Raw genomic sequence first — 72,089 nt, forward strand, 5'->3', positions numbered from 1 at the left:
GCCGTTCCCTTTCCTTCTCACCTGCTTTACATCCAGTCTATCAAGCTTTGTCCGCTGTACTTTAAAATGCGTTCAGTGAGCACACGTGGTCTGACTGCCCTTCCCCCACAGCTCCTCCACGGCAACCCCTTCCGTCAGGTACAAAGTCTCCGCTGCACTGCTGCCACATCTCTCCGCCTCCAATCCATTCTCTACACTGCGTGCATGTATGATCATCTTTTCAATGGCTTTCTGTTGCCCTTAGGACAAAATCATAACTCCGTACCGATCTGTCTTTCTCCCAAGACGGTGAGGTCTTCGGGAGAAGGGACTGTAGTCCAATTCATAATTAAATATTCATTGAATGAGATTTATTGAATGGATGAATGAGAGTGTCTACACTGGTTGTATTCAATGGCAAAACCTAAGTCTTTTTTTTCTTCCAAAGTTGGTGGGAGAAGAGTGGAGTGGGAGAGCAATCAGGGAGGATGATCTCTGTCTCTCTTGACCCAAATCTTTCAAATGAGAAGGAAGGAGATTAACACTCAGCTGGCTGTGTTCTAGTTATGTACCACTAGATACTTGAAAGAGATGAGCTCACCGCATCCCAGTGGGTACCCTGTGAGTGTTACATCTTCATTCTACAGATGATTAAACTGAGATTCAGTAAAGAATATGACCACACTCCTAAAGTGAATAGTTAACAAAGCTTAGTAAGTGACAAACCCATAATTCAAAACTTAGCCCAGCTAACTTCAAAGCTGGGACTCCTTATGTCCCTCAACCACATGAAATTTGATCCCAAGGCTAAGTCCAATAATTTTGTACATGAACCACATCTGATCCGGGCCTCCCGAGGACCGTCCCTCAAATGCCTTTTGCCAACACACTCATCCAGTCCTTCATTCCACCCACCACAGCTCCCCAACCACAGCCCATGGGCTCCAGCAGAACTCAGAATTTGCCAATTTAACTTAGAGATAAGAAGTATCTTATGGAACTTTTCTGATCCAACAATAGCCACTTCATTTTGCTGGACCAGACAGGGAATTTTAATTAAAATTTGTATCTGTGACTGCTTAGTTAAAAGACATATTTCCCTCTTCCCCCAGCTCTGCTACGGAGAAGCTAAGTAAAAATAACCAGTGTGCAAAGAGAAATTGGATTTCCTGGAATCGGAGTTTGACGCTTTCAAAATTTTGGACCCAGTTGCTCAGGTGAATGAGGCAACTTGAACATTGTAAGATTTAACACAATTTCTTGAAGAGCAAAATTATCTGAGTGAGGAAAACAATAACATGGGGGCATCAGTTCAGGGAAAACCAGTCTAAGATGGGAGCTATTATCCAACTCAGTTCATTTTAGAATTTAATCACATTCGGAAGCTTACCATGTACCTAACCCTGACTACTGAAGTGAAAGGGACATGGTTCTTGCTGGCGAGCTTACAGTCTAGGCAGGGAGACAGATGTGAAAACAAAGAAATGACAATTTATTATGATAATTATGCTAAGTACCTACATGAGACAGGAGAAGAGCAATGAATTTGGGGAATCTTAGGGCATTTAGAATTTAGGATTGTCACGGGAGGTGACATCTAAGTGGAGTTTTGAAGGACAAGTTGGAGGAGAAAGGTGGAAAAAAGTACTTTGGGCAGAGGGGAAAGCGTGTGCAAAGTCATGAAGCATGAACACACACACACACACACACACACACACACACAGAGCCCACTGAGGGTGCGGGAGCTGGCCAGAACTGCTTGAAGCCCACTGAGGTGCGTGTAGGGTGTGTGCACATCTGTGAAGAATCGGGGTCTTCTTCCATCCGCTCCTGACAGACAGATGTTTAGGTTATCGGCAATGCTCCCCCCTCGCATTTTTTAATGTAATTCTTAAGGAATGAGTCAAGTCTATACTGTGTACATATGAATATATATTGAGGAAAGAATAACACAGGAGGGAAAGGGTCTAAAAATGTCACGGAACTGTCCATTTTTAATTGATATATGCAATAACATAGCTTCACTGCTCTCATAAATTCAGAGAGAGGTCTGACTTCAGGGCTTTTTTACAAGGGCTGTTGGCCTTTGTGAACAAAGCATTCTCATTTGCTCTGGGGGCCTCTTGATAACTGCATGATTAGGTTCTTATGGAATGGATTTGGTGGTCTAAGTCCTTGGTGAGTTGGGATATGCAACAGAACTTGAATGCCTGCATGTGTGATTTGCCTGGGATGTCAGTCAGTGCTGTCCCTAGTGGCCCCTGGAGAAAGTTGGCATCGTCCTGCTGCATTTTTCACTTGTAACTAACAAGCTAGTTCTCCTGCGTTAGGCTTTCTATGAGCCTCGAGATAACATGGAGATGCTGGTGGATTCTGCTAAATTCTGCCAGCTTTCCTGAAGTTATAAGGATGCCAAATTCAACAGTAGATGCCGCTTTTTAGGAGGGAACTCGTTGTGTGATGATAAATTCCCTGGCCCGGGCTCCAGAAGACTGAGGTCTTTTCTTTGCAACTATGAGCTAGTGAGTTGGACACATGGAAGCTTGCTGATTAATGTCTTGTTAGAGCACATCTGCATGTGTGGCAGGGCCTGAGAGCTGCTCCCTAATCTCCCCTCCTTCCTTAGGAACACCCCTTGAAGACTGTATTCCCAGTTCCCTTCATCCCGAGTGGCCAGTGAGATGTTAGGGTGGGGTTTCAAGAGTTGGCTCAGTTGATAAAACTACCGTATTCCCTCTGCCCCAGATCTTCCTGTTTCCTGCCTGGAATTGTAACCTGATGGTTGGCACTTCAGCAGCCATTTTGGGTGATGAAGCAACCTTGATGGTGGAAACCATGCACTAAGGATGGAGGAGAAGAAAGATAGAAAGAGCCTGCATTCTTGATGACTTCAAAAGCCCGCATTCTAGCCATGAGCTGCCTACTTCTGCACTTCGTATTATGTAAGGGAAAAATAAACCCCTAAATCTTGTTTAAGCCTATGTTATTTGGGTTTGCTATTATATGCAGCTGAAAACAATTCCTAATGGGAAAGTTTATTTTCTTCTACTATATATCAGCTTTCCCCAAGCAGCAGGGAAAGCAGCTGTCAGCAATTCCAGAGAAAGTAGACAATGATGGTTCAGAGCTGGGGTTTAGGAATCAGACTGTTTCAGGCAGCATCCTGGCTCTGCCATTTATGAGGTCGTGACCTTGGGCAACTTCCTTAACTGTCTCATGCCTCACTTTCCTCTTTTTATAATAGGGATAATAATAGAACTTACCTTACACAGTTGTTGTAAAGATCAAACTTAAAGAGATCACTTTTGTAAAGTGCTTTGAGTATGCCCAGCAACTAATATTCACTCGGCACATATTAGTTATTATTATTGTCGTTGTTGTTAGTGTCGTTATTCTAACCCAGGGAAGGGCTAGAGTTGTTCCAGCTTGGTTGGTCTGTAGGGCCAGGAATATGGGACACTAGGATCAGCCCCACTGGGATCACAAGCCTGCCTTCCTGGTGGTGTTGGGGGAGAGATTGTCAAAAGATCCCTGGTGGACGAAGTTGTTGACTGGGTGTGGTACCGGAAAGGGGCAAGGAGGTAAGTGCTGGAAAAAAGAGGCCAAAGATCCCATGTGCCTCTTATTTGCCTCTTGAAAATATTGAGAAAACAGATGTCTGCCAAACTCCTTGAAACTCTTTGTACCAGTGAGATGAGGAATTGCTATCACCGGCTTTCTCATCTGTCTTTGGGGCCTTTTTTCCCTCCTATCAGACTTACACCCAATTTAGATCTCACTTTTCTTTTAGTGCGGAGGCAGCTTCTGGAAAGCCCTGCGGAGCTAAAACCCCAGTCGGGCTCCCCTTCTCCTGCTACACTGCTGATAGAAACAATATGCGATGCAGGGAGAAGGCAGGAGCGGCCACTACCGAGCCAGTCACTTTCAGGGAAAAAAAGCATCCATGTTCAACCTGCCAACAAAGGGTCTGCGGAAGAAACCCAAAACAGCCCTGAAACTAAACAGCTGCCTGGTGTGCAGTGTCGGGCTCCAAACTTTCCCAGCTCTCTGTGCGCACTTGTGTGTGTGTTAATCACGTCTCTTTATTTTCTCTATTCTGATGATTGGACATGCGGGGGAGGGGCTGCCCCTCCCCGTGCGAAGGGTATCTTTCTAATGAATCACGTATTGGCTTCTCATTTTATTTTGTGAGGTTAACTAACTCTCCTGCGAATGTATTTCGTGTTTAAAGGAGATAATATTAAAAATATCCAATAAGCCCGTGTTGTTGTTATATCTTAATCACTAAAAAGTTTCTCAGAGCATGGCTCTTTCTGGTGAGTTTGGCATCTTAACATAGAGATCTACCAGGTGCGTCAGAAAGTGTGAGAAGAGGGTTGTGACTGGTGGTTAGTGGAGATTAGGGAACAAGGGGATTGGCAGGGTGATAGGACGTTTATCCCTAAAGAAGCTAACCGTCCACCAAATCCAGAAGGCGAGGGCGCTGGCTTTGTTCCAAGTACCTGAGTGAAAGAGGAACATTTGAAATGAGACGATGCTTCCCCTTTAAAGAAGAAAAGTAATGATCTGATCATGGAAGCACTCTTTTTTCCAAGCTCTTCTCTTGGTCCTTACAAACCACCCAGGTTTTTAGAGCCACAGATGCTTTTAAAGCTCTCTCCCCATCACTGTTACCAGGAGAAGTTCCAGGAGGATAGAGCTGTTGGCCCTAGCGTGATTCTCCTAGGATGAAACTGCGGTCCAGGTTTCTGCGAGGCTGGAGTCCATGATCATAACCCAGTGCAGTTCTGTGGTGAGGTTTTGTAAACCACCGTCTTGTTCGTCCCATGATTGTTGAGGGCAAAGTTCAAAGTCCAACATAGTTGATGTGCTGAAAAAACAAGGCAGCTATCATTTCTGTAGCCAGAGCTTTGAGTTCTAGATCTAACTAGCTAGGAAAGTTCCTGACTCAGCCCGGGGAGCTCAGAGCCTCCAGAGATCCTGAGTTTCCTCCTCTGTCCAGCGTGGAGATTGGTGAAGAAAGAGACCCAGGTTTACTTGGGGTCTGCCTTGTGCTTTGTGCTTTGCGTGTATGATCTCACCTAAATCCTTCACCACGACTAATCGGATAGGGTTCATTGTCATTACCCAGGTGGGAAATTAAAGAGACTGGGAAATCTGCTCAAGGTTGCGCAGCTGGTAGGTGACACGGTCAGACACAGGTCTCACTCCAATGTGCGTGCCGATGGCACTGTGCCAGTGAGTCTCAAAACAGGACCAGCATCACCTGAAAGTGTCCGAAATGCAAACTCCGAGGCTGCACCCTAGACCCACTGAATCAGAAACATCTGGATCAGAACAAGCCCTCTCGGGGGCGCCTGGGTGGCTCAGTCGTTGAGCGTCTGCCTTTGGCTCAGGGCGTGATCCCGGCGTTCTGGGATCGAGCCCCACATCAGGCTCCTCTGCTGGGAGCCTGCTTCTTGCTCTCCCACTCCCCCTGCTTGTGTTCCCTCTCTTGCTGGCTATCTCTCTCTCTGTCAAATAAATAAATAAAATCTTTAAAAAAAAGAAAAGAACAAGCCCTCTCCCAGCGATGCTGGTGCACACTGGAATGTGAGAAGCACCAGGGCGCACTCTGTCTTCTTGTATCTTCCCAAGCACAGGGTTTGATGCTAGGTGGACAGGAAATGCCACTTTCCACTTAGGTGACCACGGTCAAGGTGATGTCTTTGTCTATTTATTAGTAAAGGGGGAATAATCATTATATATCAGGGTTGTCATTGGGATTGACTGAGTCAATTACATAGGCCACTTAGAACTGCTAGATAAACACTCAACAATCAGTTAAAAAGAAGGCACTCAAACAGTTGCAATTACTATTACTACTTCTAGTACCTTTTCCTGCCTGTCTTTTTGCTGCAGGAATGTCAAATCCAGCCACCAAAAGGACGAAGAGTATTTTTAGTTCTGTGAACTTAGGCAACTTATGTAAACTCCGGGCCTCAGTCTCCTTCTCTGCCAAATGGAGACAATAATATTTGCCTCATTGGCTTGTTATGAGGGTTAAATGAGTTAATATAAGTAGAGCATCTTAGATCTATATCTGGGACAGAGTAAGTGCTCAATTAACATTGACAACGATGAGGATTTGTCCATTTTTTAAAAAAGGTTTTATTTATTTATTTGAGAGAGAGAGTGAGCACGCGAGAGAAACCACAGTAGGAGAGGGAGAAGCAGACTAGTCGCCGAGCAGGGAGCCTGATGTGGGGCTTGATTCCAGGACCCAGAGATCATGACCTGAGCCGAAGGCAGCCACCAAACCGACTGAGCCACCCAGACACCCCATGATCTGTCCACTTTTTGAGAAGCTCTGTCAGGATGGTCAGGGAAGTGGTGGATGCAGTGAGGTGTTTCGATAGACAGCATCTTCAGCATGAAGACAGCCCTGTCCCACCCAAGCTGAGTGAGCCATTCCATCCCCTTTGCAAAGACCTCCATCATGTTACTTATCATATTGCCTTCTCTACTCACGTCCATTGTTTTTGTCCCCGGTACAAATTAGTGTTCAATAAACATTTGTTTAATAAAGGACTTCTTGAACTCTAATTGTGATTTATATGTGTCATCTGTGGTAGGCAGAATGATGACTTCCCAAAGAGGTCTCCCTCTCAATCCCTGAGACCTGTGAGTATGTTAGGTTACATGCCAAGCAGGGGAGTTAAGGTTGCAGATGAAATTAAGGTTGGTAATCATCTGACTTTCTTTTTTTTTCTTTTTTTTAAAAATTATGTTCAGTTAGCCACTGTATAGTACATCATTAGTTTTTGATGTCGTGCTCAGTGATTCAATAGTTACATATAACACCCAGTGCTCATCACCACACGTGCCTCCTTAATAGCCATCACCCTGTTACCTCCTCCCCTCTGAAATCCCCAGTCTGTTTCCCAGAGTCCATAGTCTCTCATGGTTTGTCTCCCTCTCTGATTTCCCCCCTTCAGATTTTCCTCCCTACCCCTATCATCCTCCATGCTATTGCTTATGTTCCACATGTGAATGAAACCATATGGTAATTGTCTTTCTCTGCTTAACTTATGTCACTCAGCGTAATCCCCTCCAGTTCCATCCATGTCAATGCAAATGGTGGGTAATTATCCTTTCTGATGGCTGAGTAATATTCCATTGTATATATGAACCACATCTTCTTTATCCATTCATCTGTTGAAGGGTATCTCAGCTCCTTCCACAGTTTGGCTATTGTGGACATTGCTGCTATGAACATTGGGGTGTATGTGCCCCTTCTTTTCACTACATCTGTATATTGGGATAAATACCTAGTAGTGCAATTCTTGGGTCATAGGGTAGCTCTATTTTTAACATCTTGAGGAACCTCCATACTGTTTTCCAGAGTGGCTGTACCAGCTTGCATTCCCACCAACAGTGTACGAGGGTTCCCCTTTCTCCACATCCTCGCCAACATTTGTTGTTTCCTGTTTAAACTCAACACTCAAAAAACAAATAACCCAGTCAAAAAATGGGCAGAAGACGTGAACAGACACTTCTCCAATGAAGACATACAAATGGGTAATGGACACATGGAAAAATGCTCAACATTACCAGCCATCAGGGAAATACAAATCAAAACCACAAAGAGATACCACCTTACACCAATTAGAATGGCAAAAATTAACAAAACATCTGAATTTAAAATAGAAAGATTAGTTATCTGGGAGGCCAAATACACCACAAAGGTCCTTAATGTGGGAGAGGGAGCCAGAAGTCGGAATCAGGAGATGCTGTGTGAGAATGACCCACCTCACTGTTGCTGGCTTTGAAGGTAGAGGAAGGGGGCCGTAAGCCAAGAAACATGGGAGGTTTCTAGAAGCTGGGAAAGGGCAAGGACACAGATTCTCCTTAGAGGCACCGAAGGAACACAGTGCTGCTGACACCTTGATTTTAGCCCAGTGAGACCCTTCTGAAATTGGCCTCTGATGCTGTGAGATAACATATCCGTGTTGCTTTAAGCCATTACGTTTGTGGTAAATTGTTACAGCAGCAAGAGAAAATGAATACGCTATCCTCAGCTCCATGATTACAACCAGTTTCGAACTGGCTGTTCTTCATTATTTAGCCCAACCACCTCCACTGTTCCTTTCCTATTGGTAATGACACCTCCACCCGGGGTGCTGGGGCATTGAAAGGAATTTTCCACTGTACAATGATCATCTGAGAATGACCCTAGAGACACATGTTTAAAAGCCTTCACCTCAAGGTCTAGGGCATGTTCAGCTTCTCAGGATATGGCCCTGAGGGCTCACCAGTGGGACTGGGGGCCCTTCATGTGTATCCTCTGAACTCAGCCTCTGGTTGCTCACCAGGGAAGGTGTAAAGCAGCAGCCCATGACAGAGTTATCCCAGCAGTCCTCTCTGCTGGGGGCAGCCCCCGCCCCCCTGCTGGCAGGCCATCTGTCTGCATTCTGGTGCGCAGGAACCCCTCGAAGGGAATCTGGTCTCTCCTTTATGTCAGCTCAAGGGAGAGCCAAATGTGGCTCTGTCAGCAAGTGGGAGATCAAAGAACTACCACTCCCATCCCAGCCGAGCCACTTCAGAGAACAGAGGCCACACTGAGTACCTCTCTCCCTCTGTGAGGGTTCTACCGATGGTCTCCTCATGTGCGCCCTTCTACCATGGCCCTCTCAGAATGTGAGAGACACCTTGACCATTTCCCAAGTTTCCAAATCAAAGTGTGTTTTTGAAAATTGGAGTATATTTGAAACGTTTACATTTCATATATTAACAGTTTTAACCCTTGAAGAAACAACGCAGTGTAATGACGTTATTCACAAGCTATTCAGGATTTATAAAAATACTAATTCATAGTATAGTGAAGGCACCATACACTGCTAATGGAGCATACACTAAACTAATATAACGACTGTCTTCCTTCAATCCTGCCCATTCTTCGTCATGACCCTACAAATTCTGTGATTTGGAGATCAATGAAGAAAGTACGTGTGAGGCCCACTGTGGCTGCAAGACCTCAGCAGAGCAGACGCCTGCCCCACACTTTTTCCACGTCTGCCCTGCCATCCGCGTCTCCTCACTGCTTGAAATGGTGTCAAACATTCCTGTCTCCGCTGGGAATGATGGCGAGTAGTTGAGCAAGGACCTTGTGTGATGAGATATCAGAGGCTGTGAGAAGCACACCACTCCAGGGAAGAGGGGATCTAGGCCCAAGATGTGCCTGTATGCAGACTCCAAATGTCTCTTCTTTCCAGCTGGTCGTTCATTTCAGGAAACAGTTTGTACGAGGAACCTCGGCTTAAAAAAACAACTCTCAGGCAGAATTTATATTTTTCAGTGTAGTTTTAGTTCCTGCAGAGAGGCTAATTGCTGGAGAACTCTCCAGCAACAGAGAGAAAGGAAGCTTATCCCATGTCTTTACGTTTCATTGTTAGGAAAATCTGATCCTAGGAGATGGATGGCGTCTCTTGGCTCTAATGACCCAAGAGAGGCCAAGGATCCATAACAGAGCTGTGGTCTACTTTTCAGGCTAACCCACATGCATATTAGTCATCAGGGCTTTCCTAAACTGACTGACATGAAAGACAACTGACATGAAAGTCACCCTGCCACCCCCCCCCCCCACAGGTTGCCTGTGACTGGCTATTTCTAGTAACAGGGGCAAATAGGTAATAATACCAGAAAATGAACTATCTCAGCGTTGGCCACATTCTCTGGTCTGAAATGTTTCTGATTTTCTTTTCCACTTTCATAAATTGTAGGAAACCCCTTTTCTATTGCAGAGTTATTGGTGCACATGAGAAACAAACAGCTACTTTTTTGTTGTTAATAGAGGAAGTTATACATAAATAAAACCCAATTCCAAGACTAATGAAACTATGGCAAAGGTCTGAAGTGAATTTTTCTTCCTTCCTCCCTTCCTTCCTCTATCGTTGGTGGTAAGGCTCAGGTCATGCTGATGGTCTAAACTTCCTGATGTCATTTGTGACGGGCAGGTCATAAAGGGTGAAGAAGAGACATGTAGGCAGGAATGCTTAGAATCACCAGGGGAGCTTTAAAAAGTACCGATTCCCAAATTCCACCTCCAGAGATTCTTACACGATTCATCTAGAAGTGGCCTGGGCACCAGAATTGATAAAACCTCTATATGTGGTTCTTTTTTTTTTTTTTTAACACTTTTTTTTTTTTTAAGATTTTATTTATTTATTCTACAGAGATAGAGACAGCCAGCGAGAGAGGGAACACAAGCAGGGGGAGTGGGAGAGGAAGAAGCAGGCTCCTAGCGGAGGAGCCTGATGTGGGGCTCGATCCCAGAACGCCGGGATCACGCCCTGAGCTGAAGGCAGATGCTTAACGACTGCGCTACCCAGGCGCCCCTCTATATGTGGTTCTAACATTAAGTCAAGATTGAGCTTAAATGACTGATTTAAGCAAAATCAATGCTCATTTAGTCAAACAATTGTTTTGACTTATTTCCCTGTTGACAGAATTGAATAAGTAAAATCATTGTGTTGGGGGTTTTGAGTAGACATGGCCTACAAGTGATATTGTCTATTAGTAGATTCATTTGTTAAGGTAGCATTTTATAAATTCCAAGCGAGGTAGAAAGGCGGAAAAAGAACAACTTGTTTGAAATAATAGAGTTTCAAACCCCTGCTTTCATGTTCTATCCTTTGGTCTGCCTATCTGCCTCAAACTTACTAAAGTAAAACGAGAAGAGTCTCACTGCGGGCTGATGAAGCTTCTGGACCGTGAGGTCTGGCTGTGCAGCACAAATTCAATAATAATCCTAACACGACCACTGGCTGACTCCAGCCCACTGTGAGGGGTGTGAAGTCAATTCCTTGGAGTGCTTCCAGAAAATAGTTTTGGCACCATTCCTGGATCATCAACAGGATTCTGTCCTTGACATCTGGAACACCCATCTGAGATGCAAGCAAATAGTTTGGAAATGAAGTTAGGTCTCTTGACCAATTAAAGATGTGTGGTTGACAGAAACCCTGTGCAATTCATTAGCTCTGCAGCTAGTTTCCAGCAGGTATGAATTCCTAGTGATTCTGGGTTACTGATTGGTGGGTGATCAGTCTGGAAGCTGGAAGGTAATGTGGCGTGAGTTCCAGCTGCAGGTGGTTTCATTAGAACAAGGATGTAGGTGACCAGCCACCTGCAAACAATTACTAGTTGTGCCTTTAGATGAAATGGGACCTGGGCCTGATAGTCTGCCTTTGTCCCTACCATGACTATGGCATGTAGTTCCCTTTTTAGAGCTCTACTAAAGTGCTATAGTACCCTGGAGTTTCATCTGTAACTGAGAGCCTCCTGGACATAGCAAATGCATGTTTATGTGCTTTCCACTAGAGCAGGTTTTCTCAAACCCATCACTGTTGACATTTTGGTCTGGATAATTCTTTATTGTGAGGGGTTGTCCTGTGTACTGTTAGACTATTTAGCAACACCCTGGCCTCTACCCACCAGATGCCAGGAACATTCCTCTGGTCGCAACAGCCAAAGATATCTCCAAACATGGCCAAATGTCCCCTGGTGTGTGTGTGTGGGAGGGTGACAGGTGCATAGGGATTGGAGAACAAAATTGCCTGGTTGAGAACCAGTAAGATGGTCCCCAGATTTCATAATATAAGAAACATGTTTTCTACACAAAGGCAGAATGATGATTATAAGCTATTTCCTAAATGTCATTCTGTACAAATAAAGCTTCCTTCTCATTGTCATACACAACAGTTTTGATTTATTTTTAGTCATCTTTGTATGTTCTGCAGGGCCTAATGCAATGCTCTATTCACATAGTAAGTCCTCAGTAATGTTCATTGAATGGCAAAAAAGATCCACTCTTCTCCCACTTCTGTCCATGTCGTCTGGGTGGGGCTCCTGGGAATTTAACATGTGGCCTAGCCCAAACTAATTGGCTCATCCATTTCTCTGGACATAGTAGTAAGTTCCAGGTGTGCACAGAATCAAAGCCAGTTTTATTAAAGGGAATCACAGGACTCACGGGAAATGTTGGGAAAAACACAGGCAGCTCAGATTTTTTTTTTTTTCCTGCTGGTTTTGAACCTGGAAAAGTATAATCTTCCAGAAATTCTGACAGCCATCTTGCTATTCAAAGTAAGAGAAAGGAGCGCCTGGGTGGCTCAGTCAGTTAAGCGTCTGGCTTCAGCTCAGGTTATGACCTCAGGATTCTAGGATTGAGCCCCAAGTTGGGCTCTCTGCTCAGCAGGGAGCCTGCTTCTCCCTCTCCCTCTGTGCTCACTCTCTCTCTGTCTCTTAAATAAATAAATAAATAAAATTAGAAAAAAGGGTAGTAAGGGAGAACCTGTTTAAGAGTCACTCAAGATAACATAATAAAAAATTATTATAAAATTAAAAAAATAAATATTTACAACTTCTAAAAAATAGAGTCACTCAAGAGAAATGGAGCAAAGCTGAGAGATGAAACGGAGGTGATCAGATCCTGAGGCTTTTACGTGTGACCTCGGATCTGGTGTCATTTATAGTCACATCCACATCCACGTGAGCCTTCAGTTGCTTGGGTCAGCATGTTTCCACTGGTTTATTTATTTCCATTTTTATGACTCTTTGCTTAGGCAAGTTGGGATTTCTATCATTTGAGATCCAAAGAGTCCTCCTTTAGACATTGCCATACACGAGAGCCGGCCATCGTGTGTGTATCAGTGACCTGATGAGACACAGTGCAAATGTTGATTTCGGAAACCATGTTCTTGGCATTGAAGGGACCTTAGAAGTGACGGTCTGCCCATCACCCGATGCACATCCTTGTCCGGAGAACACTGGGCCACTGCTTGAATGTGTTGGGATGTTCAGAACTTGCGTAGGTCTGCCCACGTCTCGCAAGTTTCTGCTCTGGCTGTTCAAGAACTCCTATGACAATTAGGTCAAATCTGCTTCCAGATAACTGCCATCCTAGAACGAAGGTCTGTCGCTAAATAGAAAAAAAAATGTTTTCCTTACATTGAAGATAAATACTGTGTCTTGTCTTTGTCAAATTTTCTCCATTTCAACCATCCTTAAGTGCTTCCAGCTCCTTCTGAAAAATCATGATCCAAATCTCTGTCATTGTAGAGGAGAGGTTTTGGAGTGAAAAAGACCTGAGGTTATAACGCATGTTTACAGCGTTTTAGCTGTGACTTGAGAAAAGTTACTTATAGTTCCTTAGCATTTGCGATTTCTTCTGTCACACGGGGACCACATTAGCTCTCTTAGAGGGTTGTGGTGAACATTCCAGGGGATGATGCTTATAAAGTGTTTTTAGCTCTTTATTCAGTACCTAACACATCTCTGTGCTGTGTTCCATAAATTACCATTATTGTTTTCAGCATGTTGCTATCCTTGGAACACAGCTTTAGGGTATTCATTTAAAATATGGTCTCCAAAAGTCAACATTGTATTCCAGATGGGATCTGATCATCCTAATATTTTGACATCTCTGCTTGGTTTATTTAAGGCTTCTTCTCCTTTGCTTTAGTCATCCAAATTGGCATGGTGGCCATAACAATCATGTTGTTAGGGTCATAAAGAGTGCAAATTACATGCAGTCCTTTTCCTTGCCATATTGTGGCTAGGAATCCGCACCATTGGAAATGTGATCTTTGCCCAGAGACCGTCAGCACAGAGTCCAGCCTCATAACTCCTGGATGCCCAAAATCAAGGCTGCATCTAAGTGCAGCTCAAGAGGACTGTTTTCTTTTCTACAGCATAGCGTGCTGGCCTGAGGGAAGAGGATGCTGATGTTTCCATTGGCAGGTTGTAACTCCTGAAGAATGAGGCAAACCTGATTGTATGATAGGAGGACATCCAGGAAAATAAGCACAAGACAGTCCTCGGGCCCCATGGGGACAAAGCTAAAGTGAGCTTTTAATGTCCAGCCAATGTTTGTAGTACGTGAAAGAAGTTGTTCAAAGCCTGCATTGGTTGGTTGCATTTTGTTCTATGAGAAAATCTATCCTGATTACTCATATACAGCAGATATATACATTACACAATCAACAAAAACAAAAAAACATAGTGTCTACCATATGTTAGACACTATTATAATAGCAATAGTAGAAGAAGAAATAAGAGGTGCCACTTGTTGGACAATACAACTGTAGGCTAGTATTATTCTCCCCATTTTCAGATGAGGTAACAAGGCTTAGAGAAGGTAAATCACTTGTCGCAGGTCCCTTAGCTTAAGAAGCAGGATCAGGGGCATCTGGGTGGCTCAGTCAGTCTGCCTTCAGCTCAGGTCATGATCCCAGGGTCCTAGGACCTAGTCCTGTGTCTGCTTCCTTGCTCAGTGGGGAGCCTGCTTCTCTCTCTGCCTGCAGCTCCCCCTGCTTGTGCTCTCTCTTTCTCTGATAAACAAACAAACAAACAAACAAACAAACAAATAAAAATAAATACCTAAAAGAAAAGAAAAAAAAAGAAAGCAGGGTCAGGATTCAGGTTTGGGTCATCTGAATCTAGAGCTCTATAGTTAATCCCTACACGCTATCGTCACTTAGCTATGGTAGCGATATCACCTGATGGAGGCGTTACCTAAGGCTTGGGTGGTAATCATTTTGCAACATATAAGTGTATCAAATCAACACGTTGTATACCTTCAGCTTACACAATGTTGTGTGTCGGTTACATCTCAAAAAACTGGGGGGAAAAGATGTCTGACAGGCCAAGATCCTCAATATCAATTCCTCCCTTCTAGATTCAGCCTGAGAGGAAGCTCTCTACCTTATGTCCTCGGCCATGGGAATTTCTCTAAATTCTGTCTCTTAACCCAGCCTCCCTAACTTGGCTTTGCCCATTCCCCACCGAGGGCCCTCTCTTTGGATGCCCGTCTTGCTCTCGGCCCATGCCCATTGGTTTTGTTAGTTACACCTTCCCCGCTTTGTTCCTCCCCAGGGAGGATAAGGATGCCAGTGCCATTTTGTCCCGCCAGCCCTTCTTTCCTCATGTATACCATAAGCATCTCCAACAAACATGAAGGTGCCCCCCAAGGCCAGCCCCACCTCCTGCAACTCCAGGCAGGAAAAGTCCTGGTGTAGGGGGTGGAGAGACTTGGAGGGGGGCAGTAGAGTCACCAAACACCCTGGATCGCTGACCTCTAGAGGCTTGGAGTCGTTATGCAACATCATGCAACATGAAGTTTGATTGTTTTTACATCTCGAGAAGGGGAGCCAGTAGAGGTAGAGAGGGAGAGGGAGGAGTATCAGGGTTACTAGAAAGCAAAGAGAAGGGAGAGAAGGAAGGTGGGAAGGAGAACAAAAAGGAGAGATGGGAAGAGAGGCGTTGAGACTGGTTCGAGTGACCTCAGTGGCATGTTAAAACAATTTGGCGGTATTCGTGAATAATTAACAATTTGTTATGGTAGGAACAAGAGAACAGGTCTGCAGGTGCTGCTTGCTTCTCTGCTGCAGAGGGAATATTGAAATATCAGTTACCGCGAGCAGCAGAAAAACAGCATGTGAAGAGAAATTCCCAGTTTGTAACAAAGCATGGGTTTTTCCAGCTCTCCAGCTTAAATTTCTCTCCAGGGGAACTCCAATCTCCTCCCCAAAATTGTAATAATAATAAAGTGCTTGGAAGATGTATTTGAATTTCCTGTCAATTAAAACATTTGTTAGTTCAAAGTACTAGGAGTTGAGGCTAATGGGAGCTGTATTTTCTTGCTGAGCTTTTGTGGTAGTGATGGTGTGAAACTGTATTCTATTCTCCTTCAACAGCAGTTGACTGAATTGAGGATTTCTTGGGTCCTGCAATGTTTCTAACATGGCTGAGGCAGGAGGGGGGTACAGAAGGAGGAGGTAGGATTTCTGCCCGAAGGAGCCCAACATCCTCAAGGGAAATTGGGAAAAGATCAGATTCCTCCTCGTTACACAATAGGAGAAAATCAGCACAATGTAGTATTGAATGAGATAGTACTTACTCTTCTCATAGTTCCAAGTGCGATCTTAATATTCATTTCCTCAGGGAAGCCTTTTCTGACCTCTTAGGGTAGATCAAATCATTTGTTTGTATAGTATCTAATAGGTTTCCTTTATATCACTGATCATAGTTTGTAATTATATATATTTATATATAGTACTAGAGATACATTATAATTTTATATATGTTGATTTGTGTGGTTTTTGAAAAATTCATCTCTCTCTGGCCCACCAGACTATAAACTCCGTAACGGCAAGATCGGTTCTGCTCACCACTCTATTTCCCAGCATCTGACACAAATGCCAGGTACTCTATACGTATTTAAGAATGAAAGACAAATTAACACGTGAAGAGTTTAGAGACAGGAACGAGCATGCGTACTGGGCTGTTGAGGAAGCGTCTATGAATAAAACTGAATTTGACCAGGCTTCCTTTATGAGGAATTACAGAAGAAAATTCCTTTAAAGTCTTAATACCAAGAAAGACCGGGTTTCCATTAAAAACCTGGTCTGTTTTTAGGTTTATAGATTTTGTGAATCTTACATATCAAGATATTTTCTCTTTGCTTTGGCTGTGAGGGGCCAAGCTGGGACCCAGTTCTGTTGCCTATTTCTGACAAGTGTACATTATAGTTTAATGTACTAACTTGGCCCCTGACTTTAAATATTTTCCTACTCTTAATTTTCTCTTACTAATTTTTTACATTTCTTTGTATTTCAATAGTATAAATTATATCTCTTTTAAAATGAGATTTGGTATAAATTAATGCTTAAGTCAATAATGATTATTGATGTCCAAATTAATGTATGGCAATTTTTATAGGGTACGGATGCTTTAAAATGGTTTTGCCATTGTTCGCTAATCTCGTGTTGGAGATCCACTTCAGGAATTATTGAATATAGATACCTGGGATGGGGCGGACCATATCTGACTAGTAGAGTTAAGATTCTAGCCAGAGGGGGCGCCTGGGTGGCACAGCGGTTAGGCGTCTGCCTTCGGCTCAGGGCGTGACCCCAGCATTCTGGGATCGAGCCCCACATCAGGCTCCTCCGCTGGGAGCCTGCTTCTTTCTCTCCCACTCCCCCTGCTTGTGTTCCCTCTCTCGCTGGCTGTCTCTATCTCTGTCGAATAAATAAATAAAATCTTTAAAAAAAAAAAAAAAGATTCTAGCCAGAAGCAGAATTTTATAGAAGATAACAAACTCTCTGTCACCTTGTTCTGAATCCTGAGACATTATCATCAGGATTATTTAAAATTTGCAAAAATTTTAGCCAAGGGAATTTGACTTTGAGTACCTTCTGCCTTCTTCATGCTTCGATCTCATGCTCCCAGCTCATAGACTGCCAGTGACTCTGTCACGTGTCATGTTTAATCCAACTAAGGCAGCTATATTGATATGACATCTTAGTTATAAGGAAATGAAATTGTTGCTAGGTTTCCCCAAAGGAAAACTTCAAAGGAATTAACATCCAACTATTTTCTGTCATCTCCTTTTGGGCCCAAATGAAAACGATGATTTAAAAACGTGCGTTCACCCTCAACCAAATAACCACAATCTGCTCCCACTCTATGGTTCTGTAATTGACTTAGTTTGAAGAAGTACAGTAAGATGTATTCTATATTATTGTTTTTGTATTTTACTGTATTAAGCCATTCCAGATGTTGACTTAACAATATTTTTGAAGACTTTCATTCATTTTCTTCAGTTTAATAGTTAGGCTGCAAAACTTTTGGGACATCTGACATTGGTGTCGATTTTTCGCACTTCACTCGGTAATTTTTTACTGAAACCACCCCTAGTATTTCTATTGAGGTTAAAAAATTAAAGAAGTAAAAAGAACCTAAACAAATATTAATGTATTCCTAAGGAAGATGTTAATGGTCATTTAAGCAATTACTTTGAAAATTAACTGGGAGGGAATTATGGCAAGGATTGGTAAATTACTAAAGATCGACCACCATAGCCAGGGTGTTTGAAGAGAAATAAAAATGGTTACAGATCTTCTGTATATGAAATATACACCAGTGTTGTAATTAAGGAAGAGTTATTTACAACCCTCCAAATCTTTAAAGTTAAAAAATATATATTCAAGTATAGTGGGGCCCTAGGGTACCCTAACATACAGATCAATTTCGGGTCTTTGGGACATTAGGCAGACCATCAAGGTCCTATTTGCTTGAGGACCCCTTGGGCATCCCGGAAAAACACTGAAGAGATGGCATGGGAAATTTGGAATTAATACTCTCAAGCAAAGAAAAAAAAAATCCCTGCTCCAACCATTAAGGGAGGGTCTTGGAGATATAGGGAACTCCTAAGAGTATAAGAGAGTTATACTTAGACTCTTTCTGACGTTGGTTCCTGGTCCAGGGGGAAAGGACTTCATGGAGCCATAAAGTAGCCTGTGGCCAGATTTCCTGAGAACATATCTCAAAGTGGGGGCCTGTAAAACCCGACATTGTTAACATTTTGAGAGCCAGTCATAGATATGTTCACTGATTTGGACCTTTGCAAGCAGATCACCCTAAAATTGTAGCCTGATCCTTTACAACAAGGTCCCTTACCCCCACTCCAGCGTGATCTCCTATGATGTCCCTCTTTTGATATCCCAAACGAGCTGTCTTCTCGCCACCCACAGAATGCTTCTTGCTCTATTTTGCCTTCAGAGTGACATAAACTCAGAAATAGGAATAACAAGGAGTCAGGGTTTGGGAGAAGATAGTGGCAAAGGTTGACGACGGAATCGGCCAACACGGCCCGAGAGGCGGGGTTGGTGTTGCAATGCGCCTGACCGTAAGCCTACTGCCCCTGGAGCCAGACCGCGTGGCTTCGAGTCCGTGCTCTGACACTGACGAGCTTTATGACCCCAGACAAGCTGTTTACCTCTCAGTGTCCTCATCTATAAAACTGGGGCAGTAAGAGTGCCTCCCTCAGAGGGCTGTTCGTATCTGTAAAGCACTTAGAACCGCCCCGGCACATGGGCAGCCCCACACGCTTGCACGTTACATTATGTGAGCAGGTTACACACGCTCTCTGGCTATGGAGAGAATTCACGAAGTGCTGGAGTATTCTGCCAGCTATCCTGACAATGACATGAAGACAGAAGAAATAAGAAGGTATTGAACAAGTCGGCAGTGGGAATCCCCAAACATGACATTATCAGGGCTTATATTAGTTACAGTGGCAGCTTTAGAAAGGGAAAGATCTGCTGGGCCCTTATTGTGAAAAACAATAAGCAAACCATGATGAGAGATGGGTTTGGGGGGATAAAGTTGGAAATAAACTATCCTAAGCTCATAATCTTGAGGGATTAGAAAGATGATGGTGCTGTTGACAACAATGGAGACACTGGAAAGAGATGTCTATTTCTGTAGGAAAGACAGGAAGCTTAAGTTGTGTCAATACAGAAGAAACAAATGGGCCACGGGAGTGAAGCTTACTATGGCCTGTTTATTTGACAGATGGGCTGCAGCTGAATCAATTGTGATGCTTCATTAGGATGTCTGAGGTGTCAGAGGTGTCCCATGCCACGGTCTGGTGGTTTTGCCACCTACACCCACACTCACACACACCCTTATTCTTCCATTTAGGTTGGATTTGTGATGGGGAGGGGGGGATTCTTCCAGAGACATGTCATGTAGTCATGTGTGATTCTTGGAAAACAAGGAGATATACTATTGAGCTGATATATATATATAAACTTTATATATATAAAATTTAAATTAGTATGTGCTCCTACTAGAAAACAGAACTTGGCTGAAAGATGGGATGATTTCATTTTTATTTGCATCCTCTTATCACGAGAGAGTTATTTTAGCCAAGACTTACATGATAATGGCTGGCGAGTGTTTTAAGCTCTTTATACATGCTAACTCACTGAATCATCACCACCCTATGAAGAAGGTAATATTATTGCCTTCAATTAAAGAAGAGGAAACTAAGGCACAGCAGAGACTGGTGGCCTCAGGTTGGATTTGACATAATTCTGAAGTGAGGATTTATGTGCAAGTGATTTATGAAGGAAATGCTTGCTTCCAGGGGGCATCGATAGGGATTAAAGAGACAGAAGGAGGAAGAGAAAGAAGCCAATTAAGGGTCCAGTGGAGACAAAGTCCTGCAAAAGGGAGCATCAGCCGAATCCTGCAGGGGAGCTCTGGAGCATAAGTTATAGCTCAAAGTCACCCCAGCAAGGCCAGGGAGCTGGGCTTTCATAGTCCCATTGCCTGAAAGTCAACAGTTAAAGGCTGCCTGCCCTAGAGAGAGGTACCTCTGGCCCTCTGCACCTGTCAGCAAAGTGGTTCCAGTGGGTCTAAGGTAGTCTGGCACAGAAAAGCTACAAACACTGTTTGTTTGACGCAAAAGTACAGCAAAGGTGATAGATAGGGGGTGGTTGTGCCCACGAAGAATAAGGAAGGGAGGGGATCTGATGGAGGGTGACCCTTTCCACCTCACTGGTGCTGCAGGGGCCTGACAATGTCTATCACATAACTTAAGGGATCAATGAAACCAACTGACTTTTTTGGGGGGGAGCTGTTATTTTAATTTGTCAATTTGACTCACGCTAGGGTATGTAGCTAGGTCTAAGATATGTAAATATACGTCTGTAGACATGCATACACATAAGCATGCACATTCACATACACTGAGAAAATGCAAAGTTGATGCAGCCCAGATGTTAGATGTTAGATATCAATGGTGACTCATGAGTTGAATGCAATCTACTGACATTCTTGGTTTGGCCCTTTCTGAGACTTTAGGTTGAATTAATAGCCAACATTTTAAAAATTGGAAGATTTCAAGTAAAACTCCAGATTCCTGGCCTCTCCCCCATTCTTACCTTGTATGATGAACTGGAAGCAGATAGTAGATGGTGCCTCTTGGGACAGGGCATGTAGGGTCCAGTTTTTCACCTTCATTACCACCCTGGTTATCATCACGGCCATCACGATTTCTCTGTGTCATCTGTCTCCTAAGGATATTTACATTTGCAACTCTCATTATATGCAATTTCGAGACCATATCACCTTTCATTTGTTTCTAGAGACTGATGACTCAGCCGGGTTTTCATAACTCCTTTCCTGTTTTTATTTCTAAGGTTTTGACTATTATACACCCTTTCAGAGTAAGTATAGCACGAGGTTAATTCAGTCAACGTAGGCAACAACCAAACCAGGGGGCTGTGTAAGCTAGAATGACCTGAGTTGGCTTCTAGGTTGTTGAAATTAGCACAGCAACTGCCAAACCATTCCCCTGCTTCTTGTGCTAGAACTTTTATGGGCACAAAATATAAATTCTAAGGACACACAAAATTGGTGGGTAACCATTTTCCAGTGGTTTTGTGCTCAGATAAAGATTTACTAATACATCTCTCAGCAGCTTCCAATATGTTCATTTTCTATGTCAAAGGAAACATATGTTTGAAAATGAAATCCTGAGCTGTATGGGAGTTTAAGAAATTATAGTAATTTTCTGGTTGAGCGAATAATGATATTGTTTCAGTAAATAACCTGAATTAAAGCTTTTCTTGTTTTTAGGATTCCAGTGAAAACATATCTTAGTGGGTCAAACCTTAAAACTGAATGCCTGGGAAAATCCTTAAGTTCTAAATACTCCCTCACCTCACTTTAAATTTTCTGGAGCATTCTTTGGACATTTTTTCCCTAACCAACTCAACACAAAATAACCAGATTGCATAATGATGTTATAAATGTTAATGTAAATAAGTGATAAATGTTATTTAAAAATCTTTAAATTTTCCCCGGAAAGTTTAATGCTGATTACAGGTCAGATGAAGGACAAATGCCTGCTGTCTTTGCTTGCTTTTTAAGTTAGGTTTAAAGGAATTGAAATTACGTTTTTTTTTAAATATATGAGGACATAGGTAATGATTTTTTTCAACAGTAGAGACACTTTTACAAAGTTCATTAAACAAATCATTATTCCCCTAGATGCAAGAGGAAAGTTATATTCTCCTCCAAATATTTTTGTCCTGTTCAGAAGAAAGAGAAATTAAGGAACCAATCCCATCTACAATTGCACCCAAAACCATCAGATACCTAGGAATAAACCTAACCCAAGAGGCAAAGGACCTATACTCAGAAAACTACAGAACACTCATGAAAGAAATTGAGGAAGACAAAGAATTAGAAAAACGTTCCATGCTCATGGATTGGAAGAACAAATATTGTTAAAATGTCTATGCTACCTAGAGCAATCTATACATTCAATACAATTCCTATTAAAATACCATCAACTTTTTTCACACAGCTGTAACAAATAATCTTAAAATCTGTATGCAACCAGAAAAGACCCCGAATAACCAGAGGAATGTTGAAAAAGAAAACCAAAGCAGGTGGAATCACAATTCTGGACTTCAAGCTCTATTACAAAGCTGTAATCATCAAGACAGCATGGTACTGGCACAACAACAGACACATAGATCAATGGAACAGAATAGAGAACCCAGAAATGGACCCTCAACTCCTTGGTCAACTAATCTTCAACAGAGTAGGAAAGAATATCCAATGGAGGGGCGCCTGGGTAGCTCAGTTGTTTAAGCAACTGCTTTCAGCTCAGCAGTCCCAGGATCGAGTCCTGTATCAGGCTCCCTGCTCAGCAGGGAGTCTGCTTCTCCCTCTGACCCCCCCATTCCCTCTCTCTTTCTCAAATAAATAGATAAAATCTTTAAAAAATATATCCAGTGGAAAGAAGACAGTCTCTTCAACAAATGGTGTTGGGAAAATTGGACAGCCACATGCAGAAGAATGAAGCTGGACCATTTCCTTACACCCTACACAAAAATGGACTCAAAATGGATGAAAGACCTAAATGTGAGACAGGAATCCATCAAAATCTGAGAGGAGAACACAGGCAGCAACTTCTGTGACCTTGGCCACAGCAACTTCCTGCTAGACACGTCTCCAAAGGCAAGGGAAATAAAGGCAAAAATGAACTATTGGAAACTCATCAAGGTAAAAAGCTTTTGCACAACAAAGGAAACAGTAGACAAAACTAAAGGACAACTGACAGAATGGGAGAAGATATTTGCAAATGACATTACAGATAAAGGGCTAGTATCCAAAATCTATAAAGAACTTATCAAACTCAACATCTGACAAATAATCCAGTCAAGAATGGGCAGAAGACATGAGCAGACATTTCTCCAAAGAAGACATACAAATGGTCAACAAACACATGAAAAAATGCTCAACATCACTCGGCATCAGGGAAATACAAATCAAAACCACAATGAGATACCACCTCACACTGGTCAGAATGGCTAAAATTAACAAGTCAGGAAATGATAGATGTTGGCGAGGATGCAGAGAAAAGGGAACCCTCTCACACTGTTGGTGGGAATGCAAGCTGGTGCAGCCACTCTAGAGAACAGTATGGTTGTTCCTCAAAAAGTTAAAAATAGAGCTATCTTATGACCCAGGAATAGCACTACTGGGTATTTACCCCAAAGATACAAATGTGATCTGAAGGGGCACCTGCACCCCAATATTTATAGTAGCGATGTCCACAATAGCCAAACTGTGGAAAGAGCCCAGACGTCCATCAACAGATGAATAGATGAAGAAGATGTGGTGTATATATACAATGGAATACTACTCAGCCATAAAAAAATGGAATTTGCCTTTTGCAATGACATGGATGGAACTAGAGAGTATTATGCTAAGCAAAGGAAGTCAACCAGAGAAAGACAATTATCACATGATCTCACTCATATGTGGATTTTAAGAAACAAAACAGAGGATCATAGGTAAAGGGAGGGAAAAATAAAACAAGATGAAACCAGAGAGGGAGACAAACCATAAGAGACTCTTAATCATAGGAAACAAACTGAGAGGTTAATGGAGGGGAGGGGGGTTGGGGGAGTGGGTAACTGGGTGATGGACACTAAGGAAGGCATGTGATGGAATGAGCACTGGGTGTTATGTAAGACTGATGAATCACTGACCTCTACCTCTGAAACTAATAATATGCTATATGTTAATTAATTAAATTTAAATTTAAAAAATTAAGACAAAAACTATTTTGGCCTCTTCATATACATTCATTTTTTAGTGTATAGTTATCAAATTTTAGTCAAAATAAGTTGATTTTATAGAACTTCTTTAATAAGACCTTAAAATTTTAAAAAGCCTTTGGAAAGGTTGAAGTCAGGTCAGGAATCTGAATTGGGGCTGCAGTTATCCCCAAATAAATCATTTTTAAAAAAGATTTTATTTATTTATTTATTTGACAGACAGAAAGACAGCCAACGAGAGAGGGAACACAGGCAGGGGGAGTGGGAGAGGAAGAAGCAGGCTCCCAGCGGAGGAGCCCGATGTGGGGCTCGATCCCAGGACTCAGGATCACGCCCTGAGCCGAAGGCAGACGCTTAATGACTGAGCTACCCAGGTGCCCCCCAAATAAATCATTTTTGACCCAAATGAAGGCAAATGCTTTCTCCCATAAAGTTATCTTTACTCCTTAGATGGAAAGATGGCTATCTCCCTATAGCTCTTCCGTAATTTCTCCACTGTTTATTTCTAGTTATTTGGCCTCCTGGTTTTTTTGTGTGTTTCTGTTTTTGCTATTAATGGACAAACTTAAAATTAGAAGCTTAGTATCTGCCACCAGTGTGAAATGTGTTAGGGGAAAGATAAGCCCGAAACTGATACATGGGCAGGCACCTGAGCCTGCGTGTGTGTGTGTGTGTGTGTGTGTGTGTGTGTGTGTGTTCTTTTTGTTTGGAAAGGGGGAAAGGACATATGGTCCTTTTTAATTCCTCCCTAGTTTGGATCTTTTCCTGTAGGGAGGTGGATTTTTCTAACTTGTGGTGTTACAGGCCAGGATCACAATCCAGAGAGAATACTCAACCCTAATTTCCATGGGGTTGAGATAAGACCGTACTTTTGTCTCCTCTCCTTCTTCAAATGAAGAATAAGCTTCTTACCTACCTTTGGAGGCTATGTTCAGTGCCCTCTGAAGCTGGGAGGGCAGAACCATCGATGCAGAGAGATTTGCAGAAGGGAGAGGTCTAAGATGAAAGAAGTCTTTCGTTTTTGTCCTGGTTCTGTCCCTCACGAGGCACATCGTCTTGGAAAAATCACTATACTCGTCTCTTTCTCCAAACCTCAGTTTCTCCATCTGTGAAATGAGACTGCTAATAATTTCTCTGCTTTGCTCGCAAGGTTATTATAGAGGGAATCAAATGAGATGTTACAGAAGAAAGCCCTTCACTGATAGACTTTAATTGTGATGAATACATACATATTTTACTTCGTAGTCTGCGTAACAATGGAGAGCATTTCATTTCATAGAAGATCATTGCATTTTCGTGCACTAGATGTCACTAGAGCTCTACGGTTCAACTGGGACCGCTACCTGGCTGGGAAGATCCGTTCTTGGAAAATGTTCCAAAGCAAACTCATTGTGCTTTTGCTTATTTTGCATTTCTTTCCAAATGGCCATGAATTCATGCGTCGTGCCCCGCACCCACCTTCATATCCACCCCACTAGAATTCTACTTTCAGCACCATTTTCTGCCTTTTTGAAGTCCCCCTCTCAGCATTTGCTGGAGGCATTCCTACAAAACCATTCTTTTTCAGAAGTTTCTGCAGTAGAAAATGTGAAAACCGAGAGGACACATGGTATGAACTCACTAAGTGATTTCAAATAGTTATTGTGGACAGATTTAGCACTTTACAAATTAAATGTCTCTTTAAAACATCCTGGTTGCATTCATTATTTTTTCTCACTTTCCTATTATCATTGCCTCGTTTTCGTTTTTTTAGCTTTCATTCTAATTGAGATAGAAAGCAGCAGTTGCAGAGAAACTCTCGGGTCACCAAAAATGCTTAGTAGGCGAAGCCTCTGGTTTTCCAAAATGCTGACTGTCTCTACAGAAAAGAAAAATAAATCTGTTGGCCCTGTAGCTATTTTTGCTTTCTGGAAATAGCCTAAAAGCTCAAGCTAAGGCAAACGGGCTTTAGAGCCACTCCATCCTTTCAGGAGAAGTATGTGCTTTCCAAAGTACAGACCCAACTGGGAAGCAGGCCCATGTTTTCACTGGCTTATTTGGTCCCAGCAGAGCTCACTAACTGCTTTTTTGACTTCAACTTGAAAATCATATACCAGCACACAAATGAAGAAAGTGCAGGATGTTTTCATGATTTGTTTTTCATCGAAGAACGAAGGGAACTCAAAGTATTTAATATCTGAAATTTCCGAAGAAAACTCGGCTACGTTCAAACGTAGGGATTTAAAAAATTAAATTGCTTTGAAGTGAGACACGCGTGAACCCATAAAGTATTCATTTTCAAACGCTACTTAAAAATTATTAGTATCTACTCACATAAAACCAACCAACAGTGTTGCATTCCATTCTGTACAAATTGCTGTTAGTCGGAATGAGTATTATTCAATCATTTTTCCTGGGCATCCATTATAAGATAGGCACTATCTCACATGTATGAGTTCCTTGCTGAATATAAATGGTGAGCAAACCCAGCCCTGGGGTTTATCGTCTAGCAGAAATTATAAATACTTATCAAATAGCCACATAAACGAATGGAAAACTACAAATCTGACCCCCTTCCCTCTGTCTATTCCCACTTCCCTGCTTTGTTTTTATTTCTTTATTTGAAGATTTTGTTTATTTATTTGACAGAGGGGGAGGGGCACAAGCAGGGGAGCAGCAGAAGGAGAGGGAGAAGCAGACTCCCCGCTGAGCAGGGAGCCCGATGCAGGGCTCCATCCCAGGACCCTGGGGTCATGACCTGAGCCGAAGGCAGATGCTTAACTGACTGAGCCACCCAGGCGCCCCCTTGCTTTATTTTTAGAATACTTACCCTGTGACATTTGTATTGATTTGTTTTCTGTTTCCCATCCTCGAATGGCAGCTCTGTAAAAGACACTTTGTCTGTTCTATCCAGTGACATATCCCAAGTACCGAGAACAGAACTTGACACGTGGAAGGTGCTCCATAAGTATTTGCTGAATGAACTAATTAACAAAATACCACCAGGAGAAGTACTTGGTGTTATGAGATTCCTTACTAGAAGAAGTCAACCACATCAGGGAGATCAAGGAAGATCCTTGTAGCAGTGATGCTTGAGTTGAGATGAAAAGTAGACATCGGTGAGGCTGAGAAGGTACAGAAGATCATTCGAGTTAATATGTGCAAAGACCCTGGGGTGAGAGGAAGCATGAAGAATATAAGAAACAGAAAGAAGGCCTGAAGGACAGAAGAGGAGAGACTAAGGGAAATAGAATTGCAAGATGAAACAGGCAGGGGAGGGAGGAGTCAGATCATGCAGCATCTTACAGGCTGAATCATGAAGTCAAGAAGTTAACTTGATTCTAAAAATAATGAAAAGTCATTGGAATATTTTAAGCAGGGAGATGACTTAATCAGATTTGAAAAGATTACTGTGGTTTCAGTTTGGAGAGCGAATTGGTGGAGGGACCAGAATGGATTCAGGAAATCCAGCTAAAAGGCAGTGAGAGGCTCAGATGGGCAATGTGGGTAGTTTCAGAGGAGCAATGTGGGTAGTTTGAACTTGAGGGCTGGTGGTGAGGACTGCAGCAGATACATACAGAAGGAAATGCTGCAATAGCAGCTTAAGAGCTAAAGCTTGTAAGACTTGGTGACGATTTGGATCAAAGGTGAAAAAGGAGGTGTCGAGGTTGAGCTGAAGCTTAGGGTCTGGACAATGGGATTCAAGACAGGTACTCTTGTCCGCATTCGATAGATGAGGAAGCCAGCACAGCAAGGTCAACTACTTGGCTCAAGGTCACACGAATAATAAATAGTGGAGCCAGGATCTGAACCCAGGAAGTCTCCTTCAGAGGCAATACTCTTACTTCTGTGACAGACTGTATTAAAAACCTGCCATGCAATTTTTAATGTTTTGGATTAGACGGAAAATTTTTAGTAAGACTTTTATGAACTACTTAGTGGTTTGCAGATTCTGGCGAGTCCTAAAAACCTATGTGGACCTGCAACCTGTACTTAACTCAAATTTCCCCTTTTTCTGGGTTTTCTGGGATGAAACATCCCCGAAAGGCCACTCTGGCCCCTGGCTCCATTCTGGCTTATGGAGTAATATGCAATACACTGATCGAATTTTAACATAATGTTTTGGGGCCTCTTACTCATAGTAGAGAGATCATTTTCATGACTTAAAATGGAGGTGTGTCCAGACATGAGGGCACAGGAAAAACATTTAGCAAAATTCCCCATAAAAATGAAGATGGAAGATTTGGTGGTTTATGTCATTCCACAAAACTTTGGGGTGATGTCACAGCCAGTGTTGAAATAATACCTCAAATCCTAAGACCCCAAAGGGGCAACTGCAACTCCTTACAATACCCTTTCTCTCAGGTCTTCCCCTGAGTCCCCATCTGGACACAAAGGGGACTGTAAGGAGCTCTTGGGAGGTACAAGACCGCCATGACTCTCCCTCATGTTTCCCTGGGTGCCTGCTCCCTACCACACTCCCCTCCCAACGGCCGCTCTCAAATCTGCCACATCTGCTCGTCGCTCCAGCCGCAGATAAAAGTGGAAATTAGTTTTAGTTTAGATCCAGAGCAAAGACTTCATTTCTGACTCCTAGTCACTCATCATCTGATGAATGGTAGGAGGAGAATGGCTAGAAAAAGAGGATAGAAAGGTTTCTGTACAGTTGCTAAAAATTGAGGGCAGCAAAGACAACGGATGGCCCGAAGATTCTGACATTCATCCCCAAATTTGTTCAAGAGCCCTCCCAATTCTGTAATCATAATGACTCTAAAAATGGTAATAAGCATTAATGTTGATTAAGTGCTAACTAAATGCCAGGAACCCCTCTGAACACTTTATGAGTATTATGTCTTTTAATCACAACAACCCTTCTACGTAGATAATATTATTCCCGGTGTAGACATGGAATCACAACAACTCTTGGGTATGGATAATATTGCACCCATGTGGATTCATACAGTTCACACCTCAGAGCCTGCCCTCTTGACTGCCTCTTGGGCAGCCACTTGTGAACATGTGACCAGAAAGACAGGTCACAAGGGTTCTTCTCTCAAAGTTCTGGAGAGGAGGAGCTTAGTAGGTGGGCATGAAGAACATGATTGGAAGGTGGGAGGCAGGATGGAAGGAATAAAGAAAAGGAAAGAACCCTTCTCTCTTTTTTTTTTTTTTTTTAAGATTTTATTTATTTATTTGACAGAGAGAGACAGCCAGTGAGAGAGGGAACACAACAGGGGGAGTGGGAGAGGAAGAAGCAGGCTTCCAGCAGAGGAGCCTGATGTGGGGCTCGATCCCGGAACGCTGGGATCACGCCCTGAGCCTAAGCAGACCCTTAATGACTGAGCCACCCAGGCACCCCAGCACCTTTCTCTTGAAGAAATAAGGAGCAGTCCTGACTCCATGCGCGTGAGGCAGAATGGGTGCATTCTGGCACATTCTGGGAGCACGAGTCGGAGAACACATGCATAGGAGCAACTACGGGGCAGACTCTTACGAGGGCCCTGAGGTAAGCCCTCCTCTCTCTGAGGAGCAGTTAAAGGATGAGCCGGAGCCCCTTGCCTCGATTACCTTCGCCTGTGAAGTCTGTACTTGATCAGTCAAAGGGCTCTTTCATTGTGGCATCATCCAAGCCTGGCATCGTAAACTCTCAGGACACGGTCACACTGCACCCCTTCTGGGGACACACCACCTGCTCCCTTTGGTCCCGACCTGCACTCTTGATTCTTGGCGCAGTGCTCTTCTGGGTAGCTGGACCGAGTTTGGCCCGGCACCCTGTTCTCTCTGCTTGCTCCCATGAATAAGGCAGATCCGAAAGCTCTTCCTTGGTCAACAGTGGAATGTTGCTGTGTTGCTAGCATGTAGTAATATACTCAATAAATTGGTGTGTATGTGTGTGTGTGTGTGTGAGAGAGAGAGAGAGAGAGAGAGAGTAAGCAGATGAATAATAGACCATGGGTAGCTCATTGCACACCTCCAACCCGGCCAAAGGACACTTATTTTCGAGATACTAACAGTCACCATTTGTGAAGCATGAGTCAGTCCAAAAGTGAATGGTATTACGGTCATGAACTTCAGCCTACCAACATTTCTTCCCTGGAATTCCGCCAGAGTGGCCAACGCTGACTTCCTGCATCGAAGGTCAGACATTCTGAATCATCCTCACGTTCACGCTGGGCACTTGAAAATTTATTTTGTATCGGGGAAAAACAACCGGTCTGGGCCCCTGTACCCTTGGCTAGTCCGTTTTCAAGTGGAATGGGAAGCATCTCACCGGGCGGCACCCGGAGCACATCCACTTAGATGACAAACATTCCGAAAATTGCAGGCCTTTACCATTTCATTGGCGGCTCTTCCCCAGTAAAAATATATCCGCCCACATGCCCCGTTTGCTCCAGTGGGCATTGAGTCAAAAGGCGGGGACACTCCCAGCAGGGACCACAGCGCTCGCCATCAGGTAGAGAATGTTTTTCTTCCTGACCTTTTGTTTCCCTAAGCCCCTCAGTAGCGCTCAGGCTGAGGCAACAGATCGGGTTATTGATCAGAATGATAAGACGCCATGCTCTTGTGTGTTTTTGCAGTGCAGCCTGGAAGCATCTTCTGATGCCGGGTTGGGATGGTGCACGCAGCAGGAATTCGCCGGCCCTCACTGAGCATGGCTTCCCCCGCCCAGCCGGCACTTCCTCCTGCACCTTTGCTCTCAAAGGTCCTGCGGCTCAGATTTAGGGATTTCCCTCCCCGTTGCTAGCCAGTAAAACAGCGCCCGTGGGTTAACTGACAAGCGGGCATGGAGAGATGTTCCTGATAAACCGTTAAATGAGAAATCAGGACGTGAGCCTCATACGGTGTGTGGTTCCAGTTGTGTAAAACAACTACATAAATACACACGGATAAAAGGATGTTAATAGCGATCGGCTCTATGTAGAGATATTATTCGGTTTTTATTTGATCCTTTTCACTCATCGGTACTGTCTACATATATTCATTTCTTTACGATAAATAAAATAAATAAGTAAGCAAAAGAAAAGAAAACCTACCATCTCTTCTGGTCAGTTTCAAATCTTACCTTCTTCCAGAATCTTTCAAGATGGCTCTATCTAGGAGGCAGACTTCCCTTATCCAAACATATATAAAGACACATAAAACAGGTAGGATACATAGAATTGCATATGTGTCTCTCTAGCAGCATTTAAAACTTTCCTCCTTGAACTACAGTTGTTAAAAGTGTTGACTTTTCTTGTCTCGCATAGTGGATTGTGAGCGCTTTGAGAGCAGGGACTGTGTTTGAGTCTTTTTTGTTTCTGACTGCCCGTCTGCATAGCCCTGCCTGCTGTTCGCAGCCAGTAAATCCTTTCCGAATGAATGATTGTGCACATTTTTGGGCGATTCTGTGTTTCTGAAAGTTTCCAGCAAAATTTACACTCTCAGGCGTCTGGGTGGCTCAGTTAGTTAAGTGTCTGCCTTCGGCTCAGGTCATGATCCCAGGGTCCTGGGATCGAGTCCGGCATCAGGTTCCTTGCTCTGCGGGGAGTCTGCTTCTCCCTCTGCCTCTCCCTCAACTCATGCTGGCATTCTGTCTCTCTCTCAAAAATATATTTTAAAAATCTTCAAAATTTACTCTCTCGAAACTAAAAATCCTACATCTTTTAAATGAAATAAATAACCTTGAGATTCAAAACCTTTACATAGGTATTTTCGAGGGCTAATGTATGCAAAAATATTAAAATCACTGTTCCCCAATATGAGCTGCAGTGAAGTTAGCTCTGGGACTCCAAAAAACAGTCAAGTTGAGATTTGTAGGGATGCTCCGTTTCTTATGGTTTATTTTTGGATTTCTGAAACCAGCAATGCTGCTTTTCATTTCCCAAAGCTCTTAATTTATTCTGAAATGCTAAGAAATATGTTAAAATTCCAAAGATAAGCCAAGGAAAGGTGAGGTGAAATTCAATGCGTAGTTATTTTTAAAAGGAATCATGACTTGTGACTTATTTGTGTGTTGGCTTCAACCTAGTGGAATCCCTGGAAGATAATCACAGATTTATCTCCTGTGTGCAAAAAAAAGACACAGAAATAGGCCAAGGGATTTATGTGCAGGGTTTAGCAGGTGCGGAAAATCAGATAGGTCTTTGTTTTCCCCCAACTGAGAAAAAGACCCCTGGGCCACTCTACTCAGCATTAATGTGCATCCTTATTAAATTCACATTCTGATCAGCTCCTTAGGTCCTTTGGAACCTGTTTTTTTTTTTGTTTGTTTGTTTTTATTTATTTTTTATTAGTTTCATAGGTAGAATTTAGTGATTCATCAGCTGCATATAACACCCAGTTCTCATGACAACACGTGCCCTCCTTAAGGCCCATCACCCCAGTTACCCCCTCCCCCACCCCCTCCCTTCCAGCAATCCTCAGTTTGTTTTCCATAGTTAAGAGTCCCTTATGGTTTGTGTCCCTCTCTGATTTTGTCTTGTTTTATTTTTATTTCCCTTCCCCAATGTTCATCTGTTTTGTTTCTTAAATTCTACATATGAATGAAATCATATGGTATTTGTCCTTCTCTGCCTGACTTATTTCACTTAGCAGAATACCCTCTAGTTCCATCCTCGTCGTTGCGGATGGCAAGATTTCGTTCTTTTTGATGGCTGAGTAATATTCTATTGTATATATACACCACCTCTTCTTTATCCATTCATCTGTCGATGGACATCGGGCTCTTTCCATAGTCTGGCTATTATGGGCATTGCTGCTATAAACATTGGGGTGCAGGTCCCCCTTTGGATCACTGCATTTGTATCCTTTGGATAAATACCTAGTAGTACAATTGCTGGGTCATAGGGTAGCTCTATTTTCAACTTTTTGAGGAACCTCCATATTGTGTTCCAGAGTGGCTGCACCAGCTCGCATTCCCACCAACAGTGTGAGAGCGTTCCCCTTTCTCCACCTCCTGGCCTGTTTTTAAATACTCCTTCACCACAACTTCCCGTTCCACTTGCCTCTTTAGCTCCAGCTCCGCAATGCCTTACACATCTTTCTAACCTCAAGGGTCTTATTAGGATACCAGACAGCAAGGTCTGATTCTTTTACAATTTGTATTTATTCATACACTCCACAAACATGTATTGAGCTCCTACTGCGTGCCAGGCTAGTGGCTTTGGACAAAGTGACAAACAAGAGAGGTGCTGTGCCTGCCTTTGGAGAACTTCCCATGCAGCAAGGGTAAGCAGACATTGTGCAAATCAATGCTCGAATAATTCCTGCATTTCAGGTGCCAGAAGTCCCACGAAGGAAAAGCACTGCAAGGAGAGACAATGAATACTCAACATTTCTGAACATATCTGAGGAGTCAGGGCAGGCCTGTCTGAGGAAGAGGAGTCCTTCAGGGTAAGTTCAGAGTATCCCAGGCACAGGGGAAGCATGTGTAAAGGCACTGGGGCCAGGAGTGGGGAGCAGCCCAGGGACTGAGGAAGGCTGCTGAGGTCATATCCACAGAGCAGTAGAAAGCCACACGAGGTTATGGAGCATGGAAGTTATGGAGCACGAGATTACAGCTGCTGTGTGGAGAACACAGAGAGGGTAGAAGGCAGCAGGGCCATCGTGTAGGAGGCCTGTCGCAGTCAACCAGGTGACAGGCAATGGGGCTGCAAGCAGCGTGCAGCGCAGTGGGAAAGTGAAGGAATCAATATATGTTTTAGAGACTTTATGTAAAAACAAAAACAACACAAAACAGAATCTCTGTCACCACCTGTAAGATTACTTAAGTTAGCCCCAGACATAAAAAATTTCAATCTGATTCTTGACTATTTTAATTTCATTTTTGAGATGAAATAATTTCATTTATGAGACTATGGACTACATTAGACAATATAATTATATATATGCCATAATTAGTTGATTTTTTTCTTAAAATTCTTCTCTAAACTCTCTCGGGGGACATTTCAGACCACCACAGCTAGAGGTCCCGTGTTGTTAAGTTCAGTCAGCGATGTGTGTTGAGCTCGAAGCATGTGCAAGTCCTTCCGTGATTTTAAACAAATACATGGTCCTTGTCCTCGGGGGGCTTGTAGTCACCTTGAAGTCAATAAATGAGCTAGCTCTCCTTGAGATGGACGAGCACGAACGCCAGGAACTGAATCTCTGCATCTTGCCGTAATTAGTAAATGGGGTTGGAAAGAGAAACTGGAAAACGATTCCCAAACCAGCAGTCGAAGAGGCAAGAGGAGAACCAGGTATGAAACCAGCTGGAAGAAGAGGAGGTGGAGACCAGAGCCGTGGGCTGAGCTGGCAGAGGAGGAAGAATGAGAAAAGCCAGAAGGAAGAAACTGGTGGCTTAGGACAGATCCACGACAAGGGAACAGAGGAGGCGGAAGCCAGTGCTGTGAGCGAGAGGCGAAAATGGAGAAATATGACCATGATGGTAGACGGTTCGTTGCTCTATTGATTAATTTATATTTTGCCTTGTTCCTGAAAGGATTTCAGGAGGCTTATGAGGACTCAAGGATACAGCAGGACACATAAATTAAAAGAAGGACGGAAGGAGAGAGAACACAGGGGTGGTGCTCCACGACGAAGCAGGAATGCGGCCCAGTGTGTGCACGGCTTTGGCCTCGCCCAAATCAGGGAATTAGATCAAACAAAATGAACTGAACAGCTGCAGAGGAAGATCTAATCCCTTCATGTAGCTCTTACTCTCCTTACTCTGCTGTCATCTCGGGTTTTTTCCGTTTCAAAGTCCAAGATTGTGCTCCAAGCTGGGTCCACGTGTCATTATTTATGGAGTTTCTGCTATTTAAAGGACATCTTTAGGGGCACCTGGGCGGCTCATTCAGTTAAGCGTCAGACTCTTGGTTCTGGCTCACGTCGTGATCTCAGAGTGATGGAATTGGGCCCCAAGTTGGGCTCTGAGCTTAGCGGGGAGTCTGCTTGAGATTCTCTCTCTCTCTCCCTCTTCCTCTGCCCCTCCCCTCCCACTCGCACTCTCTCTTTCTCTCTCTCTCTCTCTAAAATAAAATAAAAGGCATCTTTAGTCAAAAGGTGACAGAATCGACGCCTTCATGGAAACTCATCACCACCACTAGAAAGACAACTCAAAACTTGTGCCCTGCAGGTGGTCACTGCTGTGAAAATAAAGGGTGGCACATTTTGGGGTAATATCCAGTCCCTTACTAACCGGATGGGATGGAAGAATGGAGTTGTTCTAAGTCTAAGTTAATATGAACGTAGACCAAAGAAGAAGGAAAGCCATAGTAAGAGAAGCAGCAACAGCAGGACAGGGCAATGCTTATCACATGGCTCCCGGCCACCGGCTGCCCCGCCGCACTGCAAAACCTTTCACAAGCCTGGCCTCCGTTCCCTTCTCAATGGCGCCTGAGATGCTTGGTTCATAGCAGGTGCTCAGTCAGTGCTTGTGGCACAATTACACGTTGGTCAGTGGAAAGCCAAGTATGCCTTTTGGCTCCAACTGGTATTTAAATATTTTGGCTGTTGGATCTAAGCATGTAAGCTCTCCGGGCCTCAGTTTTCTTATCTTGAGAGTAGCGTGTATGCAGCAGCTTGCTAACTCCCACCCGACCTTCATGCTCATCTTCGTTACGGTGTTTCTTCGATTAACACCCCTCTCCTGTCCTCACAGCTGCCCTCTCAGGATTTGCAGTCCAACGCGTTAGAGAATTCTGACTTGTATTCTAAAAGCCTCATTTAATCGTAGACTTGGGAAAGAGACACCCTGGTCACATCTCACCAGTCCTCAGGGTCAGCCGTGCGACAGCAGATTGACCCCAGGGTAACTAAGAACTGGCTTGGGACAGACAACCTAAGTTTGGAACCTTTGCTTTAAATGACTCGCTAACTGGAAATATCTAGAGAAGAGCAGGTATGGCTCATCTGTAGAGCCCGGGTCATGTTTGGGGATTCACCACTCCGTGAAGAGATTTTGAGAAGCAAATGAAAAAACATGGCCGTTACTTATTACGTCCATGCTTTGAAAGCTGTCCTCTGATACCTTTGTTTTTTTTTTAAATGTTACAAAATGGAGTATATCTTTAATAAGGGATAAGAAAAATATATTATTTTTTCAAATTGAAGGACTTTATAAATGACACTGATGAATTTTGATTTTTAAGAATAATATGGTTATCTACTATTATAATAGAAGATTTTTTTTCATCTGAGGAATGCAAGTATTTATTCCCCCAGGCCCTCTGAACGAAAGGATTCACAAAGTATCCTTTAAATAAGGTATCACCTTAGTGTTTATAAAATATGATTTGATGCACAGAATGAAAATTCAAATACATATGTACCAGCACAATGTCCAAAAATGAATGAAGAACTCAATGTACTGTCCTCAATACCATGGCGACGCTATTTACATGACCTATGGAAGACCACGTGACCATGAGAGAACTTGACCTTAAATGCCTAGTTATTCAATGTCGAAAACACCACCACCAATACCATTTTCAGAATCAACCCTCACCACAGATTATTATATGCCCTATAGAAGCCCCAAATTTTCTTAAGAGAATGTAAGGGAATAACTCTCAAGCTCTCTGCTCAAATAGATACTGCTAACCGCATACACACACACGACCCCCTCAACATCAGGGAACGACCAAACCAACTTCAAGCTAGAATGAGCTCCCTGTTATATGGAGGCTCAGCCAGCCATTTAGGAGCCAGACGAAGCATATTGGGCATCTGTTAAATGAAGCCTTCATACTCACCAGTCCCCTCAATGCCTATTCAAGATGTCCCCTCAATGCCTATTTAAGATATTGTTGACTTCCAGCCAAGTTATTCCATTCTTGGTAGGGTGCAGTTTGTAATGCACGCAAACAGACTTTTCAGTCTTTCCAGTCTTTCCTGTTCACCCTGATTTACCACTGGCTGGTGGCTTCCGCTCTAACAGTCTGCTCGCAGGCCAGAGATGACGTCATGGGCCTGGCTTTCCGAGCTCCTGCAGCTGCACACTGTCCTGAGAGACCCTCACCGCCTTCTGGAGGGAGAAAGGGTGCCTGCAGAGCTTCAAGCTACAGTTCTTAAGGTGCCAGGGAGCAGCCTTCTTTTCCAGGAGGCGCCTTCAGCTTCTAGAAGGTTAGTCTCCGGGCCCCCAGGCCAAGGGGGTGGTCCAACCCCACTCCAGAACTTTCCTTCAGGCCTTGCCCTGCACAGTTGCTGAGGCAAAGTGAGAGCTCGTTCCATCTGGGTCCTATTATTTCCTCTAGGTTGAGCCAGGTTCCTATTGGATTAATAATCAGATGAGTACTCACATAGTTTTAGAGATTTTGATTTCCCCGGGTCTATTCTGTACCCTCTGTTGGAAGGCAATAAAAAGCCTATTTTCCTCTGTCTTTGAAATTCATCAATTTCTATAACGCACTGAACAAAGTGATTCCATTTAGCAGAAGAATGGGGGAAAGAATTCATTTAGCAAAAGAATGGGATGTGAGGAGTGAGGAAAGATAAGGATAATGGAAGAGAATGACAAAAGTCATCTTCATAATACGACATTAAATGTTGTACAATGTTTGATGGAGAGCTATTTCTGTAAGCCGTTATCAGGCATTTACATAATACGGATGTGTGAGTATACAGCTACTAACATTTAGCTGATTGTAATATACTAATGTAATTAAAGTTAATAAAACATAGAAGTGGAATTTTAAAATATACATACAGAATATGGATTTTTAAAAGATTTTATTTATTTATTTGAGAAAGAGAGTGTGCACGAGTGGGGATAAGGGCAGAAGGAGACAGAGAATCGCAAGTAGACTCCCTGCTCAGCATGGAGCCTGACGCAGGGCTCGATCTCATGACCCTGAGATCATGCCCTGAGCCAAAATCAAGAGTTGGATGCTTAACCTACTGAGTCACCCAGGTGCCCCTAGAATATGGATTTAAAAAACAATTACTTTCTCTATTACCTGTATACTAAAAGGACGGCGTATTTACAGAAAACTTTAGATGTTTTCCTTAAGTCAGTGTTGTCTTTCCCCTCATAGTTCTCCAGGGTCTAATTGTCTGGGGGCAAATCTCTTTCATCTACAACCCTTCTAGCGAGAGTTGAGAAAGAGGAAGCGGATGGTCCAGCATCCTCTGGTTTGGGAACCTTGGACTGATGTGTGTGACAGGTAAAGCTAACTCTGTGTGCCTCCTTCTCTTGAGTCTGCGATGCAAAGGCAGTGGAAGAAGGAACCAACCAAAATTGATCTGAGAGCTTGTATGACCATTCCATTTCATCCTCTACATGACTAATAGGGTAGAAAGAAGTGTGCTTTGGGGAGGTTTTTTTTTTCCATTAAAAAAGATCACAGAGAAGGATACACTTACTGGATTTATTGTAAAAAAGAGGACTGGTATCTGTGGTGGGTAGGCAGGAAGGGGTTTTGTTGGGAACATTCAGGTCCTAGGTGGAATTGTTTCTTGAGGAGGGAAAACAGGCCCTGCTACTTACTGGCTGTATGACTTTGGGCAAATTCCTTAACCTCTCTGAGCTTTAGTTTGCTCAACTGTACAAATGGGAATTTTTACTTTACAAACTTTTCATGAGGATTACATTAAATGGATTAAATGATAAACGCAATAAAGATTACATTAAGTGGTACAGGAGAAAGTGTGTTTCAGAGTAGACACTCAGTCTTAATCTCCTTTTCTTCATGATCCCTATCCTGAGTATATACAGTTCCAAAGCACATTCCCAAATATTTAGTATTGCAAAATAACTAGCCATTGATCCATTGTGTGATTACATTGCTACTTCCTACAACCGGAACAAAGCATACAAAAGAAAGTAAATAAAAATGGAGAAAAGTAATGGCATTTCCTGCTTCCTCATAAACTAGAAATAAAAAGTTGGCTGAATGTTCACGTACCCATAAAATCAGCATTAGAAATCAGGTAAAGAAAATAAATGTCAATCGTATCTTTGTTCGATGAAACTCTTGAAGTTTTAGAGGAAATCTGCCAGAAGAGCAAAGTGGGTTTTGCCCAGTTAGCACTGAGCATTACATGGGGGCAAGGATGCATCTGAAATACGGGTTATGAATTCCTGGGTAATGAACTCTTGGCCAGATGTGTTTCAAATTCAGAATTTTTCAGATTTTAGAAGGCTAACATGGTGAAAGTACTGTATGTTCCATAACACCCCTGGTCTGGGGTTATTACTATGTCTGCAGTGAAATAGGAGAATAGTCATACTAAGTGGGATACATAGAAACCCATAAAGGGTTTCAGCTTCGTTTAGATGTGTCCAACTTGGAAACAATTTTTTTTTGGCCCAGATTTTGGAGATTTTTGAATTGTTTTTAAGAGATTGGGGGTTTAATGCATTTCCCTTGGATTTTGTGTTCCTCCTAACCCGTCCCCCTCCTATTCAGGGCCCACAGAGGTTGAGGAGAGACGGGGTGGTAGTGGGCTCACACCCTGTCTCTTACTGCACCCAGACTCCCTGCTCCCTCTGACCCCCAGGCCCTGCTGCTGAGCTCAGCCCAAGCACTGAAGCTGTCTTTACTCATGAGGCCCTGGAGTCTCTCCCTGAAATCAAGCATCAGCTCTGACCTGTCCCCACCCCGTCTACCCTTCACATCTGCTCTTTGTTTATACATAGCTCAAGTGCCCTCTTCTGGGACTTCCAACCTCCAGGTAAGCATTCTGTGGCTGCTAAGTGATTTTTGGTCTGCACAGCAAACCTCTGGGGTGCGGGTGGAAGGAGCTTACGTCATCAGCTTTCATCTTCTAATCCCAGCTCCAGCGTTTCCAAGACATCTTTATATGTAAGTATTGGGGTAGACAGTATATGCCCTCAGACTACACTCAGATGTGCAGGAATCAAATAGCGGTGTCTTTGTTAACTGATGACTTGATCTGGGTTTTCTCCCAAGCTCCCTACTCTGCTGCTAGGAATGGGGGTTGAATAAATTTAGTCCAATTTGATCAGGTCGTCCATGCTGTGGGCGGTCTGTCCACACAGTCCATTATGGGTCTGTGTACTCAGTTTTTCAGACCTCTTCATCATCTACTTCTTGTCCCTGAGATAGCAATCAGAGCATGAGGGACGCTTACCGTGGGCTTAAGGCAGTGGAGTGACAGGTCCTCAGAGCTCTGACAAGTCCTCCGGCCCCTCTGGATTTTGCAGGGTCTTCTGTCAGTTTTGTTGCTGCCCACCTGGCTGGCCTTTGCAGGTGACGTTGGCCGCCAGTAATAACCCATGGTCTAGTTTCTCTTAGCTGGTCCAGAATACTGGTGTTCCACGGCTGGGCTGGCCTCATTTCACCTTTCACTGATTCTGTGGACCTCTCTGGGTGTGGGTGATTCAGCCTTAGCCTCAGCTGTGAAAATCACTTCATCTTCTTCATGGTGCCTGATGGCAAACCATGGCTCTCACACGGTTGCCTTCAAAGATCCCTTGAAGTGCATGCAGAGAGTTCAGGGCCCTTTATATAACACAGGGTATGGAGAGGACTGCTAGCAAGCAACCAAAAGACGTCCTCCCTTGGTTCCATAATGATAAAATTTTACCTGGGCAAACATGGCTACTTTGTTACACTAATTTCCCAGCATTCCCTGTGGTTAGATTTGGGCAGGTGACCAAGCTCTGGCCAATGACCTATGAGTAGAGGTGACATCTGTCACTTCGGGGCCAGAGTCTTCTGACATGGGGTGTACCTCCTGTACCCTCTCTTTTCCCTTCCTACCAAATGAAATGTTGGCAGTCGTCCAATGGCAATCACATACTGTTGACGACAGTGCTCTAGGCCCTCTGGTATCGAAAAGAATTTGAGTTCTTGGGTGAGGAGCTGACCACCCGCCCGGAAACTCACCTCAGATTATTTGAAGGGAAAACTTTTTTCCTTCTAATGACCCTAAAGTTGAGCCCCTTGGTGAAAGCAGCAGTTTTCCAAGAGCAGCTAAGAAGAACTGACTGCAGGTAGGGAGAGCCGCATCCGGTCTTACACTAAGTAACTAAAATGTGCTACTCAGGCAAAAGTCCTTTACCCTTGGAGTTCTGTCATCCTAGCTGACATACCCTCTGTCTTGGAGCGAGGAGACTGAGCTCCTCACATCCAGCCTCTCTCTCCCTGACTCTCTCCATAGTTTATAAGTGCATGGATGTGGGCTTTGGACTTTGCCTCCTCTTCCAGTTATAAAATAAATAAGTCCTGGGGACGTAATTTACAGCATGGTAACTACAGCTAAAAATACCTTATTGCATATTTGAAAGTTGGTGAGAATAGCTCTTAAAAGTTCTCATCACAAGAAAAAAAAACGTAACTATGTAGGTGATGAATGCTAACTGGACTTACTGTGGTGATCATTTTGCAATATATGCAAATATTGAAGAGTTATACTGTGCACCTGAAACTAATATAACATTTTATGTTGATTATATCCCAATAAAAAAATCCTCCCTCTCTGAACAAAACCTGGCTTTCAGGCTCACTGTCCACAAAATCCTATTTTGATGCATGACCATGGAAATGCAAAAGAGGAATGTTCATTAATAGGTTTTAAAATATTACCTTTCATTACATATACCAAAAAAGGAAAAGGATTTATAAGAGATTTATAGTTGTTTATAACTGTATGACAAAATTATGTGATTTTTAAATCTTATTTTTGATTTTGATTTCCTGACTTTTCTATGCCGAACATAGACTACTTGGTTAAGTTTTTTTTTAAAACAATAAAAGTTATTTTTAAAATATCCCTGTAGCACTATCAGCTGGAAAAAGGCAAATTACACTCTCTGTGGGAACGAAGTTAAACTTGTCAGAGAAGTTAAATTAATTAGGTCTTAACTGACATTTAACAGCCAGGGTGGCAGGTCTGATATAACTTAGCAAGGACTTAGAAAATTAGGGATAATGCTGTGCACACTGTATCCCTGCAAGGCATGCTCGACTCAGGGGAAACAGAGCAGCGAGCAGAGCTCCTCAAAATGCCTCTGCGTTTTCGTTTGCTCTTTTTCCTGGAGAGAGAGATGCATGAGTGAAATATCTAAGACGAAACACACACCCGTTTTTGTTGGCATTCCCCCTTCACATATTATGACAAGAGAATGATCGCAGGCTTGGCTGGAGTATTTCACGGATGGGTCATTGTAAAGAAATCCTGTGGCACTTTTTTCCCATAACAAAGAGGGACATAGAGCTCTGTTCTCTGGCAAGTAAATTTCCTCGAAGAAACAAAATATAAGAGATAGATTTATAACGTCCAGGAGGAAAGAGGAACTTCAGAGTTTCCGGGAGTGGGAAGCAAACTCCCAGACTGGGGGGAAGAGAGGGGCCTCATTGCCATCACGTCGGGCCTGCTTGGCCCGGCCTGGGGACAGACAAGCTGGGTGAGGGAGGGAGTCAGGAGACAAAGCGGAGGGACCCAGCACGCCTTGAAGAGTCGTCTGAAGGAAAAGTGCAGCTGAAATGTCCTAAGCAAGAACCTTAAAGACATCAGGGAAAGAAAAAGGTCCACAGGAAATTCTGAACTCTGTTATTTTTTGCTTGGGGTAGGTCCGGAGGGAGCCTCCTGCCCCCGTCTCCAGAATGCCGTGGAACTCGCTAGGCAGATTTCATTTTTCACTGTGGAAGCCACCACAGCCTGTCAGACAGAGAGTCAAAATAGAGCAGGGGGTGGGGTGAGGGTGGGGTGGGGGCCTTGCCAAACACTTCGAGGGCAAAGGTTTCTTTGTGCGGCTCTAGCAGCCGCAGACGGTTACCTGGCCGCGGCCTTCTGGGCCCGGTTTAATCGCTTCCAGCTGCTCTGGCTCCCGCGGCCCTTCTCGCTCCTCCCCGTCTGGCCTTCCTGCCCTCCGCCTCTCGTGGAGGAAAAATTCAGTATTGCACTTAAATCCCCCCTTAGGATTGGGGATCCTGAGCCGGAGCCTGGCCACAGTATCCATCTCCAGCAACAGATGACAGGCCGGGTCGCCGCGCATGGGGTGTCTCCTTTCTGCCCCGTGGCTAAGCTCTCTCCCTGCCCCTTAATCCATTTCAGCTAAGCACACAACGGAAAAAGCACCAGGGCAGCTCCACTGCAGAGAACCCCTCCCCTCCCAATCCCACCCTGGCCCCACCTGAATCCTCCCAATTCCTTGTTAGGGATTGACACGTTAGGGCTACTACATTCACCCTCTCTCGGCTGTCATCTTTTGAAATACCCATCTTTCTGCCAGGGTGGCTGGGATGGCCATCAAATTCATTCAACACTAGGCCTCGGTGATGTGGGGGGATTGACAGTCTGCGGCGAGAGTGGGAATTGGGGAGTGCCTGACCGATCGCTGCCTACTCTTCCCCTCCCACGTGTAGACGTCCCTCATCAGCCAGGGAGCAGATCTCCTGCCAGAGAAGCTAAGACTGAGGCTTCATCCTCCTCCACACAGCACGCCGGGTAGCCACCACGGCCTGGAGAGAATCGAGGGATTCGGTGAAATCTCCTTGCCATCTCTGGGGTAAAACACAGGATGCATACGGAGCAGGGGTGAGCAATGAGTGTGGGTCGGTGGGCGGGGAGGGCCTGCATCAGGGGTTCTCAACCTGGCCATGACATCAAAATGGCCTGGAGAGCTTGTGAACATACAGATTCCCAGACCGCGTCACCAGCGCCCCTGTTTCAGTAGGGCTGGGATGGCGGCCCAGGGGTGCCCCTCCTGATCTGCAGACCACGCTTAAGACCCACTGGTCTACATCGTACCCGGGCACTTGGTATGCAGCAGGCAGTGTAGGCTCCTTGAAGGATGTTAATCTAGGTGGGACGGGGTTGTGGGCTCATTTCCCAAAGCTCAGACTGTCGTAGCGTGGAGAACTGCCTTGGAGAGACTCAGGTGGGCGCAGAAAGGCTGAACAGAGGCTGGTGGCACGCTCCCAGTTGTGTCCACGATGAGATATTTTGTGTCATCTTACAGAATGAGATCTTGGCAGCAAAATGGCACCGAGCCACCTCCAGGAGCCCGAGAAAGGTAGAAAGTTGAGAAAGATGGCTTAGAAGAAACCACTAACAAGAGATAGGGGCACTCAAAGACAAGTGTTGGCCATTTCCCAATTTTGCCAAGCTCCAGTCCAGATCCCAGAACAGAGATTGTGCCCTTGCAGGGGGGTCTCCCACAGTGACACCAGGCAGACCTGCTAACTACATAGGGCTAGCTCTCTTCCCTCCTCCCCCCTTCTCTGCCCTGCCAGGAGACTCTATTCTATTGGGGAGAGCTGCTTGGAGAACAGGTGGTGATAATTACCAGGAGACCAGCAGTTTCCCTGCCTCATCTTTCAATGTGTCAAAAAGACTGACTTAGGGAATTATGGAGTGTGGGGAGCTTTCCTAATTTGTTCAGTTCAGTAATATTTGGCAGAGCCTGGGCATTCTGACTCAGTGTCTGATGTATAATTTTGGAAGGACATTAAAAATTATCTAAACTCTACTAAGTGCTTTCTTAAGGAGGGTTACTAGCATACACACAGTAAAAGAGAGTTCAGAATTTTGCTGCACATTCCAGATGTGTAAGTGAAACTACATCAGAATCTGGGCAGGTACTAATACTACCTACAGATGGCATCATGGCGGACCCCTGCTCATCAACTGTCAGGGCATTCACGTGACTTTGGATGCCTCTTGACTCACCTACAAGCCGCAGAATTGGTCAGATTGGCCTACTCTGACTCTGTGCATTTTCACCCCCGGCTCTGCCCAGACAGCCATAGATAACATGCAAATGAATGACAGTGTGGCTGTGTTCCAATAAAACTTATTTATGGACCCTGAAATTTGACTTTCATAGACTTTTTACACGTCATGAAATATTCTTCTTTTGATTTTTTTTTAACCATGTAAAAATCATTCTGTCCCCTCGTCTAAGCTAACCATTACCCTTGCCAATGGCTAGTTTAGACCAGAATATGTGATAGAACTTGGGCAACAGGATGTGAGATGAAGTCGGCTGGGAATCTTCTGGAAAAGATTTCCTCACACTTACAAATAAGCATGGAAGACATAATCTCCTTTCTGTTTCTGGATGGTGTGTAGCATGGATATGGCTGCTGGAAATTCAGGGGCCATCTTGTCACCAGCTGGGGAGCTGGGCTAAGGTCAAAGTCTTCATGCTAATGCTGGCCCAGCTGAAGGATGGAAAGAGCCTGGGTCCTTGATGAAGTCTTTGAGCCATTGAACTAATCACCCTGGAATGGCTCTACTTACAGTCTTCTTGTTCTGGGAGTTTATAAATATTTCTGTTGTTTCAGCAGTGGAGGTGGAGTTTCCTGTTAAGCTGTAGCTGAAAGCAGCCTCATCTGTGAACACCACAGGCCACCATGATTGGGAGTTCCCATAGTTTCTCATGATTGGAGGGAGTGGGAAAGCAGAACACGTGGTGAACAGCCGAGAATCTCACTTCCTTGACTACACTCTCAATACACCACTTGATTGATTGTTCTTTCAATCCCACACCTCTAAACCCCAGCTCCTTGATATTCTTCTCATTGTCCAGCCCGTGCAACATTTATGTTTTTAGTTCCTGCTATAACCAGAATATTCCCTGAGATTGTTCCAAATGCACATCTGAAGAGCCTTCAGAGAGCGGCTCAGCATGACCACTCGTCCTTCCTCAGCTCACTCACCAAAGTACAGGCAGAGTATTCCCTCTTGTGACCCGTGGCTTTTTTTTTTTTTTTAAGATTTTATTTATTTATTTGAGAAAGAGAGAACAAGCACAAGCAGGGGGAGAGGCAGAGGGAGAGAGAAAGGGAGAAGCAGACTCTCTGCTGAGCAGGCAGCCCGATGTGGGGCTCGATCCCAGGACCCCAGGATCATGACCTGAGCCGAAGGCAGACACTGGAGGGATTGAGCCATCCAGGTGCCCTAGTGATTTGTGGCTTTAATCATCTTTGCCTCTGCCCTTCCAGCCTCACAGCATGACTCATTCACCTCTTGAGTTAAACTTCTCTTCCCAGAGTTCCAGCCACCCTCTACTACATCCCCTCCACTCGAGGCCACTCTCCTTTGCTTCTCCCCATGTGCTCGGGTGTTTGAGTGGAAAGGCAGGGAGCAGTTGTCCGAGTCTGGCCACAAGACGTGGCACAGGCTCACAGCCCAGGGAAACACCCTTGATCCGACCTCAGCTGCGGAAGCGGGTCCGGCTAGCGGGGGTTCTTCCCCACCCACATTTCAGCCAGCTCCCCACATTTTCCCACCAGCAGCTGCAAATACCTACTCCTCTTCTTACTTGCTGCTTTGGTCTCTGTCTCCTCCATATTTATTTTCTTTGCCTACACATTTTGTTTTTCTTTCAGGGACCCTTACCTAGACCTGCCATATGGTTCTCCTTTAAACAAAGTGTGGAGTGTGCAGAGGCAGCTGGTGGGGTCCCTGCACATGATCGTCTACACATGCCCCCCCCCCCCGGCCCCGAGCTCTGCTGCCTGGCAGAGAGGGGCTAAGACCCAGCTGCGGAGAGGAGAGGGGGATTCCAGAAAAAGTCCAAGGCAGGCCACGCACCTCATTAGTTCATTTTGATTCGTTTCTTCTATCCAGTTATTAGGAATGGTGAACAGTGATAGATGAGGTAGCCCGGAGATTTTTATCCCCTGAATTTTATACAATTGGCAAGAGCAGATAAACCATGGCGAGAGCACACAGAAACTGACATGTATATAACCAAGTTGGCTTGTAAGATTGTGTAAGGTTGCCTGAAATCCCAATTCCACAGCCCTTCCTCATTGTTCCTGCAAAGCTTTGAGGGCTTCCGCTTTGACAGCCTTCTTTGCTTTTTGGCTGCTTGTCCATTTGTGCCATTCCTTCTAGCAACCTGGGCTGAGAACCAGGGCAGTTGTTCACCGGGACGCAGGACCGGGTTGGATGCCGCACACAGGTGCCCTGTCCGGGGGGGGGGGGGGCAACTAAAGCTAGCTCCAGCTCAGATTTCTGAGGAAAGCCCAGAGGGATGTGTCTTCATTCCTCCGCCCCAGGGTACCCCATTTTGTCACTTGTTTTACCCAAGGGGCTTCCTTTTCTAATTTGTACAAAAGTATCGGGTAGATTAGCTGAGGGTCTTACACTGACCTTTGCCCTTCACTGATTCCCTGGAGGGAATGCCAGACCTAACTGAGCTTCTAGGCAACTGCAGGTTCGAAGGGCTGGGGTGGGAGGTCACTTTGTACAGTACACACCTCTCCTTCTTTTGTTTTGGCTCCTTTGTCCCCATCTCCTACCCTTGTCCAGGAGCTTAGAGTCACTCCTGTTGTTTGAATATGTTCCAGTGAGTTATCCAAGTATTTCTGCCAAATAAATGCAAAGCTCCCCCTATATCTGGGGAGTAATGTTTTCTCTATCTCATCGGGTTGGCGGTGACCAGGGCAAAGCAGTGTATCTTTGCGAAGCTGGAATACACTGCATGTCCCACATCACTCAACGTTGTCAGTTGTCTCGGTAGAACTGGTGAGTCCAGGAGAACACAACCCAATTATTACCCCCTCCCACTATTCCAGCTTGTTTTGTGGGATGTTTTTCTCAGATCTCGTGATGTATCTGTTTATTTTCATTGGAAGAATGGTAGCACCTTTATGGTTAAACTGTTTAGTCACATGTAAGAGCGGAAACTTTCTTTCCTTTGACGTGAAGGTTCCCCGACCCTTACACGTTACGCCCCCACCGCCCCCACAGGCCTGCTTGATGAGGTTCACCCCCCACATGTCTGTACCCCACCCTCAAGTTGCCCCGGGTCCTCTAGGATTGAAGCAGAGGAGGTGGGAAAGTCAAAGACAGAAGAGGGGTGTTTGCCTGGCACCCATGTAATTTGGTGTTGGTTTCCTCAGGCCCTGGCAGAAGTAGAAAGCTGAGTTTCTTTTTTGTGTGTTTGGTTTTTGCTTTGATGATAGTTTCCTCTCTTACGAGATCATGAGCCCTTCAAGGATATAGTTTTAGTAATACATCCATATGAATACTTGAAATGTGTGCTGGAGAGATGTTAAAAAGGTTGTGCTAGCCTGGTAACATGGAAAGAAACAAAACATTAAATGGGTGAAGGGGGTCAATGGTTAAAAAAATTAGGGTAGTGCCCCAGCCATGTGCTTCACCGCATTTCAGCAGAGCTCTGGCTGTGGGCAGGGTGCCCTGGGCAAGCGACATCATTTCACCAGATGAGCTATTTGACGAATGATTGGAGGTTCTGACTCTAGGTACCAAGAGGGCATCTTGCTTTGCTTTACACTCAAAGTGAAGACACCAGTCAGAGAGGGCACGTAAGCAAGGACAGGAGTGTATAAAGCTGATGGCTGTTCTAAACTTTTCCTTATTTGTTTTTGAAATGCATCTGTGGACTCTGATTCCCTTTGCTAAGCCCTCCAACTGCAACTTCAGACCACGGGTCTGCTCTCTCTTCCAGGTGGCCCAGATTTGGGCAAAGAAAACAGCATTTTTGCTCTGACAATAGCCTGAGCACAATCTTCATCCCTGCTGCCCCCCTCCACCCTGGGCTTTAGCCAGCTCTTCCTGAGCAGTCATTTTCCCAGCCTGGGCCCACTGTGGCCCCCAAGCTCTCTTGATGCTGCTTGATAACTTTATCTGAAACATTGTGGCTTTGGCTGTTTTAAACTTGTTATTATGGAAATTTCAAAATTCAAAAGTAGAGAGATTAGTTTAATAAGCCTATAATAAACCCATGAACCAATCACCCAGCTTGACAATGATTAATTCAGAGCCAATCTCTTTTCATCTATACACAGATGTATTCTCCTCTCTGCTCTTCCATAAACATCAGACTACATTTCAAAGCAATTATAATTTTTACATGAAATCCTTTGGTAAGTGGTATCTCTAAATTCTAAGAGCCTTATTTAAAAAATATAACATGTACACTCAGCCAAATTCATAGCAATATCTTAATACCATCAAATAGACAATGTTCAAATTTAATTTTCTCATCATTTTTTTAAAGACTTTTTTAAAGAGAAGTTTTAAATTCACAGCAAAATTAAGAGGAAGATACAGAGCTTTCCCGTATGGCCCCTGCAGCTGTACAGCCTCCCCCATGATCAATCCTCCCTACCTAAGTGGTACATTTGTTACAACTGATGACCCCAACGGCACATGATAATCACCCCAAATCCATATTCGGCATTAGAGTTCACTCTTGGTGCCGTGCATTCTATACGTTTGGCCAAATGTGTAATGACACGTATTCACCATTACTGTATCACACAGAGCGTTCTTACTGCCCCCCGGGCCCTGTGCTCTGCCTAGTCTCCCCAACCCCTACCAATGACTGGTCGTTTTACTCTTTCCATCATTTTGCCTTTTCATCATCATTTTTTAAACAGCTGGTTTGTCAAATCAGGATCAAAAATTTCCTATAATACATTTGGTTGATGTTTCTGTAGGTCTGTCCTTCCTTTTTTTTTTTTGCCCTTAAGATTTATTTCTTGGGGGCGCCTGGGTGGCTCAGTTGGTTAAACAGCTGCCTTTGGCTCGGTCCTGATCTCAAGGGCACTAGGATTGAGCCCTGAACCAGGTTCCTTGCTCAGTGGGGAGTCTGCTTCTACCTCTCCCTCTGCCCCCCTTCCTGCTTGTGCTCTGTCTCTCTCTCTAAAATAAATGAATAAAATCTTTAAAAAAAGATTTATTCCTTGAAGGAGGAGGGCCATTTGTCCTATAGAATTTCCTACAATGAATTGTTGTTGGTTGTATCTCTGTTTAATCAGTATTTTTACCAACATTTCTTATGTTCCTCATAATAATGGTCATCATTTCTGTATCTTTTTTTTTTTTTTTTTTTTTGTCAAGGCTAGAAAATGTGTATTTAACAAAATACCTCAGATGGGAAGGGAACGTTGCTGGAGGCTGGGAAGATGGTGGAGTAGGAGGACCCCAAGCTCACTTGTCCCATGGATACAACTAGATAACAGTCATGTCAGCATAAATAACCCAGAAAGCAACCCTAAGACTTGCAGAACAAACTTCACAACCAAAGGTAGAGAAGAGGCCACATCAAAGAGGTAGGAAGGGGGGAAGATGTGGTTTGGGAGCAAGAGAGACTGTGGCCCACAGTTGGAAGGAGCCACTGGTGCGGAGAAAGGTGAGAAATAGACTATCACATCGGGGAGCCCACACAGGGAAAATGAATCCGCATAACATTTGTCTTTGAAAACGAGAAGGGCCGAATTTCATGAGTTCTTACAACCAGCAGGACTTAAAGCCTGGAATTTTAAAAATCAGTGATCTTGGCTCTGAGAGAGCCCAGAGGCCATGAGGAAGCTGAGTCCCTGCCCTTCAGGACATAGCATGACAAACATCCCTCAGAGATACGGCATAGAAGCAGCAGTTTGAAAAACGTCTTGGGCACATATGAAGGAGAGTTATTTACTCATTTTGGAGCATGCCCCAGAGAAACAGTGATTGTAGGGAGGCCTTTCCAGGAACAAAGGAACTGGCAGGCACCATCTCCCTCCCTCGCACCCCAGCATAAACACAGGGCCACTTGTGGCAACCAGCATGATGCCAATACTCACTACCTAACTTGCTTACACCAAGACCCACTCCCTTATGCTTCATGGGATCTGCTCTTTCCAGTCATGCTTGCCTAAGTCCCAGCACTGTGGGTACCTCCCACCCCCTGCCAGGAGACCAGCAAGAACCCCGCCAAGACCACATCTCCAACCTGTGGGTTTTGTGGGGCCTTAGTTCTGGAGATGGAGGTGTCAGCAGGTCTCATTTCACAAACAGGCCAGTGCACATCTTGTTAAAATTCACCCTACCCCACCAAACACCGTCCACAACAGGCAAAGAGAGCCTCTGTAGATGACTGGACTAAAGGAAAAGGTGGCCAGTACACAATAGCAGGGCATAGGCAACACACAGAGGAGATACTGAAGCACCAGGTCCTGGGGGAGAGGGGACACTGCACTGCTGAGTATTACAGGCCCTCTTCTTCATAAGGCCATTACCTTCAAGAGCAGGAGATTTGGCTGACTTTCCTAACACAGAGAAATGGACAGAGAATTGGACAAAATGAGGAAATAGAGGAATATGTCCCAAATGAAAGAACAAGGCAAAACAACAAGACCCATCTATTTGCTGCCTACAAGAGACCCATTTTAGACCTAAAGATACCTGTAGATTGAAAGTGAGAGGATGGAGAAATACCTGTCATGCAAATGGATGTCAAAAGAAAGTGGGGTAGCAATACTTATATTGGACAAAATAGACTTTAAAACAAAGACTGTAACAAGAGACAAAGGAGGATGCTATATAATAATGAAGGGGACAATCTAACAAGAAGATATAACAATTGTAAACATTTATGCACCCAGTATGGGAGCAGAAATATACCAGTTAATAATAAATACAAAGAAACTAAATGATAGTAATATAATAATAGTAGGGTCCTGTAACACCACACTTACATCAATGGACAGGTCATCTATACAAAAATTAAACAAGGAAACATGGCTTTGAATGACAGACTAGAACAGATGGATTTAACATACATATTCAGAACATTCCATCCTAATACAGCAGAATACACATTCTTTTCAAATACACATGGAACATTCTCCAGAATAGATCACATATTAGCCCACAAAACAAATCTCAACAAATTCAAAAAGATCAAAGTCATACCATGCATCTTCTCTGACCACAATGCTTTAAAAATTAAGAAATGAACCACAAGAAAAAAGTCTGGGAAGAGCAGAAATACATGGATGTTAAATAACATGCTACTAAATGATGAATGAGTCAATCAAGAAATCAAAGAAGAAATTAAAAAGTACATGAAAACAAATGGAAATGAAAACACAACAATCCAAAATCTTGGGGATGCAGCTAAAGCAGTTCTAAGAGGCAAGTTTATAGCACTAGGCACACCTCAAGAAGCAAGAAAAATCTCAGTAAGCAACTTAAACTTACACCTAAAAGAGCTAGAGAAGGAAGAACAAACAAAATCCAAACCCAGCAAAAGGAAGAAAATGATATAGATTAGGACTGAAATAAATGATATAGAAACTAAAAAACCCAATAGAACAGGTCAGTGAAATGAGGAGCTGGTTCTTTGAAAAGGTCAACAAAACTGATAAACCTCTAGCCAGACTTATAAAAAGAGAGAGAGAGAGAGAGAGAGGACTGAAATAAAATCACAAATGAAAGAGGAGAGGTAACAACCAACATCACAGAAATACAAACAATTTTAAGAGAATATTATGAAAAACTATATGCCAACATATTGGACAACCTAGAAGAAATGTATAAATCCCTAAAACACTTAACCTACCAAAACCGAAGCTGGAGGAATAAAAAATTTGAACAGACTAACTATCAGCAATGAAATTGAATCAGTAATAAAAAAACTCCCAACACAATTTGTCCAGGGCCAGAAGGATTCACAGATGAATTCTAATAAACATTTAGAGAAGAGTTAATATTTATTCTTCTCAAACTATTCAAAAAAATAGAAGTGGGAGGAAAACTTCCAAATTCATGCTTTTAGGCCAGATAAAGATACCACCAAAAAAGAGAACTACTGGCCAATATCTCTGATGAACAGAGATGCAAAAATCCTCAACAACATACTAACAAATCAAATCCAACAATACATTAAAAAAAAATCATTCACCATGATTTAGAGGGGTTTATTCCTAGGATGGAAGGGTATTTCAATATTTGCAAATCAACCAACATGACACATCATATCAATAAGGGAAAGTATAAAAACCATGTGATCATTTCAATACATGCACAAAAAGCATTTGACAAAGTACAATACCCATTCATGATAAAAACCCTCAACAAAGTAGGTTGAAGGAACGCACCTCAACATACCAAAGGCCTTATATGAAAACCCACAGTGAGCATCAGACTTCATGGGGAAAAACTGAGAGCTTTTTCCCTAAGGTCAGGAACAAGACAAGAATGTCCACTCTCACCACTTTTATTCAACAGAGTGCTGGACATCCTAGCCACAACAGTCAGACAACAAAAAGAAATGAAAGACATCCAAATTGGTAAGGAAGAAGGAAAACTTTAACTATTTGCAGATGACATGATACTATATACAGAAAACTGTAAAGAGTCTACCAAAAAACTATTAGGAATGATAAACGAATTCAGTAAGGTCACAGGATAAAAAAATTAATGTGCAGAAATCTGTTGCATTTCTATACATTAATAATGAAACAACAGAAAGGGAAATTAAGAAAATAATCCCATTTACAGTTGCACCAAAAAGAATAAAATACTTAGGAAGAAACTTAACTAAAGAGGTGAAAGACCTGTACTCTGAAAAATGAAAACCATTGGTGAAAGAAATTGAAGATGACACAAAGAAATGAAAAGACATTCCATGCTCATGGATTGGAAGAACAAATATTGTTTAAATGTCTATACTACTCAATGCAATCTACACAATTAATACAATCCTTATCAAAATACCAACAGCATTTTTCACAGAACTAGAACAAACAATACTAAAATTTGTATGGAAACACAAAAGACCCTGAATAGCTAAAGCAATTTTCAAAAAGAAAAACAAAGCTGGAAGTATCACAATTCAGGACTTCAAGTTATATTACAAAGCCATAGTAATCAAAACAGTATGCTGCTGGCACAAAAATAGACACACAGATCAATGCGACAGAATAGAAAACTCAGAAATACACCCACGATTATATGGTCAATTAATTTTTTAAAAGATTTTATTTATTAATTTGACATAGAGAGACAGCCAGCAAGATAGGGAACACAAGCAGGGGGAGTGGGAGAGGAAGAAGCAGGCTCACAGCGGAGGAGCCCAATGTGGGGCTTGATCCCAGAATGCTGAGATCACGCCCTGAGCCGAAGGCAGACGCTTAACAACTGAGCCACCCAGGCGCCCCAGATCAATTAATTTTTGACAAAGGAGGAAAGAATATGCAAAGGGAAGAAGAGTTTGCCCCCAAAAATGGTCTTGGGAAAACTGGGCAGCTACATGCTGGATGAAACAGGACCACTTTCTTACACCATACACAAAAATAAACAGAATGGGTTAAAAACCTAAATGTGATGTCTGAAACCATAAAAATCCTGGAAGAGAGCACAGGCAGTAATGTCTCTGACATCAGCTGTAGCAACATCTTTCTAGATATGTCTTCTGAGGCAAGGGAAATAAAAGCAAAAATAAACTATTGGAACTACAACAAATTTAAATCTTCTTCACAGTGAAGGAAAAAATCAGCAAAACTAAAAGGCAACCTATTGAATGGGAGAAGATATTTGCAAATGACATATCTGATAAAGGGTTAGTATCCAAAATATAGAAAGAACTGATACAACTCAACACCTCAAAACCAAATAATCCAATTAAAAAATGGACAGAAGACATGAACAGACATTTCTCCAAAGAAGAGATACGGATGGCCAACAGACACATGAAAAGATGCTTAACATCACTTGTCATCAGGGAAATGCAAATCAAAACCACAATGAGATACTGCCTCACACCTGTCAAAATGGCTAAAGTCAATAACAAGTGTTGGTGAGGATGTGGAGAAATGTGGTGAGATGTGCACTGTTGGTGGGAATGCAAACTGTGGAAAACGGTATGGAGTTTCCTCAAAGATCCCGTAATTGCACCACTGGGTATTTACCCCCCAAAATACAATAACATTAATTCAATAGGATACACGCACCCTTTTGTTTATTGCAGCATTATTAACAATTGCCAAATTATGGAAGCAGCCCAAGTATCCATTGATAGATGAACGGGCAAAGAAGATGTGGTATATACACACAATGGAATATTATTCAGCCATGAAAAAGATAAGAAATATTGCCATTTGCAACATGGATGGAGCTAGACAGTATAATGCTGAGTGAGATAAACGAGTCAGAGAAAGATAAATACCTCATGACTTCACTCATATGTGGAATTTAAGAAACAAAATAAATGAGCAAAGGGGAAGAGAGAGAGAGAGGCAAACCAAGAAACAGACTCTTAATTATAGGGAACAAACTGGTGGTTACCAAAGGGGAGGCAGGTGGGGGGAGGGGTGAAATAGGGGATGGGGATTAAGGAGGGCACTTATCATGACGAGCACTGAGTAAAGTGTAGAACTGTTGAATCACTATATTGCACACCCAAAACTAGTATAACACTGGATGTTAACTATACTGAAATTAAAATTTAAAACTTAATTAAAGAAAAAAGATGGGAAGGGAAGAACAATTTTTTTTAAAGATTTTATTTATTTATTTGACAGAGAGACACAGCCAGGGAGAGAGGGAACACAAGCAGGGGAAGTGGCAGAGGAAGAAGCAGGCTCTCAGTGGAGGAGCCTGACGCGGGGCTTGATCCCAGAGCGCTGGGATCACGCCCTGAGCCGAAGGCAGACGCTTAACGACTGCACCACCAAGGCACCCCCAATTTTTTTTTCTAAGTAGAAGAATAGAATGGGAAGATTCAGTGCTTCGCACACATGAGAAGAATATTCTTTTAAGAAACTTTTTATTTTGTTTTATTTTATGAGAGAGAGAGGGAGAAAACTTGTTCCACATCTAAAATATTATTTTCAAAATCATGATCACATTCCAAGAAAAATTTGAAAACATTGGAATAGATCAATTGTTTGAGCCACAATAGAGAACAACTCCATACATTGAAGACTGCCTGTCATCTTCAGTCCAAAGACCAGTTAGGTCATGAGACTTGAAAATCAAGAAGCCCCTGTCTATGTGTGATGCTGTCTATTATGTTACCACGAATCATATTTGAAATGCAAAAATTAGACAAATAATAAGAGGAAAACTTCACAGGAATAAAAGAGTGAGTTTAGAGCCATGCCAATGCCCTCTAAATGGGCACAGGCTTTTAACGTGGCCATAAAGCTAATTAATCCTATTTCTTTCTTGAAAATTTAAGAACCAACATTTCAAATGTTCTTAAAGGATATGAGTAATTATGGTCTTGAGTCAGAGAGGGAAGAAGAAGTGGGGAGGTAGCAAGACTACTCAGATAGTCAACAACCAGGAACTCTGATGTCCTGGCTACTCTACTGCGCCCTGGCTTCCAATAGTTGGCCCATTAGCCACTTTTAGCTTCACTGAAGCTTTTTAAAAAGGGAATTATACAGCAGCCTGTGAAATGTACAGCGCTCTCTGCTGCTACCAAGGACATGGAAGAAGGGAGTGTGGAGTCAGTTTTAAATATGAAAGTAATTCAATCAGGCTCAGACTTTTCATTTGCCATAAACGTAGACATCAAGCATGGAAACAGAGCTGTTTCCTTTTCATTCTGATGTATATTGCAGGTGCACATATCAAAAGATAATGAAATTCTAAAAGCCCCATGAGAACCGAAAGCCACTCCGGATTGGCTGCCTCACAAAATTCAAAATTAAAATAAGGAACAGAAGTGCTATAAAGCTGACGGGATTCATTTTTAGGTATGACGTTTAAAAGAAACATGTTCTTGAAACTCAAAGTTTGCAAGCCACGCAATTTTATACATTTGAGAAGTAGTGTGTGAAAAGTCACAGACATTTTCTTCCACCAAGGCACACCAGGAAATGTGCAATAAAACTAAGACATGCACAAGTGCTTGCCCACAGGCATTCAACACCCCAGCCATTCACTCCGCACCAGCGCCTCAAAACACCTGCGCTTTAAAACAGTCCTGGGAGCACCGCTCACCAGATGGGGGAGTGTCTTTTAGGAGAGAGATCTCTCTCATTGTTTTTCACTTATATACCTGTGGCTTCATTCTTCCACTCCTGTGTACCCATTTGCTGTCCCCTTGCATTCCCTGGGTGCACATAGATGAGGAACTCAGCACCTCTTTGAGTTCCCCCCAAGAGAATCCACTTACAGAAAAGCTTTAGTAAGTAAGGCAGCCTTCACTAAGCCCTTCAAAGAGGAGACAGAGGCGAGGGTTCGTGTTGCCATCCTACAGCAAGCAACTTAAGTTTTTTGAAGGGGGGAGGGGCAAAGGGAAAGAGAGAATCCTAAGCAGGCTCCACACCTAGAGTGGAGTCTGATGCGGGGCTCAGTGTCATGACCTCTCGGTGTCATGAGCTTGAGATCATGACCTGAACCAAAATCAAGAGTTGGACACTTAACCAGCTGAGCCACTCAGGCGCCCCTAAAGTTTTTTTTTAATGAAGTTGTTCATTTTCTTCAAAGTCCTGTCTCAACACCAGTCTCCACCCAGAATGGTCTTTTTCCCCCTCTTTTTTCTTCTCCATGGAGTACCTATCCTTTCTCTTGACTGCCTCATTCTAGGATTAGCCTGGGAAGTTCAAATTCTCCCACTCTCGGTTGGTCCCACTCTCTGCCTCTGTTCCTGCCTGTAAACTGGGAAACTCATGGCAAGGACTCAGCGAAATAAAGAATCTCCAGTTACTAGAACCTATGCTCCTTAGAAAGCGCGTTCCATAATTTGTACGTTCAACAAATATCTACTCAGTGCCATTTGTCAAGGATTGTTCTAGGAGGTAAGGATATAGCGGTCAATGACCATCTTTCCCCATTTGAGTATGCTTTTTGGTGCCTCATTCCTGCCCCATCCACGCCATCAAAACATTTCTTCCCAACACACGTAGTATTCTCTGAGAGAGAATTCTGGTAAAGTTGTCTACACCTTGTTATCTTTGTTAATGTTACATATTTTCTTTTGTATTTTTAATATGTTTTTAATTAAAAGCCAACCCATAATAGTATTTCCTATCTAACATAATAGACAATATTTTTTAAAGTAACACAAACTGGCTTTGACCCCAGAACTGACCAGGGTGAACAAAAGCATCAGTCTGAAATGCAAGGTCTTTTGGCAAGAAAAGAGAATTCTCCTTTACAGTTTTTGGAAAGCAACCTGGCAAAATGTATCAAAAGCCTCAGAACTTTCCTTATTCTTTGCCTCGGTATTCCTACTTTGAGTAACCTCCCCCGAGGAAATATATAAGTATATATGTGTATGTATGTGTGTATGTGCAGGGTGGGGGTGTTTCTTTACTTTTCTGTATTTAAAAAAAGTTGTTCCTTCATAAACAACACTATTTTCATAAGGAAAATAATTTTGCAATCTTTGTGAAAGGAATTGTTTCCAAGCCCTATTTCTTCCATGAAACTTACCTTGATTAATTTTTATCTGTTTCCCTTCATAGTTCTGCTGATCGCACACTTGTCTCCACACTTTCACACTAATTTTCATTTGTGTGTGCATAGTTCCTGTGCGTGTTTCAGAACTCTCCTTCCTATTCGATTGAAAGCTCTTCAAGAGGAAGTATCTGTCTTCAATTTCCTCTGTATATCATGGTTTATCGATACAACTACCATCTATTGGTTGAGTAAATGCTCTCGTTAGATTTTACTACACAAGCATTTCTCAAATTGTGTGCCATGGGTGTCTGGCTCCTGGAGATGTTCCACGGTGAAGAGTCTCCTAAACAAATAACTTTAGGAACACGCCATGTTTTATGTCCCTGTTCAGGATTCACAATGCAGATTAGTATATTAAAGGCTCTGAAAAGTCCTCCAAGTAAATAAAGCTGCTTAACTTGCTTTCACTCAGCACTTTCCAAACATATTTGATATGAACACTTCCTTTTAAATCTTTTTAAATTTTTTAATTGTATTTTTAAAAATATTTTATTTACTTCAGAGAGAGAGACAGAGAGACAGCGATAGCAAAAGAGAGCAGGAGCAGGGAGGAGAGGAGAAGCAGGCTCAGTGGGGAGCCTGATGTGGGGCTTGATCCCAGAACCCTGGGATCATGACCTGAGCCAAAGGCAGATGCTTAACCAACTGAGCCAACCAGACGCCCTCTGAACGCTTCTTATTTTAAATGACCCTTATTGACATTGGGTCTTTTCTGGGATGCTTGATGAGAAATAATGATTAACTCCTAGAATATGGGGGTAGAGATGATATCTTATTCATCTTTGTACTTGGCATATTGTAATGTTGTCTGACACGTAATCGTGTTAACAAGAATAAATGTTTCTGTGTGAGTGAAGAAGTACGTGATATAAGAAACAGGGCAGGGGACCATGGAGGAAGGGAGGGAAAACGGAATGGGAAGTCATCAGAGAGGGAGAGAAACCATGAGAGACTCTTAACTGTAGGGAACACACTGAGGGTTGTTGGAGGGGAGGTGGGTGGGTGGATGGGGTAACTGGGTGATGGGCATTAAGCAGGGCACCTGATGTGATGAGCACTGGGTGATATATGCAAAACTGATGAATCACTGGGCACTACATCTGAAACTAATGATGTACTGTATGTTGGCTAATTGAATTTAAATAAAAAAAGAAGTGCCTGAAGATGAGCTTCTGTGAACCAGTGTGATGTATGATGGAATAGCTGCAGGCGAAGGGCAGATGGATCAGGTTTTAAAAATACATTCAGGATTTTTTTAAAACCTGAGTTCACATGAAGCTGCTCCATAGAAAAATGTATGAAAATATCCCAATCCCAGGATGAAGACTAAATCATAGACCCGAAAGATGTGCCAAATATATTGTAGCTTCTATGCCAGGAACTGTCTATGCACAGATTATCCAGACTGCAAGCAATGTGGAAGATCACCCAGTCCAATCCTCAGTCTTTTCCACGGACATACCCTTATTGGCCAAAGAGAGCAAGCACAAACTTTGAGGGAGGTCTGCGGGAAAAATCTAACTGGCTAAAGACAAGCGGGAAGTCCCGGATTGTATCTTTTTTTTTTTTTTTAATTTTGTTTTTTACACGTCAGTTTTACAATTGCTCCATAATATCCCTGAGTTTAATATAAAAGGAATGCTTTACAGAGTTCAGCTCAGTGGCACAGTACTTCTGTCTGAGATGCAAGGACCTGTTCCCTCTCCTTCATTTAACAATGAGAACACTCACATTCAGAGAGAAAAAGTGACTTGTTCTAGACCCCTGGCAAATCTCTGGCAAACATGGGGTGGAGCCTAGTTCCCTGGACAGCTGGTTTCATGCTCATTCCTGACCAGACACAGCCCCTCCCTTCTACCTCATACTAGACCCACAGAATGCCAGTTGATCCAGAAATCCCACTTCTAGAAAATCAATCCAAGAAAGTAATTCGAGATGCAAAAAAAGACCCAAAGATGTTATTTATATTAGCCTTAAACTGGAAACAACCATCTACTAATGGGAAAAAAGGCTAAGTAAAATCCCTATAATAAAATATTTTGTACCCATTAAAATAATGCTTATAAAGAATTGTATAATATTAAATAAGAAAACAAAATGGAGATTTCCTACTCTGTAAAAATATTATAAAAACATCTATCATGTATTTTTCTATTTCAAATGCAATACCCCAAAATATTGAGAGTGGTCATCTTTGACCAATGGGTAATGGATGATTTAAATTTTCTTCTTTGTACTTGTCTATGTTTTCCAAATTTTCTGCAATGAACATATTACTTTTATAATAAAAATAAGCACAGTATTATTAAAAAATATATTTGTGGTTCCAAAGAGCAAAATTCATGGAAAGTGAAACATGATGCCTGGCTATTTTATTTAAGATTTTATTTATTTATTTGAGAGAGAGAGAGATAGCAAGAGAGAGCACAAGCAGGGAGGAGGGGGAAGCAGTCTCTCCACTGAGCAGGGAGCCTGACACGGGACTCAATTCCAAGACCCGGGGATCATGACCTGAGCCGAAGGCAGATGCTTAACCGACTGAGCCACCCGACTGAGCCACCAGGTGCCCCGATGCTTGGCTATTTTAAGCACATGATGCTGAATTCCTTTCCAGGCCCTTCTTTCCCTGTATGAAAGGGTTACCACAAATTGGGCCCCAGTTGCATCTGCTGGTGGAGACAGGAAAGCTGAAAACACAGACGCTCTTTATAAAGCACATGCCTGTCGGGCTTCCTGGGTGAGCCTTAGAGAGAAATCCCCGCATGTGGCTGGCTTTGTCCTTCCCTCTTCCACCGTCCTCTCCTCCCTGTTTCCCTGGTTGGATTTGCACTCTAGGCAGAGCCGGCACATATGTCCTGCCCAGCCTCTGGGGTCCAAGCAGGTCTTGCTCAGGTAGCATTCGTCAGCAAGGAAGCATCGTCACCCTGGGAGGCTGCAAACACGTGCGGTTTCATTGATAAACAAATGAAACTGGACCCCTGTTTCCAGAGGGGAGAAACACAGTATCCTGGAAGGCAAATGTCTTGAAATTAAACTCTTTAATGCCACAGTATTCTAGCACAGTGACTCTCAAACTTGAGCCTGCCTGGCAACACCTGGAAGGTTTGTGAAAATACAGATTGCTGGGCCCACCCTCCGAGTTTCGGATTCAGTAGATGGGGGAGCGGTCTGGGGGAGCTGAGCGTTTGTATTTCTACCAAGTTCCCAGCGGCTATTGCGGCTGCTCTGGGGCCACGCGCTTCAGAGCCGCTGCTCTAGCAGAGGCACGGGGCTGATTAAAATAAAGAAGAGGGAGGTCCCTGTGGCCCTGGGACCCGTGGCTTTTTAGCAGAGGGAGATTTTGATTTGTGAGCTGCTTCCTTTCTTTACCCTAATTATTCCCTCTGTATTTCCCCATTTCTAAGACGTTCATTCACTCATTCAACAATTTAAAGAGCACTCATCATATATGAAACGTTGAAGATACAGGAATAAACAAGACAGGCCAGGTCTAACTTGAGAGGTTAAGAGGGCTTCTATCCCAACAGGAATGGTCAGCATGAATCAGCTGTGATGTGCATGTCCAGTGTTATTCGGGGATGGCCCAATATTCTTCTATTCTACCATAGAAGGTGCAAAACTCATGAGATGTGTTAAGTATAATGAGTAAGCAAAGAGAGTGTGAGACATAGTCCGAATTCATGGAATATGTTAGATAAATATAAGTTAGTGGGTAGAGCACATCAGTGTTGAACATAGAAAGGAATGGAAGGGCCAAGAGAAACTTGATATTCATAAGGCACCAAATATTTGTGAAACACTAAATACATATGAGGCCTATGAGGCCTTTGGTATTCAGAGTTCTAATCCGGCCTCCCATTGGTGATACCCATTCTGTTCCCATATGTCCTCTGACCACAAAACACAAGAACAATCCAGAGCTGCTCGTCGGGCTGATTGGCAAGCTATCGCTGTGGCCAAAGGTACTGATTCCTACATCTGTCTCAGGAAGCAAGTGTGTATTTTGGCCCCACATATTTTCTACCTTTGGGGCTCCCTTGCTCAAACCTCGACTTCGCCTTTGCAGCCACACATCAGTGAGAAAGGCTGATGTGGCAAAGAGAAAGAAGCAGCAAGTAAACATCGCCTAACCCAGGACCCCAGCGGGGTGACCCTCCCCTCCTACAGCTGTCCTACAGGGCACCCCAGCCCCTGTGTACCACCCTATCCCAACCCTTGTCCCTGGCTACTTGCTGCGTGTTTTCAATTGATTCAAGTATCTTAATTTTGTCTGTGAGAACTTCCGTTCCATGACCTCTGGGATAGCTTATCTCAAAAGACGTTTCCAGGTTCTCTGTGGCATCAACATAATTTCCTGCAAGACCCTAATAGTCATGCAAAAAATGACAAACATGATGCCTTTTTACATTTCCTTTCTCTCTACGTGGCTTCACCTCTTGCCTTTAACCCAGCTTAACCACAGAGCCTGTCTTTGGAAAGAGAATTGTCACAAAGCAGACGTGGAGAACACCTCTCTGGCGGGCCTGATGTGAAAATCGGAACGAATATGTGAGAGGGCCTGGGGCAGGGTCCGGTGTAGAGTGTGTTCCCACAAAGGTGGCTCTTGTTATCACTCTTCTACCCCCTACAAGACATTACTACATTCTAACAAATAATCCGTAACAGCCTCCTTCAAGTCTTCTTAAAGGATTTTCTTTCCTACCCACCAGCACAAAATTATGTTGCCAAATACCTAATAACGTTGGTGTGGCTTGCTTTCTGTTTCTCTCCCGAGAGCACAGGGTCTCCCTCATTCCCTCATTATTTTACAGGAGAGCTTATCACATTGCTTGGGTATAATTAATATCCAACCCACAAAATAAACACCATGCCTGGGGTTCATCTCCTGATGCCAGCATTTTGTCCCTTCCTCGCAGCTACCGTCACTCCATGAAGAACATCATAGAGTGTCTTCCATATAATCCGTGCTTTGTAATTCACCAACCCCAAGACAATGGGCCTCCTTCTCATTCAGTAGGAAGTCATAGGAACTCCCTTCCTATTTAAAATATTCTATAGCAGTAACCTTCATGAGCCCCACAAAGCAGCTGTCTGTGTTAGGACAGGAAAAGCTGGAACACTTTGAGCAAGGTTTTGTTTTGGTTTTTAAATTGCAGGCTTCAGGGATCTCCCCCCTTCTCGGGCTCAGAAACTAAGCTGTTGAACAGGGCTGAGAGCCGCAGTTCGCAGGAGCAGCTGAAAGCTATTTCACCATGAAGCGGACCTTGGCAGGCCTCGAAAGCTCCATATGGTCTGCAGCTCTGGTCTCCAGGAAGCGCCCAGTTCACTCTCCCCACTTGGTTTGCCTTGTATATAATCCCGGCTTGTTTGTTTGAAAGGCAACGGTATAGAAAAGAAGCCTTGCTCTGTGGTTTTTTGTCCTAGTCACCTTTACGGGAATAATTCACTGAGATGCAATATAGTATATATTCCATCTATGGATTCTCTGCCAAGTTACCTCGTGAGACAGCTAAGCTGTCCTGAACCGAGAAGGACTCAAGGAGGCAAATAGAGCTGTTACCTTCAAGCAGCCAAGCCATGGGAGATACGCCTACCTTCCCCAGCACCGTGGAAGCCTCTGAATCACCGAGACCTCCTTCCTTCTCCAGCTCTCCTGCCCTGCTTCCCAGAAGCTGTGAACAGACTCCTCTCCCAGCCCCAGATCCAAAGCCCTCATGCACATAGAGACCAGCTCTGCCATTTCGTCAGTCCATGGCTCCGTCCTGGGGAAGGCAGCTTGCTAGGACACCAACCTGATCTCAAGGGAATTGCTGACCCGTGAACTTCCTCAGAGTCAGAATCTGCTGTCACCTTTCATCATTGGATAGAAAAGTAGAGAAATGTCAGTCTTCCTGAAGCACAAGAGTTAGGGCCATGCTGTCCAACAGAAATATAATATAAGCCACCAGTGCTTGCTGTCCTTTGGCAAATGTCATTTCCGATGTTTTAGAAGCCACACTTAAAATAAATAAAAAGGTAAAATTAATTATAATGATACATTTGATCTAACCCAATGTATCCCAAATATTATCTTTTCAACATGCAATCTGAACAATTATCGGTAAAAAGTTATTATTCCCTTTAATAACACGTTTTCAAAATCTGATGTTTTATACTTCCATCGCATCTCAATTTGGACTAGCCCCATTTCAAGGGTCAGTTGCCACACGCGCTACCATATTGGTTTAGAAGTTCAAAACAAGGTCAGTGGGAGAAACAGAACCTCTGAGTGAGAGATTTCACTGGGAATAGTATCCTTCTTTACGTTTCTGGGAATTCCTCCCTGATGAGTGTGGGGCATGCCAGTTGGAGAAGAATGTTTTCACTAAATCCTAAACCCCCGTGGATGAGGCTGGCCTGTATCTGTACCAAGGAACTTCCTTCCTCACCTGCCCCGCTTCTCCAGAGTGGGCTCCTCTCACTCCACCCTGCACACAGATCCCCCAGCACCTTCTTAAAATGCACATTCTGATTCCACAGATCCAGATTCTGTACTTCTAACAAGCTCCCCGGTGACCCCCCCGCCATTGGTCCTCCACCCCCCACTTTGAATAGCGAGGTTCTGGAGGCTGATGGCCCCCAGGGTTGTGCGTGTGATTAAATGGAGGTGGTGTGTATCACGGTGGGAAGAATGTGAACTTGGAGTCAGACCGCTGGGGTTTGGCGCTTCGGTCTGCCACCTCGCTGTGGGACTCGGGCAGGCGGCTTCACCTCTCCGGGCCTCTGTCTCCACACCTGTAAAAATAGAGGCAATGAGCTATCATCTCACACCTGTCAAAATGGCTAAAATCAAAAACACAAGAAACGGCAAGTGTTGGCGAGGATGTGGAGAGAGGGGAACCCTCTTGCACTGTTGGTGGGAGTGCAAACTGGTGCAGCCACTCGGGGAAACAGTATGGCAGTTCCTCAAACAGTTAAAAATAGAGCTACCCTATGACTCAGTAGCGGGATTATGTGGAGGACAGTCCTTCTCTGGCTGCATAAGAATCACCTAGGGAAATTTGTTTAAAATATAGATTCATAGGCTCCACCCCAATGGTTGGACTCAGTGAGTCTCATTTGGACCTAGAAATCTACATAGTTTAAGAGTTCTGCTCCTTAGCTGGGTTTGGGAACCACTGGATTTTTCCACTTTGGATCCTCAGTGTCTACGGAGTTCCTGGCATAAACTCAGCTCCCAGGTTGTTGGATGAAGATGTCATTCTTTTTTATTTAAAGTTTTTATTTATTTATTTGACCCAGAGAGAATGGCAGAGGGAGAGTGAGAAACAGCTCCCCGCTGAACAGGGAGCCTGATGTGGGGCTCCATCCCGGGACCCCGGGATCATGATCTCAGCTGAAGGCAGACACTTAACCAACTGAGCCACCCGGGTGCCCCTGAAGATGTCATTCTTTACCTTGACACAACCAGTCATGGTTTCCAAAGGACCATCCCAGACATAATTTTATCTGTAGGGCTGGATCACGTTATGTGAGATCTGATCCTTAATTTGGGATGACTTCTTTTAAAAGAAAGGAACAAAATTAGATGTGAACATGAATATGAATATTTATTTAGAACGAGAAAAATCACAACAAATTCAAGTTGTGAAAAACTGACCAATACAATACTGTATTACAAATCATTAATATTTTTATCAGTTTATTTTATTAATTTTATTAATTAATTGCTTGATATGCCTCTACCTTATTTTTCTCTAGCTTGTTTTTGGGGGATGCATGTTCTTTTATCACCTCTTCATATGGCAAGTTTTATGACATAATTTTCAACAAAGAAATAGCAATATAATCTAGTCATTCCTCTAATATGGTTGATTAAAATTTGTTTTTTTTTCTAAATTATAGATGGCTTAGGATGCATAAAACCTGTGGTTTTCCTGAAGTGGAAAGACTAGCAATAACTTTGCTACATCTGAAAATGACTGAATATCTAATAATTATTCCCCAACTAAATGTCTTGAGAACTTGGCTTCCCCTTAGCTGAAGTGTCATGATGACTTTGGCCACTCCATTATCATCCAGGACAAAGGGCAATGTGATTAAATAGAAGCCAGGTTGGATAGAAGCTGTGATCTTAACCAGTTGTTATTAAAACTCACTTTTGCTGTGTGATGAAAACCTTTGACCATGTGAACACCTTGCTTGGGCTCCTCTGAGCACCTTGGAAGGGATTCATGCAAGTGAGAGTCCCGAGGCCCAAGCTCAGAGAGCTTCACGGTGAATCTACCTTTGCTCATTTGGTCCTAACAATCCCTGTGTTAGTTAGAATTCCCTGGATGCAAGCAACAGAAAAACTCTGGACGGCAAGAGGGTGTTCGTTGGCAGTGTATTGGGTTCTCCCCGAACTGAAGGAAAAGCTGAACAATCATTTCTCAGAAAGCAGTTCTGGGATTCAGGGAACAGAAGCAGATAGGTAGTCTTTCCATACCTCCCCGTTAGCAAAAATGGAACGCACGTGTTTTTCAGCCTCTGCTTCATTAGCTCCAAAATGTAATTCCAGGGACATGGTGATGGAACTAGCCCAGCCCCAGGGCCCAGCCCTCACCAGGCGAGAGCCGTGCTGCTTGCTGGACACATTCACCAAGCCTGGGTCTATGCAAGAGGCCTCGTTACCTGATGCTGGCTTAGGTGCTGCTGTTAGAATAAGTGGAATGAAACCAGGCAGACATCTTCTGCAGTTCCTTGTCTGGGCTCCCATCAGACCACATGTAGCATTTACCACATTATATTATAGACAAGTGTGTGTATGTGTGTTTCCAGCTGACTTTGTGTCATGCATCTTTAATTCGCAGTTACAAATTTCTGCACCAAACGGTACATGGTAAGTATGCAATAGATATTTATTAAGTGAATAAATATTCTGATGCAGTAGTGGAAAGGTATGACTGCTTCAAAGTCACTTATGAAGCAGTTGTGGTCTAGAGAAGGTTAACTAACTTTCCCAGGGCCACATGGTCAGAGAACATGTCAGGGATACAGAAGGAACTTACCGTATTCTCTTCCCATGGCGAACGTCTGGACATAGGAGCCTCTCATGAAGGGAAAGTCACGGGCTCTGGAAAGTTCTATACCTATCCACCCCCATTTCTGCCTCAACTGCATCCCTCGAACACTTTCCAGCTAGGGAGAGTACATCGCCACACCTGCCACAGCACGGGGTGGTGGGGCCATGGAACCTGGAGCCAGCCCCTCACCCAGGGAGAGTCAAGCCCACACTCAGCTCTGCTGCGAGAAGCCCGTCATCCAAACACCCCATCAAAACTGAATGTGTGCCATCTGGCGCCATGCTCCCCCCCAGGGGTTCTCAGCCTGGTGCCACGTACTAGGAGGGCTAAGTCAGAATGACATTCTGCTTTCTGCAGCTAGAGGTTGCCTCAGCTCCTTGAAGCGCAGAGCTGCTAGCAGGGAGGTTCTTGGGCTGAAAATAAGCCAGGAGTCCCCCCAGCTGGGCCCAGGCTATTGCTCTGTCCAAGTGCAGCGGGGCAAAGTCTGAGTCATGACGATTGTTCCGTCAGTGGTTCTCACGCTCCAGTGGGCAGTGTGATCCCTGGGAGGGCTTGTTAAAACACAGATCGCTGGGCCCCACCAATTCAGCCAGCCTGGAGCAGGGGCCCCAGGCTTTGCATTTCTAACAGGCTCCCCAGGGGATGCTAATGGAGCTGCTCTGAGGCCCACAGGACCACACATTGAGAACTACTGGTTTGGACACTGCAAGGAATTTCATTAGCGCTGCCTCGGTTATGGAGATCGCAAGGTGTGCACCAGACGATCAGTCGGCAGCAGACCAAGGCCAACGACTGTTCTCTGGCTTGAAGGCACAGAGCGGAAGCATGTGAACACACCAGGGTTTCTCAATTTCCCAACTACTTACATCTTGAAGCGGATAATTTTTCGTTGTGAGGGTCGGCTCTGTGCATCGTTGGGTGTTTAGAAGCAGGCCGGGCCTCCGCCCTGTAGATACCAATACACGGGATTTCCCCTCCCCCTCCAACGGCCGTGACAATCAAAACGCTCCCCAGACATTGCCAGATGTCCCTCAGATGGCAAAATCTGCTCCAGTGGAGAACCACTCATATATACTCTAACGTGCTTCCAGCAGCGTGCATGGGGCGAGGGGGAGCATTTAAGATTTCTCCAGCTGGGCCCCATGCTGCTGCCTAAAGCCAACTATAGGCTGACATGAAACATAATGATGCCTTTCTTCTGGAACACACGTTTTTAGGGCTGTTTCACATATTCAAGTTCCTATGATCTCGACCTGTGTGTGTGCAAAAGTAGATATTACTGTTGTCTTCCTTTTAAAGATGGGGAAACGGAGTCTCAGAGAGGCTGAGCTTCCACAGAAGAAACTGGAATACGCATCCTCTAATTCCTCGGCCGGTCAATTGTCCGTTACATAATGCAACTTTTATTCAGTCTACAAACATGCCATGAACAGCACCAGGTAATGGCATTTTCACAATTTGTGGTGATTGAGACGCTGTCAAAGACATGAAAACATTTGCCTGTAGAGCTGTGGGCTTTGAAAATTCCAGCTGGGGCTAATGAAACCTATGTGTCCTGGGGACAAATTGGTAGCTGTAGAGGCTTCTTGGTCTATGGGATCAAGTAAGCCTAAGGTTCCCCAGGGGATAAGCCTGGTCAAGCTAGTGAGGGTCCTCTGTGCTTGGTCTGACCCATAAGCAGAGCCGGGACACCCTGACTCAGATTTCTCTGAATGACCCCACCCTTTCCAGTATGTCAAATCATCTTTTCAGTGGGTACCGTCAGGGCCTAGAAACATCTATGGAACAAATTCTCAGTCTCTCTCTTTCTCTTATGTGCTCACGCATACACACACACACACACACACACACACACACACACTTTCTGTTTATTCCAGAGAGGATTTGATGTCAAAGCCCATATTAAAAAATATTGCTTCAGAGAGAGAAAATCCAGTACGTATTAGAAACTGAGTATCAGGCACCTGGGTGGCTCCGATGGTTAACCGTCTGCCTTGAGCTCAGGTCATGATCTCAGGGTCTGGGATCGAGTCTCACATCAGGCTCCCTGCTCAGCAAGGGAGCCTGTTTCTTCCTCTCCCACTACTGCTCCCCCTGCTTGTGCTCTCTCACTCTCTCTGTCAAATAAATAAAATCTTCAAAAAAGAAAGAAAGAAAGAAGAAGAAAGAAAGAAAGAAAGAAAGAAAGAAAGAAAGAAAGAAAGAGAAAGAACGAACCTGAGGATTAGGCTTCTCCATGTGTAGCTAATACATCACCACTTCCCACGATATCTGCCCCCTTGCCCCGTAGTCCGCTGCTCTGGTTTATTGGGGTGAGCATCTAGGCAAACACCAAGCCTTGGGGGCTGCATATATCTGGGAGGTATTTTCACTATTATCTCAGTCTAGCCTACCTGCCTTTCTAACTTCCTCGTTGACTCACCTGGAACAAGAGCGATATCCATTTGAGTTTGAGCATATCACATGCAATGAAATTTCAAATAAGAACAAATTCAGGAAATGAAGAAGGTAGCCTAGCAAGACACAAGTGTGGAAACCAACCACAGCCTTTGTGTTTTCCTGCTACTTTGAAAGTGTCACTATTGAAGGAGTGGTGTATGTGTGTTTGTGTGTACGTGTGTGCATGTGATATACGTGTGTGTGGGTGTGTGTCTGTGTTTTGAGGAATTATTAGGGGGGTGGAGTGAGACTGGTGAGAAGCCTGATGAATGAGACACAATTTGTCCACAGATTTCAAAGCCAGTTGCTATTTATGTCTCTTGCCTTTGGCTCAAGAAAAGCTTTCAATATGTAGCTAAGAGTTGAGGGTTGCTGAGTGAGCCAATAGGACCATCTTGGAGAGAGTAATGGATTCACCCCTAGTGAGATCAAAACAGAACTCTCAGCTGGAAAAGACCCCATAAGCCCTAGAGTAACCCAATCATGCAGGAGCTTGGATTCTTCCCGCAGGTGAGACTGTCTCAACGTCCAGCACGCTGCTCTGGTGGTGCCAGGCAGATGGAGCTACAAAAATAATCACTCGGCCAGAACACTCACTGCCATGTGGCAACGAATATGGGTCATGACTGCACTTGCCAGAGTGATTTTACTGCCCGTACAAGATGAAGTGACTCTAATGGCTTCCACTAGGCTCCATATGGCCCCTCAATGTTCATATTCCCTGCGGTGGGCTTTTCTTCGGTCATATTTCTTTCTGTAAAATTTATTAAGAGGAAGAAAGGAAGAAATGATGAAATACCAACCCTTACTTACCTGAGTCTGGCAGAAGAAAGAAAAATTCTATGGAAAATATATAGAAAGAAATGACCAAATGAAATCTAACACTTTTTCATATTTCAACCACATCTTCAATAAAATAAGAGCTTCTTAAACTAACATTTTATGATGCTATTTTGCTCTGGGTCTTTTGAAGATTTCTGTTAATACATTTTAAAAAGATAGTGTCAATGTATATGGAGATCTGAAGTAATTAACATCAATTTCACTGGAAATGTTCAAATAATTGAGGCAAGAGGTTAAGAGGGTGGGTTACTAGTTTCATCATTTTTTAGCTGTGAGATCTAACCCCAGTTACCTAAACTAGGCATTCGTTTGCTTATTCATTCATTTGTTCATTCAGCAAACATTTGTCGGGTCCCTACTAAATGCTGGTCACTGTTTTAGTTATGAGAACATAATGAAAACAAGAAAACCAAGTCTTTCATGGAGTTGAGATTTCTGATGTGATATAAAGGCAATTAAAATATAAGCAAATCAGTAAGTTAAAAAACAATAACCGCTATTGAATGACACTAATAGCTCTTTCTTGTCATTCAGACCACAGCTGAAATGTCACCTCCTTAGAAAAATTTTGCCACTCCATTCAATCCTTCCTTTTGTATTCGATTTAAATACCTTTGATCTACATACAAATGAAGGGATTGAATGACAACAGCCAGTCAGGAACATATCCAAGGAAGAACCTTTGAAATTGAGGGAATGGAAAACACGAAGTCACTTAGATAGAAGAGAGCCTGATGTGTTCAAGAATGAAAGTGAAATCCAGCCCTGCTGGAGCCCCGTGAGGTGGGAGGAGAGTGGTACCGGAGTTGATCTTCTGAATATGTAGATAAAGGGGGAACTTTATAGGCCATGGTGGAGAATTGGAGATTTTATTCTCAATGTGATAGAAAGCGTGTAAATTATCTATTGCTGTGTAACAAATTATGGATTGCTGCAATAGATTTGCCTCAAAGCTATGTCTTAATCTTATTCTTTGTCAGTAGAAGAAGCTGAAAATTTGCAAACTTTGCAAGTCCAAGCTTCTTTTGTTTAACAATCCTTTCTTGATTTTATCTTTTTCCTCTTGAATTTAAATTTAAGTAAGAAGAAGAAACCAGGAGGCATCCGCACTCTGCCTGGAAATTTCTTTACCTGGGTCACCCAGTGCACTGGGCACATTTTCTACTTTCTACAGTTTAGTGCTGCTAGACATTCTGCCACTGTGTGGTAAGGATCCTCTTTCTTCCAGTTTCCAATGCCATTTTCTTCCTTCCCTTTATATCCTCTCTGGTAGCATCTACTAAGGCCACTGGGCTTCTGCTAACATTTAGTCAAAACACCTTACACTTTCACTAACACACTTTCCTAAAAGTTTTTCAGCTTCCACACAATTCCTAATTCCAAAGGTACTCCCACGTTTTGGTTTTTGCTGCAGTAGCACCTGACAATGTTTTGGAGCTGTGTGACCAAGACTTGCTAAGGGATGTGGGAGGAATGATTGTAACTGAGAATGACACTTGGGGTTTCGATTGGCTCAATCAAATGAATGGCGATTCCAATTACTGAGAGAGAAGTGGAGAAGAAGTGGGTTTGGTGAGCATCAAGAGTTCAATTCAGTGTATGTATAGTTTGAGATGCACATCGAAGTACCAAGCTGCAGACGAGAATCCGGAGGAAATCATTCAATCTTTCTCCATGAACTATGATGTTAGGTGTTTGTGTTTTGTAGACGCCTTATCAATTTGAGGAAGTTCCCTTCTATTCCGTCTAT

The sequence above is a fragment of the Ursus arctos genome, unplaced genomic scaffold, assembly GCF_023065955.2.
Source record: "Ursus arctos isolate Adak ecotype North America unplaced genomic scaffold, UrsArc2.0 scaffold_9, whole genome shotgun sequence".
Taxonomy (NCBI): domain Eukaryota; kingdom Metazoa; phylum Chordata; class Mammalia; order Carnivora; family Ursidae; genus Ursus; species Ursus arctos.